We start from the raw sequence: 72089 nt of genomic DNA, 5'->3' as shown, positions 1-72089 counted from the left end.
TTGGACTTAACATCTGAGGCCATCAGTCCCCTAGAACTTAGAACTACTTAAACCTAACTAACCTAAGGACATCACACACATCCATGCCCGAGGGGTGATTGAGGGTTTAGGGTGTTTGTGTAACGGTTTCATGAAAAATGACTGGACAGAAGTAGTGAGTGGGCCAGGGAACAACTTAAATAGGTGTCAGGCGTACACCAAGAAAGATAGCTTCTCTTAGTGGTAGCGTCAATGTGCGCATGGTTGAGCTGTTCTGGCAGCATGATTTGCCTCGCCTTGGGAGTGCTGTTAGGTGACTCATCGTGGAGCTGAAGATGGAGCTGATGACTAATGACCGCGCGCACGTTTCAATGGTGTTGGTGGGGATTATTGAAAGATGGGGCTACACTAGGTATAGTATGCACTTCGGCGGGATTGGGAAAGAGTGTTGGTCGACGTAATTACTGAGAATATAGCTGATGAATTTGGGACCACACATTCTCAAATACCTGTTCTCATGAGTAGGAGCACTAGTCGTATTGGGCTAAACCAAGACAACAGGTTCCCTCCCATGAAAAGTCTCAACTGGTTTACAAATTTCTTCAACGTGTGCACGGAAGATAGAATGTAACACACAATCTTCAGTTATTAGAGAGAAAGAGAAATCATAAGGACAAACGCCATCGTAATTTGCTCAGAATTATCTATTCTTCACCAAAATATGCAGCCTATTAAAAATGAAGGACACCAGCTACAAGTTGAATTACAATCTTTGCCCAACAAAGTCGTATGCATTACAGAGCACTATTCAGAGACATTGAAATACGGTATATAGTCCTGTCGTCATGTGAATGTGCAAACTGCTGTTGTAAAAATACTTTAAAGGGTATTTATCTCGGATATGGTGCACATTCTACAGTTAGAGTAGATCTGGTCGCAGTTAATGTAAATAACCATTTTGAATAGGCAGCAGTTGAAATAGCAAAGCTAGATGTCCACAAAAGTCAATCATTCAGTGCGTGTACCACTCATACAGTGGTAATGTGGACGTTTCTTCAACAAATTACATGAAGTCCTGGAAAGAGTCTCAGCCCCAAAAAAACTAACGTAATAACTCGTGGAGACATGAATATTAATGCACGTGCTGAATTTGAAATAGCAATAATTTACTAAAACTTTTTGAACACTTTTGGTTGGCACAAATCCCAAACACTGCCGCTAGGATATCAAAATGTTAAGCATCAGTTTTACTCCATTTACTTATAGATATCGGCAAGGAAAACTGTAAAGTAGTTTTAAAAGATCTTGGTCTCTCTAATCATTACTGTCAGACAATAAAAGAAATGACACTTATTCCAATGATAATAAAACTCAAGATAAGCTTAGTGAAACCCAGATAACTGCAGGCCTACAGAAGAATCTTCTCGGAATGTAAAAGGCATAATTTTTTTAGGACATTTTCAGAAGCAAAAACGTCTCGGTAAACACAGGGTCGAAAATGCATACCATAAGAGCTACGAGAAATTTTTCATCTTCAATACTGTGAAGCAGATCTCTTCTACTGAAAGCTCTTTGCTTTTCATATTTTGGGAAATGGTAATGTGAACCAAAACAAGAAAAAAATGTCCAGTAAACATGTGCTCTAAAATGCACATCTTAAGAGCTATGAGCACGTGCTCATCTTCGCCACTTGGAAACACAACTATTCTAATGAACAATTGCTCATAACTTTTAAGGTATTCATTTTAGAGCAAATGTTTCCTGGACATTTTTTTCTCGTTTTGGTCCATACTACTATTTCCCAATATGTGGAAAGCAAAGAGCCTGCAGTAGAAGAGATTTGCTTCGCAGTATCGAAGATGAAAAGTTGCTCGTAGGTCTTATGGTATGCATTTTCGATCCTATGTTTACTGAGACTTTTTTGCTTGTAGTATCGTGTACTTTCAACTTTATGCGTTTACGCCATTAATTATATGTACGAGGGTTGGAAATTAGTGGCAACTATTTATTCACGCCCAATACAAAAGAGTTACGTGTTTGAACCTGTTACTGTCCTTCAAAGTAGTCACCGGCGTTGTGTAGAACCCGTTGCCAACGATGTGGTAGGCGTAGTATACCGTTAGGAGAGCCTGTTCTGTTGATGGTGCGAATGGAGCGGTCTACTGCCTGTCGAATCTCTGGAACAGTTATGAAGCGAATGCCACGAAGTGGTTCCTTCATCTTCGGAATCAAATCAAAGTTACAAGGGCTTAAGTCCGAGGAGTATGGTGGATGGTACAGTACTTCCCAGTCCCATCGACCGAACAGAGCAGCCACAGCTTGCACTGTATGTGCCCACGTATTGTCGTGCAAAATGATGGGTGGATTGCGCAGAAAGTGTCGCCGCTTCTTTCGCAAAGCTGGTCGCAGGTGATAGTCCAAAAACGAACAATAATACTGTGCATTGATGTTCTGCTGTGGAGAAACGTAATGCGTTAGGATAACACCGTCACAGTCGTACACGAGAACCACCATAACTTTCACCATACTGGGGCTCTGACGCACTTTCGACTTCCGAGGCGACGTATAATGACGCCATTCGTTGGTCTGGCGTTTCAGTTTTGGCTCATACTATTGTGGCTCATGTCTGATCCAGTGTTACGATACGGCGTAAGAAAGCCTCTTCTTAGCGCTCATAGCGCTCCAAGCGCGTCTGACCAGAGTCGTAACGCATCCATTTCTGCATTTCCGTCAAGTCATGTGGAACCCATGGTGATGCAACTTTTCGCATACCCAGGCGTTCCTTCAGGATGCGAAGCACAGTCGTATGCGCTAATCCAGTTTCGTGGGCGAGCTCACGAATCGTATGGCGTCGATCCACTAACGCGGCGACAGCATGATTTCATCTTCAGAGACGCTAGGACTACCTGCCCGATGCATGTCTGCGACAGTTTGCCGACCTTCGTTGAAGGCTTTTACCCAACGTGCCACTGTTCTGTACGGCAATGCCGATTCCTCTCACTCCTCTTGAAGACCTTGATGATACTGTCGTGCTGTACGACCTCTGGCACATTCAATCCTGATCCAACTCCGTTTTTCCTGTTTCGAAAACATAGTGACACCGTTACGTTAGACCGCTCGCTCACATGTGACTGTGTTTCCCTCGATTGTGCGCACGCCAGTGACGTGGGACGGGCGAGTCTATTTGCTCATAGGTAAGGTGGGTATGTCAACAACGTGTGCTATCAGCGACCATAGTAGATTCCATTGCATAGTGTCTCCACAGCAGTGTTGCCACATTTAAGTCCCAACATACGTATATAAGTGATTATATAGACATAAGTAATAATTTCTTGTACGTACCTGGCGATTCATCGACATCTGTATTGTTATCCCACTTGGATTTCATATAACTGTCAAGCTGTCAAGTAATTTAATTGTAGCACATACATCACATTGTCACCTTAGCTTCCCATAAGAAAAAAAAAACAAATTATAAGCATTGTATACAACTGTGAATTATTAACACTTTTGACGTGAATTAATCTCTACTTATTTGGTCAATGACAAAGGGGGCCGTACCTCAGTAACTCTGGGTGGAGCATGGCGTTGAAACAACATTGCAATGTTTTAGGTCGTTAATCATGTTTCCAACCCATTCCAACTTCCTAATATCCCTAGAAACGAGAAAATGTGATGAACATTCAAGTGTGAGGGATTATTATTAACACTTTTTTATGTGAATTAGTAGCTACTTCTTTGACTGTGAACAATCAGAATCATTTGCCATGATCTTTGGATAGGGTATAGTGTTATGTCACTGTAAGCAACCACGACATTGATCTGATTATACAGCTCAAGTATTTTATCTAAGTCCCCAGAAACAAAACAACAATGAAGTATTGTATGCACTTGTACATTGTAAAAGAACTTCTAGGTGCTGGCATAATGCTAGCCAACTCATCATAAGCAGCAGCTGCAATGTCGACTTGCTTCCACTGCTTAATTATGTTATCTAAGTCCCACAGAAACAGCAAGAAGAAACAATGTATCACAATTATTGTGCACATGTCTAAATTGTAGAAACACTTGTAACATGAATTAATACATATATTTATTCACTAAGAGTTGTCGTAAATAGTTGGAGACCCATTTGATACGTGCTTTATGCTGCCTTCAAGTACAGCTGGCTCATACACTAGCATGAGGTCTAATTGGTTGGAAAATCCTATGGAAGAAAAACACATATGTATAAATTGTAAAAACACACACAGTCATACACAGTTACATATCAGCCTGACCTTCTGCAGCTGGCTCATGTGGCACCCGTTCTGCACTGATAATATCCTCATTTAATAATCCTGGAAAATGATAAAATGTCATGTAGCAAACATAACAGAAAGACACACAAATATATACATAAACATATGTACGTGCAGTCACAACTGTCATCAATAGTCTTCGTTAACTTCTCTATGTTATTATCACCAAAGAGAAAATTCAATAGTTTATGTCTTTAATGTGTGTAGGGCACATACCATCAATGTAGTTTCATACTTGGCGTTAGCAGACAGTGTGAAACTGAAATGAGTTCAGCCAGCAGAATTGCTGTTTATATATACTGTTGCACTCCATAATGATATTTCAGGGAGAATGAAAAATTTTTAAGTTTCTCCAGAAAATGTCACAGCCAGAGCGGAAGTCAAGGCATGGTGGTGCACAATATCTAGAGTGGAATGTTAATGTGGAGAAACAGTCGATATGGCATGCAGCATGGGCACACCACTAAACTAAATGCCACACACCACCTGAGTTGAAAGATCAAGGTGCCAATGCACCTGAGCGGCCTCATGGAGAAGGGAGTGTAATGTCTTTCTGTTGACTACTCAGTGAAGCAACAGCGCCTAAGTCGTATGCAAGAATGACTTTTGGCACACAGATGCTGCAGAAACAATTGGAATGAAATCATGAAGAATAGAGTTAGGAAACTGCGGCATGGTGTAGAGTTTTGGCGGTTTCAAAAAACTGGAGAACAATCAGTCATTGATGCCACAGAATTACATCTCAGATAGACTGACTTGTACAAATACCCTGACTTTCACGTCTTAGTTCGCAGTTTGTAGCTAAAAAGTCCTGAGGTGGGGCCTATGATGCTCTATCCATGGCCCACTTAGATGGCTGCCATCCATGATGCAACAGCTTGTCCAACCTGAAGGACTTAGCTGCTGTGAGCTGCTGCCACCTCGCTTCTGCCTTTGTTGCTGAGAAGATCTGCATGCCAAGCCCCCTGAAGGCCAAGCTGTTGGTACCTGGTGAGATGCTGATCTGCCATCAACACAGGAGAGCGCAGTAGCTGCTGCCCCCTGACCTGCGTCTACGAGTGGGCACCTGCGTCGCTAGCTGTTCCCTCAACGAGGGGCTATGATATAACACTTCATGACTACGGCCACCTCGTACAGAACGGCTGATTTTCTGGGGCACAGTCTATGATGTCACAGAGCGCGCTCTGGTAACATGGTAGCCACCAGAGGCAGAACATGCAGCACCTACCGAGCTGCAGCTATCTGACTGCGACGTTGGAAAGAGCTGAGCGTCCCTCACCTCGCTCGCCACGGCAACCGAGACTGTGAGGTCTCATGGTGGGCCGGTAGGTGTGGCCGAGCGATTCTAGGCGCTACAGTTTGGAACCGCGCGACCGCTACAGTCGCAGGTTCGAATCCTGCCTCGGGCATGGATGTGTGTGATGTCCTTAGGTTAGTTAGGTATAAGTAGTTATAAGTTCTAGGGGACTGATGACCACAGCAGTTAACTCCCATAGTCCTCAGAGCCATTTGAACCATTTTGTCTCCTGGTGTCAGCACATACCAGAGTGGCCAGAACCCGTATGCTCGCCTGTGTAATGGCAGCCCTGAAGAAAAACAACTGTGTATTCATGAGTAAGAAACGCGGTTTCTGATCACGGTGTCTCATTGTGCGTTCGACAGGTCCTCACCACTGCACTCTGCTCCACGCTATCCTGGCAATATAGGGGCCACAGCTCCAGCCCTGTATAATATGCTCGCCTTGTGGGTGGTGGCGGGGGAAGACTGGTCTGTACTTGAATCTGCGTGTTTGTGCTTTCTTGCAGGATCAAGTGGAACAGGCTATTGGAAACATGTGTCAGCAGGTCATCAGTATGAAATTATTTTTTCAGCGAGTTTAGCTGATGGGCATGAAAGCAGACTTGTAGGGTATGACCCTATGACTACGTCGAGCCATAATATCTACTGTTTCATTAATAATTTTAAGAACACCAATATGATGGAAATTTCCTGTCGCTGCACAAGAGGCACAACAGTAGTGAGTTCGCTCGGGAGCATGCGTCTCAGCTAATTTATGCACAGCGACGCTCACTCCAGACAGTCAGGCCTATGATTTTTTTGTATGCAGGAAAAATTTGTGAGATATGATATTGGGTTATTAAATGATAGTTCTTCGAGCCCTGAAGTTATTTGCCCCCTCTTCTTCTTTGAAGACAATGTTACGGCATCCAGCTTGCTCAACTTAAATTTCTTGCTTCTAAGAAGTACGAGGTGCGACAATAAAGTAATGAGACTGATGAGAAAAAAAATATTGCTTACCGTTTTAGTCAAGTTCAGTGTTGTCTCCTTTAAAGTGGTTCCCTTCTGATTGCACACACTTTTTCCAGCGCTTCTGCCACTGATGGTAACATTTCTGCAACTCATCTTCTGTAATATCCTCCAAGGCCCTCATCACAGCTTTTTGGACATCTTGTGTTGTTTGAAAATGGTGTCCCTTGACCGCCGTTTTGACTCTTAGAAATAGAAAAAAGTTGCATGGAGTGACATCTGGTGAATAAGGTGGCTGTGGTGGTACTGAAATTTGTTTTGAGGTTAAAAATTGCTGTACTGACAGAGCAGTATGGGGTGGCCCATTATCGTGATGCAGAATCCAAGCAATGTTGGCACGAACACGAAGAACTCTTTTACGAAGTCTTTCTAAAATTTCTTTGTAGTAATATTGGCTAACTGTTTGTCCAGGAGGCACCCGCTCTTTATGAACAATGCCCTTGGAATCAAAGAAGCACATAAGCAAGCATTTCACTTTTGACTTTGACATGCGAGATTTTTTTGGTCTGGGTGATCCCTTTGAGCACCATTGCGAACTGTAGTGTTTTGTCTCTGGCTCGTACTGAAAAAACCAACTTTCATCACCAGTGATAACACGGCTCAACAATTCTAGACTGATTTCCGTTTGCTCTAACAGATCGGCTGTCACATTTTTCCGTGTTTCTCGCTGTTGTGGTGTGAGATTTTTGGGGACCATTTTTGCACAAATCTTTCTCATACCAAGATCTACAGTTATTATTAGACGAACCGTTTCTCGATTGATGTTCAGTTCTTCTGCAATCATTTTCGCGGATAATCTTCGATCAGATCATACGAGGTCATGCACCCTGGCCAAGTTGACATCCGTCCGTGACGTTGATGGTCGTCCACTGCGGCCTTTATCTTCAAGATTCGTTCTGCCTTCACTAAACATTTTATGCCAATGAAAAACTTGAGCTCTTGACATAACCTCCTCTCTAAAAGCCTTCTGAAGCTTACCGTAAGTTGTCGTCGCGTTTTCACCCAAATTAACGCAAAACGAAATGGCATACCGTTGCGCAATATTATGCGGTTTCATTTCCATGACGAGAGACACGAACACATTTAACTTATTACAGCACAACTCATGACTGAGGAGTTGCATCAATGTGCCGCTTGGACTAGAAGCAGATTATAGACCAAGGCCAAAGATATTGTGCCTACACAAGCCTGCAGGGTTGCCACATCTTGCAAAGAAAATCAGTCTCATTATTTTATTGTCGCACCTCGCATTACAGATACCAGTGACATAGACTGATGGATCATATGAAATAAGGAACTAAACGGAAATCCACATCGTATCTCTATCACGGACAGGAGAAGACAAACAGTATAAGATCGATGAAACATTTGATAGGAGTTTTACAGACATAAGAAAATTAATGGTCTTTATCTTTTCTCGCTAGCCCCACGCGCTATATTGCTGGGTCATACCGCGTATTAATATTTGCCGTAACCTACTTAGGCTAATGAATGGATAAAAATAGACAGAAAAAAATAAAACCTATACCCACACAGGTAAACCAGCGTAAGTTCCAATTCAACCCCTAAACGAGCCGTGTATCACCCAACAGAGCCTCTTGCTAAATCCCTTCTCAGGAATTTATTGAGTAAAAAGTGTCAGTACCTATATGTCACAAACATTTGTGCCCTGTTCATAACACATATTAGTTAACACAAAGGTAACAAAATGAGTATGTAAATTCGACTCTTATACTACACTCCTGGAAATGGAAAAAAGAACACATTGACACCGGTGTGTCAGACCCACCATACTTGCTCCGGACACTGCGAGAGGGCTGTACAAGCAATGATCACACGCACGGCACAGCGGACACACCAGGAACCGCGGTGTTGGCCGTCGAATGGCGCTAGCTGCGCAGCATTTGTGCACCGCCGCCGTCAGTGTCAGCCAGTTTGCCGTGGCATACGGAGCTCCATCGCAGTCTTTAACACTGGTAGCATGCCGCGACAGCGTGGACGTGAACCGTATGTGCAGTTGACGGACTTTGAGCGAGGGCGTATAGTGGGCATGCGGGAGGCCGGGTGGACGTACCGCCGAATTGCTCAACACGTGGGGCGTGAGGTCTCCACAGTACATCGATGTTGTCGCCAGTGGTCGGCGGAAGGTGCACGTGCCCGTCGACCTGGGACCGGACCGCAGCGACGCACGGATGCACGCCAAGACCGTAGGATCCTACGCAGTGCCGTAGGGGACCGCACCGCCACTTCCGAGCAAATTAGGGACACTGTTGCTCCTGGGGTATCGGCGAGGACCATTCGCAACCGTCTCCATGAAGCTGGGCTACGGTCCTGCACACCGTTAGGCCATCTTCCGCTCACGCCCCAACATCGTGCAGCCCGCCTCCAGTGGTGTCGCGACAGGCGTGAATGGAGGGACGAATGGAGACGTGTCGTCTTCAGCGATGAGAGTCGCTTCTGCCTTGGTGCCAATGATGGTCGTATGCGTGTTTGGCGCCGTGCAGGTGGGCGCCACAATCAGGACTGCATACGACCGAGGCACACAGGGCCAACACCCGGCATCATGGTGTTGGGAGCGATCTCCTACACTGGCCGTACACCACTGGTGATCGTCGAGGGGACACTGAATAGTGCACGGTACATCCAAACCGTCATCGAACCCATCGTTCTACCATTCCTAGACCGGCAAGGGAACTTGCTGTTCCAACAGGACAATGCACGTCCGCATGTATCCCGTGCCACCCAACGTGCTCTAGAAGGTGTAAGTCAACTACCCTGGCCAGCAAGATCTCCGGATCTGTCCCCCATTGAGCATGTTTGGGACTGGATGAAGCGTCGTTTCACGCGGTCTGCACGTCCAGCACGAACGCTGGTCCAACTGGGGCGCCAGGTGGAAATGGCATGGCAAGCCGTTCCACAGGACTACATCCAGCATCTCTACGATCGTCTCCATGGGAGAATAGCAGCCTGCATTGCTGCGAAAGGTGGATATACACTGTACTAGTGCCGACATTGTGCATGCTCTGTTGCCTGTGTCTATGTGCCTGTGGTTCTGTCAGTGTGATCATGTGATGTATCTGACCCCAGGAATGTGTCAATAAAGTTTCCCCTTCCTGGGACAATGAATTCACGGTGTTCTTATTTCAATTTCCAGGAGTGTATTATTAATGATGTCTTTATCCGAAAATTATAGTTCTCAGTAATGTACTACGTCACCCTTTATAATATCTTTATTTACACGTCCTTATTTTTGTTTCAGATTGTATCATATCTTTCTACTTTGAAATGGTGTCACCAGATTATTTTGCTTTGCTCCAGGTAAATGGCGACATCATCAAGCAAATGCTAAGGATTCATCAGCAGATTTATCGAGATCAGTAAAATATGAGGGATTTCATCAATACAAATGAAGTGCGTAGAGGGCGGTATTTGTATTAAGAATTCAAATATTATTCAGAGGTAAAGTTACAATTCAGAAATTGGCATAGTAGAGCCTCTAATCTTTTATCTTGTATGGCGTCCAGACAATTCGACTATTGCCGTCAGGGAAAAAAAAGGAAAACAGCAGCAGTGATACACCTGCTCAGAGGTAGGATCTGATTCGAAAAAGACCATGACAAATGAACATAATATATCGTCAAATTAAATGTAAAGACTGCTGTCGCTAATAAGGGAGGAATACACAGGGTGTTCCAGGAGAAATGGCCAGTATTCAGGGGTGTGAAAGGAACGATCATTTGAAGTAAAAAAGTCTAGTACACATGGCCTCTAAAATGCATACCTTAGAGCTATGATCACTTCTTCATCTTCGATACTATGAACAAATCCCTGCTACTGCAAACTCTTTGGTTTCCATGTTTTGGGGAGAGGTAGTATGGACCAAAATAAGAAAAAAGGGTCTAATAAACATGGATTTTAAAATGTATACATTAAGAGCCTATGAGCACCCATACGATAGAATACATTTGTTTCACAGTACGAAAATGGACCAGTACTCATAGCTCCTAAAGTATGCACTTTAGAGCACTAGTTTACTGGACATTTTTTCTTGTATTGATCCATACTGCCGCCTCGCAGAATATGGGAACGAAAGCGCTTACTGTAGAAGAGATTTGTTTTACAGTATCTAAGATGAAGTGCTCATAGCACTTAAGGCATGCCTTTAAAAGCCCTTATTTACTAGACTTTTTTCTTTCGAATGATTTTTCATGTCATATCCCTGAATATTGACCATTATCCTGAGACACTCTGTAAACATCTCAAGTTTTTGGGTTAAATGGTAAGGGTTTCCGGTGTTAGCGAATCAGTTACACTGCTCAACGTCAGTCGTTGGCGGTCTGACTTTTACACAAGGCTGCGGAACTGAAGATGTTCTAAGTGGAGACGTCGTGAGAATGTTGCTTGAAATATCTTCATCAAAACGACTAAATACCAGTATGAACAAGTTCAGTGAGAAATAAGTACTTCGCTGACAAATGTTATTTTTCCGTTTTTCCTTGAGACTGTACGTGGAACCATCAGGAAGATAACAGCACGTGCCGCGTTATCGTTGAGAGAGAGTCAAGGGCTGTTCATATTCCGAACGGAAAAGTTTTTATCGCCCGCTGCATAGAGCCTTGACACGTTGGAAGAAGATCCCATCAGATAGGTTTAGCTTGACAGAGTTATTTCGTAAAAAGAAATCACAATCAACACTTTGCTCTCAGAAAATACTTGGACATAGCGCACGTCTCCATTGTCGAGGTGAATAACGAGCGGAAGCTCTCGACATGGAGGAATGAAATTGAAATTTTGATGCTCATCATCACAATATATGGCGTAGAGGGGGGAGAGCGCGAAGCGTGTAGTTCATGGTCCAGGTACGCACTCAGTTCATTTACCTTATGGAAATGACACAGGATAATCACACTTGACAAGAATGGTGCCAAACGACATGAATGGAAATACAAGCCTGCATTTTTAAAATTTTTGTCACACAATTTCTTAAAAATAACTGTTCTGAAATCACTTTGCAAAACTGTTTTGTATATTTATTTAATTTTGTACTATGACACCAGGTTTCGGCAACAAGATACCTCATATTTTTAATATTTAAGTAATTGAAGCCAAACTATTAAAACAAAATTTTAATGAAGGTCTATATTTTTATAACTATTGTTTTAATTTTTAGGCATGTACTAAAACCACTACAAACAATTCTGTAAGTAACATTATGAGTACTTTATTACGTTAAATTTTCAAACTTTCTCTTAGCTGTTTTCCTCCCAGAACCTTCATTTTTACTGTCCCTCTTCAATGTACAACAGTCGGTTATCACAATTTCTATTCCATCCTTCCTAGTACCTTAGCTCCATCTCCTTAATGTCCTGGTGGATGCGTTGTCCTTGCTCTTCACTATAATGTCCCAGCTTTTCAAGGCCTCCCAGAAAAAATGAAGCGGTAGCAGGATGTGGACTTCTTCACTCATTTACAATCCAACTTAACGAAACTTTCCGAAACGGTTTTGACTGTGTTCTAGTAAATCATAATTTTGTTTTTGTTTTTTGAATGCCAGATCTGAAGGCAGTGCAAGTATATTTTCGCTAATATTCAACATATTCTCAGATTTGTGATCCTTCATCAGTTTGTGAATTTAGAAACCAACAAAAATTTGAGCTTTTAATTTTTCATGACTGCGGAAGCGAAATTTCATAGAATTGTACTTAAAGCAGAAAGCATATTGTGGAAGAACACTTACAAACTGCTTATCAATATATAGTAGTGAAAGCAATATTTATTGTGACCTACAAGCTGTTCATACAAGATGGCGTGGTTTCAAGCGCAAAATACGAGGGCTGTTCAATAAAGAATGATCATAATTTTTTTTGACGACATAGCTTTACTCAGCCTCATAATTTTGATGGTCCTTCTCAAAGTAGTCTCCCATGAATGCAATGCACTTGTCCCAGCGTTTCTGCCAGTCTTCAAATACATCCTGGAAACCATTTTTTGAGAGATCCTCCAAAATCGCCTTCGTAGCCTTCACCACTGCTTCTGATGATTGATAATGCCTCCTACGATGGCTAGAAAAAAGTCACACCGGGCTAAATCCGGACTATAGGGAAGGGGGGAGGGGGTGAGGGATGCACTTCACGTTGATTTTTGCAAGATATTCAGCAACAACATTGGCAATATGCAGGGGCACATTGTCGTGGTGCAGCATCCAGCCTGCTTCACGGAAATGTGGTCTTTTGCGCCTGATATGGACTTGCAATGTTTTCAGGACATCCCTGTAGCATTGTGCAGTTACTGATGTGTGTGCAGGGACAACCGACTCAAATTTCCAACTTAGCGCCCGCTACAATGCAGCTTCCCTCGTCCATTAATCACCTGCACTGCAGCGTGCGTAGGTTGGAAATTTGGGATGGTCAGTTACCGTGTCCAGATGGTGGAAGCGGCTGAGGCAACCGCTCCTAAGTTCTCCTCCGAGTTCTTGAGATCTGGCCCGGCACAAATTTTCAGCTTACGTCATTGCATTACCACAATGCCCTGTGCGACTGGAAGTAACGAATTCCCCCATCCATTCCCTTTCATTCCCCATTCTCTACTCCATACAAATATTTTAGAAGTTACAGGGTGCTAATGGAACAATGTGCTGACCCAGATGTAGGTAGCTGTAGGTGCTCGATGAGTTAGTTCAAGAAAAGATTCGACGAGCATACGAATTTCTGTCCATTGAAGATTTGCTTAAAAGGTGGACCAGTATCAATACGCAAAATGTCAACGAGAGCTTCAGCGCGTGCATTTGGAAACAGATATCTAAAAATTCGTTGTGGGGCAAACACTGTTGAAGTAGCAGCATATATAGCTGCAGATATATTCAGAGTAGGTTATTCGCCCATTATAAAGAACATGAACGTGCTCGGGACGTCATAGGGACGGACAGCAAAAACTTCGCGGAGGTATCTGACAGGAAACGCTTGGCCGTCGCGGAGCGAGGAATGTTCCAATTAGTTAAAACAGCCCGAACTGAACAAATACAGCACCAAATTCAGAACCAGAGCATGTTTGAGGAAGAGGAAGGATACCTTTATGACCCTGGGATCGCAGATTATCCGTAAGTTTTTGTTGCTCCAATCGCTTTTTTCTCGAAACATTTTTCAGCGCGCGTAGCGCTCTAGAGTTTCTATATATTAACCGATTCAATTGACTATTTAAATGAAAGATAATTAAATTTTGAGGACCTCAGCGAGAGCTTTTTCATTCGAATTTTAATTTTTATTAACGTCTGAACGTGCCAAGAAGTCTACATGATGCAGACAGCAGCGTTTTTTAAATATCTACCATTTTTTCGAGGTATTTTTCAAAACCCTATCGTGATGCCCCAGCTCCCCGAAATGTATTCTGATTTAAGAATTTTCTATTTTATGGGTTTTAGAAATACCCACGAGTCTGAACTAAGCTTCGCGCAAACCAGGACACGCCGCAGGGCGCAAATTATGACAAGGGATGCAGCCGCCATTTATCTTATGAGACAAAAAATGTTTTACTTATACTAATATATGTATAATAAAGTGGTAAAACTCCCATTCTGATTTTGTAAGAAAAAAACTTGTGAGCTTCATCTATTTTTCGTCCCTCTCGGGCAGAATTCCCCTTAATAACAGTTCCTTTGAAAAGAAAACAGCCAACTTCTTTCCCCGATCCGAACTTGCCCCCGTCTCCAATGACATCGCCGTCAACGGGATGTTAAACCGTAGTCTTTGTTCCTTAGTATCGACATCAACATCATGAGGGACGTAGAACAAGCTCTCCTGGAAAAGGAGGAGCAGCAATCGGTGGGCTCCCTTAAAAGAAACCGTCCGGCGATTGCCTGTAGTGACATAGCTTAACAATGATGAGTCGAAACAATAGGACCACTGACTATCAGGAGACTGAATACTGCCTGGTGGCGTTGAGGGCACATGCCTCGATAGGGAAATTGTGTAAGCGAAGCAGGGAAGAATAGGGTATCATTCTAGGGATGGTACAAGCTGCAAATGGGGAAATCTACTGACATAAGCGACTCTGACAGAGGGGTTTGGTGCTTGAAAACGAGCACCTCGGAAACAGCAAAACTGGTCGATTGTTTACGTGCTTCTTTCTTGAGCATCTATGGAAAGTGGCTCTATGATGGCCCGTTGGGTCTATTGCAACACCCCACACGTCACTTATCTGGTTTTGGCGTGTGTTCACTCCAGCTAATTGACTAACAGATCAACAGAGAGTGCAAAACTGCCGCAATATCGGATAACGCAAAGAAAGTAATAAGGCCCTGTGACTCCTAATTGAACTGCAGTGGCAGTGTTGACATTAATTGATTCAGAATTGATCACTTTTAATTAAAAAGGGGTGCACATTGATGTTATATGCAGCTATTGAACACCAGATGCAAATGTTGAACATAAAATTAATTAAGAATGTGACTTGGGATTTCAACTACTTGATTGAAAACAGATGCAGTCGATTATCACAAATTTATTTTAACTCACGACCTTCAATCCTCACATTACATGACTCTCCTACCAGGCAGTGGTAATAAATTGCGTTTGCGTGGAGTAAAGCTCGATAACACAAAAGTAATTCCTATCGACTGACCCAGGCATAATGCGAAGTGCAAGAAGAATTCTACAGTACACGGCCCATGAAACCCTCGTGGAAACTTTGCCGACGTGATCCAACAAATTAATCAGTGGCCGGAGCGGGCGCAATATCACCGAATACAGCGTGGCGGAGCGGCGTCGTTGTGTGGACGTCGGCCGACCTCATGGTGCTGCAAGGCTGCGCTCATCTATTCACTCCTAGCTATCTTGCTCAGTACATAGCTGAACCAAAACTTTCTATCTCCAAGCTCAATCGTTCCATTTGCTAAGTCCTAAACTGCAGAGATGCTCACTCTTTCTCAGGCAAGCTGAGTAAAGAACGCCACGTCCGCACTCTAGGCAAGCTGGGAACGGAAGACCTCTACTGAGACTTCTGCCAGTCCACTCTTCGCCTCGGTTTCCCCTCCAGCAAAATCACTTACGCCAATTGCAGTGCAAGTCGCGTTAATTATGTGTCGCTTCCCAGTGCCGACCAATGCCTGCTCTGAGAAGTGAACAAATTCCCACAAAATTTCCCTTCCTCTCAACTTCTTCTATTTAGCTCCCCCCATTCCACCCATCAAGGTTAGCATCTGCACAAACACCAAGTTTTCCGGAATTCTGACTCCCAGGAGAGTACTTCAAATTCCTTGGTCCTACGTTCCCATCGGAGGCCGGCATATTTCATGCTGTCGCTCTTCACCTGATTTACTTCAGGCTCTGCGGACCATGAATTCCGCGTGAAGTTGCTATAGTCACGAACACACATATTTTGACCTCTGTTGACCGCTCCACTGTAGCTTTGTTCAGCTTTGTCTCGTGTTTCACAGAAAATGGGACGATGGACATTTATCAACAGGTGTACAAGTTCACCGTCTTTTTCCTGGTACACCAGCATGGAGTCGGGGTCAACCACCTACTCACTGTCACTCATTTTAAGGCGGCTGGAGGCCGCGCACCATTACCGCTTTCTCAGAGCTTGAGCCGCCCTAAGCTACCTATTGGCGCTTCCCTTAGCCACTCCCCCGGCCGGCCACGGTCAAATACTTCCCTGGGGTAAACTAGCGTTCAGTAAAGCGACTCGTTTCCATCAAGTTTTCATGTCATGTGAATTACTTTAAAACCATCACCCGACATTAATTATTCCACTACGTCCATACTATACCCTCTACAAGATGCATTGTACCTTGTCAGTCATTTTGTTCAGCCCTATTGTTCGATCAACGTGAGTTAGGTGATCTTTAATGACTTCATGTAAGGGGCATAGTTCTTGCCATCTTACACTATCAGTAGATGGGGTTTCACTAGGCATGGCCTGCACCTCAATAGGTATGGGAAGGGGAGGCTGGCAAAGCTTATAGGTGACAGTGTAGTGGGTGGTGGTGGGATCACTTATGGAAAAATTCCTATAGTAGTTGGTGTTAAAGGTGCACCTTTTTTAGATTCAAGTCAGATGATAGGTATACCTGCTTAAAGGAACTCCCTCTAACTAAGGGCTCACCTTCAGAGGATGTCATATTTCCAAGTAGAGAAGGAATTAGCGTATTTCATCAAAATATAAGTGGTATTAGAGATAAAGTTAGTGAACTGCTTACAGATGTTGACTCTGAAATTATTGGTGTGTCGGAGCACCACTTAAATAATTTGACAATTCAGAGGCTTCCTTTACCAGGATACAGATTAGCTGGCTGTTTTTCAAGTAGATCCTTACAGGGTGGGTGAGTGGCTACGTACATAAAAAACAGTATTCCATTTGAGTCCATAGACGTATCACGGCACTGCACTGAACAGATATTTGAATGTCGTGCAGGGGCAGCTGAATTTAATGAAACTAAACTTCTAATTGTTGTGGTTTATAGGTCCCCTAACCCTGACTTCAGAGCATTTCTGCTGGTGCTAGAGGGGGCTCTTGACTCACTTTGTCGGGAGTACCAGAAATTAGTTATATGTGGTAGCTTCAGTATAAGTTTTGTGTATGATGATGCAAGAAAAAGGATGTTGGTAGATCTCCTAAATTCATATGATCTGATGCAAATTGTGGTTTTTCCAACTAGGGTGCAGGGGAACAGTAGCACAACCATAGACAATATTTTTATTCATTCTTCATTTCTAGATCGGCATTCTGTTAAGAAAAGCGTGAATGGCCTTTCAGACTATGATGCACAAATTTTAACACTAAAAGGCTTTTGTACTTAAAAAAATGTCACATGTAATTACGAACTATGTAGCAAAGTTAATCCAACAGCAATACAGAGTTCTTTAAACCTTGTCAAGGAACAAGAGTGGTAGGATGTTTATAGTGCCGATAACATAGATGATAAATATGATGCTTTCCTTCACACATTTCTCATGCTCTTTGAGAGTTGCTTTCCATTAGAACGTTCTAAACGGGGTACTAGCACTAATAGGCAGCCCGGGTGGCTGACTAGTGGGATAAGCATACCATGTAGAACAAAAAGGGAATTGTATAAAAATGTTAGAAGTAGTCACAATCAAGCTACAGTAGCCCATTACAAACAGTATTATAAGGTGTTTAAAATGTTGTTAGGAAAGCAAAGAGTATGTGGTATGCAAATAGAATAGGTAAATCACAGAATAAAATTAAAACCATATGGTCAGTTGTGAAGGAAGTGCCTAGTCAGCAGCACAAGGTCGATGATATAAAATCAGTTCGTAGTGAAAATATTTCTGTTACTGATGAATCAGATATATGTACAGTAATTAACAATCATTTTCTGAGCATTACTGATGAATTCCCCCCCATGAACCATGGACCTTACCATTGGTGGGGAGGCTTGCATGCCTCAGCGATACAGATAGCCGTACTGTAGGTGCAACCACAACGGAAGGGTATCTGTTGAGAGGCCAGACAAACGTGTGGTTCCTGAAGAGGGGCAGCAGCCTTTTCAGTAGTTGTAGGGGCAACAGTCTGGATGATTGACTGATCTGGCCTTGTAACAATAACCAAAACGGCCTTGCTGTGCTGGTACTGCAAATGGCTGAACGCAGGGGGAAACTACGGCCGTAATTTTTCCCGAGGGCATGCAGCTTTACTGTATGATTAAATGATGATGGCGTCCTCTTGGGTAAAATATTCCGGAGGTAAAATAGTCCCCCATTTGGATCTCCGGGCGGGGACTACTCAAGAGGATGTCGTTATCAGGAGAAAGAAAACTGGCGTTCTACGGATCGGAGTGTGGAATGTCAGATCACTTAATCGGGCAGGTAGGTTAGAAAATTTAAAAAGGGAAATGGATAGGTTAAAGTTAGATATAGTGGGAATTAGTGAAGTTCGGTGGCAGGAGGAGCAAGACTTATGGTCAGGTGACTACAGGGTTGTAAACACAAAATCAAATAGGGGTAATGCAGGAGTAGGTTTAATAATGAATAGGAAAATTGGAATGCGGGTAAGCTACTACAAACAGCATAGTGAACGCATTATTGTGGCCAAGATAGATACGAAGCCCACACCTACTACAGTAGTACAAGTTTATATGCCAACTAGCTCTGCAGATGACGAAGAAATTGATGAAATGTATGATGAAATAAAAGAAATTATTCAGATAGTGAAGGGTGATGAAAATTTAATAGTCATGGGTGACTGGAATTTGGTAATAGGAAAAGGGAGAGAAGGAAACGTAGTAGGTGAATGTGGATTGGGGCTAAGAAATGAAAGAGGGAGCCGCCTGGTAGAAGTTTGCACAGAGCACAACTTAATCATAGCTAACTCTTGGTTTAAGAATCATGAAAGAAGGTTGTATACATGGAAGAACCCTGGAGATACTAAAAGGTATCAGATAGATTATATAATGGTAAGACAGAGATTTGGGAACCAGGTTTTAAATTGTAAGACATTTCCAGGGGCAGGTGTGGACTCTGACCACAATCTATTGGTTATGAACTGTAGATTAAAACTGAAGAAACTGCAAAAAGGTGGGAATTTAAGGAGATGGGACCTGGATAAACTGACTAAACCAGAGGTTGTACAGCGTTTCAGGGAGAGCATAAGGGAACAATTGACAGGAAAGGAGGGAAAGAAAAGCAGTAGAAGAAGAATGGGTAGCTTTGAGGGATGAAGTAGTGAAGGCAGCAGAGGATCAAGTAGGTAAAAAGACGAGGGCTAGTAGAAATCCTTGGGTAACAGAAGAAATATTGAATTTAATTGATGAAATGAGATAATATAAAAATGCAGTAAATGAAGCAGGCAAAAGGGAATACAAACGTCTCAAAAATGAGATCTACAGGAAGTGCAAAATGGCTAAGCAGGGATGGTTAGAGAACAAATGTAAGGATGTAGAGGCTTATCTCACTAGGCGTAAGATAGATACTGCCTACAGGAAAATTAAAGAGACCTTAGGAGAGAAGAGAACCACTTGCATGAATATCAAGAGCTCAGATGGAAACCCAGTTCTAAGCAAAGAAGGGAAAGCAGAAAGGTGGAAGGAGTATATAGAGGGTCTATACAAGGACGATGTACTTGAGGACACTATAATGGAAATGGAAGAGGATGTAGATGAAGATGAAATGGGAGATACGATACTGCGTGAAGAGTTTGACAGAGCACTGAAAGACCTGAGTCGAAACAAGGCCCCCGGAGTAGACAACATTCCATCGGAACTACTGACGGCCTTGGGAGAGCCAGTCCTGACAAAACTCTACCATCTGGTGAGCAAGATGTATGAAACAGGCGAAATACCCTCAGACTTCAAGAAGAATATAATAATTCCAATCCCAAAGAAAGCAGGTGTTGACAGATGTGAAAATTACCGAACTATCAGTTTAATAAGCCACAGCTGCAAAATACTAACACGAATTCTTTATATACGAATGGAAAAACTAGTAGAAGCCGACCTCGGGGAAGATCAGTTTCGATTCCGTAGAAGCACTGGAACACGTGAGGCAATACTGACCTTACGACTTATCATAGAAGAGAGATTAAGGAAAGGCAAACCTACGTTTCTAGCATTTGTAGACTTAGAGAAAGCTTTTGACAATGTTGACTGGAATACTCTCTTTCAAATTATAAAGGTGGCAGGGGTAAAATACAGGGAGCGAAAGGCTATTTACATTTTGTACAGAAACCAGGTGGCAGTTATAAGAGTCGAGGGACATGAAAGGGAAGCAGTGGTTGGGAAGGGAGTAAGACAGGGTTGTAGCCTATCCCCGATGTTATTCAATCTGTATATTGAGCAAGCAGTAAAGGAAACAAAAGAAAAAATCGAAGTGGGTATTAAAATCCATGGAGAAGAAATAAAAACTTTGAGGTTCGCCGATGACATTGTAATTCTGTCAGAGACAGCAAAGGACCCGGAAGAGCAGTTGAATGGAATGGACAGTGTCTTGAAAGGAGGATATAAGATGAACATGAACAAAAGCAAAACGAGGATAATGGAATGTAGTGGAATTAAATCGGGTGATACTGAGGGAATTAGATTAGGAAATGAGACGCTTAAAGTAGTAAAGGAGTTTTGCTATTCGGGGAGCAAAATAACTGATGATGGTCGATGTAGAGAGGATATAAAATGTAGACTGGCAATGGCAAGGAAAGCGTTTCTGAAGAAGAGAAATTTGTTAACATCGAGTATAGATTTAAGTGTCAGGAAGACATTTCTGAAAGTATTTGTATGGAGTGTAGCCATGTATGGAAGTGAAACATGAACTATAAATAGTTTGGACAAGAAGAGAATAGAAACTTTCGAAATGTGGTGCTACAGAAGAATGTTGAAGATTAGACGGGTAGATCACATAACTAATGAGGAAGTATTGAATAGAAATGGGGAGAAGAGAAGTTTGTGGCACAACTTGACGAGAAGAAGGGATCGGTTGGTAGGACATGTTCTGAGGCATCAAGGGATCACCAATTTAGTATTGGCGGGCAGCGTGGAGGGTAAAAATCGTAGAGGGAGACCAAGAGATGAATACACTAAGCAGATTCAGAAGGATGTAGGTTGCAGTAGGTACTGGGAGATGAAGGAGATTGCACAGGATGGAGTAGCATGGAGAGCTGCATCAAACCAGTCTCAGGACTGAAGACCACAACAACAACAACAACACTGATGAATTAAATAAAAATTTAGCTTCTACAGGGAATCATATAACTCTCTTGGCAAATGCCTTTACGATATTGATATCTGAAATACTCCTCTGTGATACAGATAATGGGGAGATTGAGTCAATAATTAAATCATTGAAGACTAAGGATTCTCATGGTTATGATGGAGTGCCTAGCAGAATATTAATGTACTGTGCTGCACATGTTATCCCTGCATTTAGCCATATTTGTAATTTTTCCTTTAGGAAGGGTCAGTTTCCTGAACGATTAAAGTACTCAGTACTAACGCCACTTTATAGAAAGGGAGAAAGGGATAATATAGACAATTTTAGACCTATTTCTATGCCACCAGTGTTTGCAAAAGTTATTGAAAAGGCTGTATATTTAAGGATAATTGATCATTTTATATCACACGATTTGCTATCAAATGCACAGTTCAGCTTTAGAAATTGCTTAACAACTGAAAATGCTGTATTGTCTTTTCTCAGTGAGGTAGTGGATGGTTTCGAACGCTAGGCATATTTTTTTGATTTAACTAAGGAATTTGATTGTGTCGATTACAAAATATTGCTCCAGAAGTTGGACCATTACGGAATACGGGGAGTAGCTCACAATTTGTTCACCTCTTACTTTAGCAACAGTTCATTATTCGCAATGTTGAGAATGGCTGTGATGTGGAGTCTGAGTGGGGTACAGTCAAGTGGGGAGTGCCTCCGGCGATCAGTACTGGGGCCACTCCTGTTCCTTATTTATATAAATGATATGCCCTCTGGTATTACGGGTAACTCTAAAATATTTCTGTTTGCTGATGACACTAGCTAGCTTGGTAGTAAAGGATGTTATGTGCAACATTGACTTGGTTTCAAATAATGCAGTTCATGAGGTAAGTTCATGGTTTGTAGAAAATAAACTAACGCTAAATCACAGTAAGACTCAGTTTTTACAGTTTCTAACACACAATTCAACAAAACCTGACGTTTTAATTTCACAGAATGGACAGTTCAAATTTCTAAGTGTTCAGATAGTTAGTAAGCTGTCGTGGAAAGCCCACGATCAGGATCTTGTTCAAAGACTTAATACTGCCATTTTTAGTATTCGAACGGTATCAGAAGTGAGTGATCGTTCGACACGAAAATTAGTCTACTTTGTTTATTTTCATTCGCTATTGTCGTTTGGTATTATATTTTGGGATAACTCTTCCCATTCTAAAAGGATATTTTTGGCTCACAAACGGGCGGTTCGGGCGATAAGTGGTGAAAGTCCACGAACCTGTTGTCGACCCCTGTTCACGAGTCTGGGTATTTTGACATTGGCCTCTCAATATATATATTCCTTAATGTCATTTCTTGTTAACAATATTAGCTTATTCCCATGAATAAGCAGCTTTCACTCAGTTAATACTCGGCAGAAATCGAACCTGCAGTTGGATCGGACTCCCTTAACTCTTGTGCAGAAAGGTGTGCAGTATACTGCTGCATCTATTTTCAATAAGCTACCACTCGAAATCAAAAATCTTAGCAGTAATACACGCGCTTTCAAATCGAAACTGAAGAGTTTCCTCATGGGTCACTCTTTCTATTCTGTCGAGGAGTTCCTTAAAAAAAAGTTGATTCTTGTTGTATTGTTCATTGCATTTACTTAAACTTACAGACGTACATTTTTCGGGTTCATAAACATTTTATTTTTATCTGTTATTACTTTTATGTTGTAATTTCATGTACTGACACGTTCCATGACCTTGCAGATTTGCTCCTCAATTTGGTCCTACGGAAGTTGACGTGTAAATAAAATAAAAAATAAAAACGGTGGATCACGATTAGGCCACAAGATGCTGGAATTGGACGTCTCATCACAGAACGTGGAGATCGGAGGTATGCCTGGTCTGAAAAGCAGCAGACGCGGCGATGTGTGGCACGTCTGCTGAGGCAAACAGCAGCGTTTCGGAGTATATCATTCAGCGCACATTGTTGAAAATGAGGCTCCGCAACAGACGGCCCTTGAGTGTTCTCACGTCCGCATAATGAAATGTTCAGTTACGATTGCAGTGGGCACGGAATCATCGACACTGGACTCTCGATCAGTGCAAATGTGTCACTTGGTCGGGTTAATCACATTTTAAATTAGGCGAGATCAAAGGTCGTATCTAGATACGCCGTCAGCCAAGTAAACGGCTGCTCCCAAGATGTCCCTGTCATAGGTGCAGGCCTGTGGGGGCAGTATCTAACAGCTCTACCTGGCTACGTTTTGCTGTGGCAAAGTGCGCTTAAATGGAAAAGAGAGAAAACGAGAATGCACACGTTTCTAATACGTATCTGAATTGGATATACGTCCTATTCTCCTTCTCTCCACAGTTTGTGTCCATCACATCCTCCCCCTCTCTCTGTCCAGCTTCTCCTCATCTCTCTCTCTCTCTCTCTCTCTCTCTCTCTCTGTCTCCCTCTCTCTCTCTCTATCTCTCCATCGCCTGCTCCCGACTCTCTTTCTCCCACTCTCAGTACATCACCTCCTCACCATTTTCTCTTTCAATCCCCTCCTTCCCGTTTTCTATATCAATTTCCTCCCACCTCTCTATGCATCTTGTCTGCCAACTTCTTTCTGACCTTGATCCTTGTTTATTGTTATTGTAAATTCAGATTCCGTAGTAGAATTCTAATCATAACCCATAAATACAACTTATCTGTTTGCCAACAACTTTTCACTATTGTACAAAAATTATATAGCCCATATGTCTCTAAACGTTGACTACAGTAACGTGTAAAAATTTGAAGTAAATCGGAAAGTTACATTTTGAGATTTTTGGTAACAATATTTTTCATTTTATATTACACACGATTATGTATATTTGTATATGTATTAAAATACAGATATATTCAAGAATTACATAAATAAAAGACGCCCGTATTAGAATTCATGATGTTCACAGTTTCAAAGCAATCAGTCAAGAACTAACGGAGATTAACAACTTTGAACAAAACGACGTTCACATTTTATAACGTTCCCACTTTTATTACATATATAGCACATGGCGTTCCAGTAGGTATATTAAAGCAAGTGAGGGTTCGAATGCAACGTTGTGTCAAAATTTCAAAAAAATCCGCGATGAACATACAGCGATGTGAGATTTTGAAGAAACGAACATCTACTTTCGTACTTACATACAACGTGTAAATGTACCTAATCGCAAATTTCCGAAAGTTTTTGACCGAGGGCTTTGAAATTTTGACACAATGTTGCACTGGAACACGCGTTCGTTTTTATACACCTACTTTTTAATATATTTAATGTATAATTTTTTTTATAAATTTAATAATACGGAAACGTTGTTACAAAAAATCTCAAGAAGTTACACACACACACACACACACACACACACACACACACACACACACACGGACGCACACAAAATCAAAGCAATCGGTCAAGAACTTCCAGAGACCGACGATTTTGAACAAATCAACATTTACATTTTTGTTTATACAGATGGGGGACGGCCACCTGGGTTTCCAGTGACCTGTGGTAGTAATCGAAGACTCAGCGACAGCTGGGGATTACGTGAACATTACTGCGGACCACCTGCATCGGCTCATGCTTGACGTCATTCCCGACGGCGAGATAACTAGCGAGATAACACTCTACGCCACGAAACTAGAATCGTGCCACGGTGATTTGAAGAGTGGACTCACGCTGAAGTCTTGGGCATCAAATTTGCCTGCTCTGACACGATGGACTACATCTGTGACGCTGTCGGGGGCAGCTCCGCGTCCACAAACCACCGGCTAGTGAGTTACGGGAATCGCGTGACCTGTGCGTGGATTTCCAGTGCAACATACCTCCAGGACACTACCGTGGACTTGTCGAATCCATGACACGCAGAACTGATGCTGTACTGCGTTCAACGCAGTTTAAGCAGGTTGTCGTAATGTTAGGAGCATCAGTATAAGTCTAAGCATTGGGGAGGACGACGGTTCAAACCCGCGTCTGGCAATCTCGATTTAGGTTTTCCCTAATTTCACTGAGTCGCTTCCGGCAAATGCCAGGAAGGTTTCTCGACCTCCGCTATCGGGTGGAGAAATGTAGGGTCCCCCTGAATAGGTTAGGCGTGCACTACACGCAGGAAGCGGCTACAAGGGTAGCGGAGTACGTGTGGAGTGCACATGTGGGTTTTTTACGTTAGAGAAATCCCTCCCTAGGCCCGACAAGACGCCTCCTGAGACGCGGCAAGGTAGGAGTAGGCAAAATGCAACAGGGAATAACAATATTAATGTGCCAATAGTAAACTGCAGGAGCGGCTATAGAAAGGTCCCAGAACTGCTCTCATTAATAAACGGTCACAACGCCCATATAGTACTAGGGACAGAAAGATGGCTGAAACCAGACGTAAACAGTAATGAAATCCTAAACTCAGATCAGACATGGTAATTGGATGTCTCTATAGGCCCCCTGGCTCAGCAGCTGTGTGGCTGAGTACCTAAAGGATAATTTTGAAAATATTTCGAGTAGATTTCCCCACCATGTTATAGTTCTGGGTGGAGATTTAAATTTGCCGGATATAGACTGGGAGACTCAAACGTTTAAAACGGGTGGCAGGGACAAAGAATGCAGTTCAAATTTTTTGAATGCTTTATCTGAAAACTACCTTGAGCAGTTAAACAGAGAACCGACTCGTGACGATAAAATATTAGACCTTCTGGTGACAAACAGATCCGAACTATTTGAAACAGTTAACGCAGAACAAGGAATTAGCGATCATAAAGCGGTTACTGCATCTATGATTTATGCCGTAAATAGAAATATTAAAAAAGGTAGGAAGATTTTTCTGTTTAGCAAAAGTGACAAAAAGCAGATTACAGAGTACCTGACGGCTCAACACAAAAGTTTTGTCTCAAGTACAGATAGCGTTGAGGATCAGTGGACAAAATTCAAAACCATCGTACAATATGCGTTAGATGAGTATGTGCCAAGCAAGATCGTAAGAGATGGAAAAGAGCCACCGTGGTACAACAACCGAATTAGAAAACTGCTGCAGAAGCAAAGGGAACTTCATAGCAAACATAAACATAGCCAAAGCCTTGCAGACAAACAAAAATTACGCTAAGCGAAATGTAGTGTGAGGAGGGCTATGCGAGAGGCGTTCAATGAATTCGAAAGTAAAGTTCTATGTACTGACTTGGAAGAAAATCCTAAGAAATTTTGCTCTTATGTCAAAGCGGTAGGTGGATCAAAACAAAATATCCAGACACTCTGTGACCAAAATGGTACTGAAACAGAGGATGACAGACTAAATGCCGAAATACTAAATGGCTTTTTCCAAAGCTGTTTCACAGAGGAAGACTGCACTGTAGTCCCTTCTCTAGATTGTCGCACAGATGACAAAATGGTAGATATCGAAATAGACGACAGAGGGATAGAGAAACAATTAAAATCGCTCAAAAGAGGAGAGGCCGCTGGACCTGATGGGATACCAGTTCGATTTTACACAGAGTACGCGAAGGAGCTTACCCCCTTCTTGCAGCGGTGTACCGTAGGTCTCTAGAAGAGCGTAGCGTTGCAAAGGATTGGAAAAGGGCGCAGGTCATCCCCGTTTTCAAGAAGGGACGTCGAACAGATGTGCAGAACTATAGACCTATATCTCTAACGTCGATCAGTTGTAAAATTTTGGAACACGTATTATGTTCGAGTATAATGACTTTTCTGGAGACTAGAAATCTACTTTGTAGGAATCAGCAGGGGTTTCGAAAAAGACGGTCGTGTGAAACCCAGCTCGCGCTATTCGTCCACGAGACTCAGAGGGCCATAGGCACGGGTTTCCAGGTAGATGCCGTGTTTCTTGGCTTCCGCAAGGCGTTCGATGCAGTTCCCCACAGTCGTTTAATGAATAAAGTAAGAGCATATGGACTATCAGACCAATTGTGTGATTGGATTGAAGAGTTCCTAGATAACAGAACGCAGCATGTCATTCTCAATGGAGAGAAGTCTTCCGAAGTAAGAGTGATTTCAGGTGTGCCGCAGGGGAGTGTCATAGGACCGTTGCTATTCACAATATACATAAATGCCCTTGTGGATGACATCGGAAGTTCACTGAGGCTTTTTGCAGATGATGCTGTGGTGCATCGAGAGATTGTAACAATGGAAAATTGTACTGAAATGCAGGAGGATCTGCAGGGAATTGACGCATGGTGCAGGGAATGGCAATTGAATCTCAATGTAGACAAGTGTAATGTGCTGCGAATACATAGAAAGATAGATCCCTTATCATTTAGCTACAAAATAGCAGGTTAGCAACTGGAAGCAGTTAATTCCATAAATTATCTGGGAGTACGCATTAGGAGTGATTTAAAATGGAATGATCATATAAAGTTGATCGTCGGTAAAGCAAATGCCAGACTGAGATTCATCTGAAGAATCCTAAGGAAATGCAATCCGAAAACAAAGGAAATAGGTTACAGTACGCTTGTTCGCCCACTGCTTGAATACTGCTCAGCAGTGTGGGATCCGTACCAGATAGGGTTGATAGAAGAGATAGAGAAGATCTAACTGAGAGCAGCGCGCTTTGTTACAGGGTCATTTAGTAATCGCGAAAGCGTTACGGAGATGATAGATAAAATCCAGTGGAAGACTCTGCAGGAGAGACGCTCAGTAGCTCGGTATGCGCATTTGTTGAAGTTTCGAGAACATACCTTCACCGAGGAGTCAAGCAGTATATTGCTCCCTCCTACGTATATCTCGCGAAGAGACCATGAGGATAAAATCAGAGAGATTAGAGCCCACACAGAAGCATACCGACAATCCTTGTTTCCACGAACAATACGAGACTGGAATAGAAGGGAGAACCGATAGAGGTACTCAGGGTACCCTCCGCCACACACCGTCAGGTGGCTTGCGGAGTATGGATGTAGATATAGATGTAGAAGGTTGCTTTGAAAGGGCACGGCCGACTTCTTTCCCCATCCTCACCTCTTTTGATGGGACCGATGACCTCGCTCTTTGGTCCTCTCCGCCAAATCAACCGACCAACTATAAATCTAGTAGGACGAACGTGTGTGCTGATGTGACAATTGGGAATGTTCCTTCTTACGACCGCTGACGAGCACTCAATAAGCGAGTGGCTGCATGGCACTCATACGACTTTCATGAAGCTTTCTGTGTACAGTTCGTGTGTTTACTACACTTCTGATGCTTAAACAAGAGCAAGTGACAGCTGGGAGGTAAGTATGGCGGTTATCGCTGAGACAACCGGTTTTCGGTTATACAGTTTTTTTTTTTTTTTTTTTTTTTTTTTACCGCAAGTTTAACCTGAGTGTTAAAACTACTCAGAACCACACAGCTTTCTGAAATAACCGATTTTCGGTTTTTCATTCCTATTATTTCCTGTATTAAACCTTAAATCGAGCAGAGATTGAAAAATTTGACTCTCTCAGTTTCAAGATACATACAATCTAAATATTAAATTAAATAGGCAAATAGAAGAAAACTTATTCCGTCCACCGTTCGCTGCTTTTCTTGAAAAGTGATAAATGGTTGAATACTACAAAAGATCACCAGTATTCTCCTATTGATTCTAATTTTTTGAAACTTTGCCCAAAAATCATATTCTAATCGGATATCGTAGCACTTTTTGGGAATTACGTATGGTCAGTGCTAAAGCCTGAAAACTGAGGCTGAACAACTCTGTTTTTCGTGTTAATGTGCCATTTTTCGTGGCCTAAAAGCAGATAAACGCATATTATGTAAACACAAGCAGTTTTTAATTTAGTATTGTTATCGTAACTTCCTCCCTCTTTCATTGTTTCATAGAAATGGCAGACAAATCTTTAATCTTTTAAAGCAAATGAAGTATTGTACTTCATTACTTCGTCACTTCGTAAAAATATTCCAAGACTAGGGTTGGTCCCGTTCTGCAATACAACGGATGTCTGGCGACGGCAGCGAGAAACTAACGTATAGACCACGTGGGAGCTAGCCTCGCACACCGCACGTACACGCGGTACCTCAAGCCATGCCACATGGTAACGGGTACGCTATTGTTTCAGCAATGCTGTACCAACTCATAAGCCATGACTTTGTTGCTCGTTTCTGTCGGAATTGTTATTAAAACAGCATTAATCGCTTTCCCAATTTTCTATAATAACGCAACATTTTAAACCAATGCTGATCTTACTAATAAAAACTACTCATTTATTTTAAAAAAAAGATGTATTTAAAAACAAAAAATTAGCACTGCTGCCATGGATAATTGATATTTCAGTTTTTTACTCGGTTATTGGTAAAACCTAAAAAAACATGTCATGACCGAGACCAAACAAATACTGAGAATAATAGTTATTAAGAGCTAAAATACCGCTGTCCGTTTTAACCGGTCAGTTTTTCGCATCCCTATTGGCAGGGCGTTGCATCCTCTTCCCTTCGTCTGTATAAAAATAGATTATCAGCTCTTTCAGTAGCCATTGGTCGTCGTTGACTAAATCATCTAATAAATTCTTGACACGAGCTACGAATTTTGGTTTTTCATTAATCGTGTTAAGAATTTGTAACCACCTGTCCACATCTTTGTAATTTTGACCTCCTTAGTTCTGTCAATGACCCTTTATCGAAGATCGTCATCGCGCCAAGAGGTTACTAAATCACCACGTCTTCTGTCAGTCTCGCAGCATCCACTGCCATCCCAGTCTGAAAATGAAATTGTCTGTTCTGCAAACATAGCAGTGTACCGATGACCTCAGTAGTTTGGTCCCTTCGGAATTCACACACATTTAAATCGCAGTGAGATTATTTCATGTTAATTTTGAACAACACTGTCGTGTTAAAAATATGACCTGCGTGATATCCGAGTGCGTCATCGCGCCGCATCTGAGACACGGGCGCCCCTGCCCCAGATCGTCGGCTCTCCAGATGTTACGAATACTGCCGAAACCCATTAACAATGTCGACCACGTAAGGAAATGGGAAAAGGCGTGGAAGAGTAAGAAGAAGGACTGCGTGAAAACAAATATCCTGCTAGATCGTACTGTATGTGTTTTTAATATGTGATGTAGTTACTGGACCAATGATAAATTATTACAGACATACGTCCCGAAAAGTCATACTGACTATTGCTGAGGAGGAAAAGAAAACATATATAATACTTTACATTCTACTATGCAGTGTAACTAGAATCACCCAAAGAGGCGCGTTCCATTGATCATAATCAATTTCATCCATCAGCCTTCGAGCTGAGATTGTAGCTATTTAAATGTTTAATAAAACTCAGAACAGTAATTAAGGTTAGACAGTAGGCTCTATTCCGACAAGGTTAAATTAAGCGAATTCATTCCCCGTTTTCTCACAAACGACTGAACAGATTTGTCTGAAATTTTCGCTGTAAATTAAATGACGTTTTTATAATCTACTGATCCTAATTGGCTGTGGTATTGTAATTCAGTATATACTTGTTGTTGTTGTTGTTGTGGTCTTCAGTCCTGAGACTGGTTTGATGCAGCTCTCCATGCTACTCTATCCTGTGCGAGCTTCTTCATCTCCCAGTACCTACTGCAACCTACATCCTTCTGAATCTGCTTAGTGTATTCATCTCTTGGTCTCCCCCTATGATTTTTACCCTCGACGCTGCCCTCCAAAACTAAATTGGTGATCCCTTGATGCCTCAGAACATGTCCTACCAACCGATCCCTTCTTCTGGTCAAGTTGTGCCACAAACTTCTCTTCTCCCCAATCCTATTCAATACTTCCTCATTAGTTATGTGATCTACCCATCTAATCTTCAGCATTCTTCTGTAGCACCACATTTCAAAAGCTTTTATTCTCTTCTTGTCCAAACTATTTACCGTCCATGTTTCACTTCCATACATGGCTACACTCCATACAAATACTTTCAGAAATAACTTCCTGACACTTAAATCTATACTCGATGTTAACAAATTTCTCTTTTTCAGAAACGCTTTCCTTGCCATTCCCAGTCTACATTTTATATCCTCTCTACTCCGTCCATCATCAGTTATTTTGCTCCCCAAATAGCAAAATTCCTTTACTACTTTAAGTGCCTCATTTCCTAATCTAATACCCTCAGCATCACCCGACTTAACTCGACTACATTCCATTAACCTCGTTTTGCTTTTGTTGATGTTCATCTTATATCCTCCCTTCAAGACACCATCCATTCCGTTCAACTGCTCTTCCAAGTCCTTTGCTGTCTCTGCCAGAATTACAATGTCATCGGCGAACCTCAAAGTTTTTATTTCTTCTCCATGGATTTTAATACCTACTCCAAATTTTTCTTTTGTTTCCTTTACTGCTTGCTCAATATAGAGATTGAATAACATCGGGGAGAGGCTACAATCCTGTCTTACTCCCTTCCCAACCACTGCTTCACTTTCATGTCCCTCAACTCTTATAACTGCCATCTGGTTTCTGTACAAGTTGTAAATAGCCTTTCGCTCCCTGTATTTTATCCCTGACACCTTTAGAATTTGAAAGAGAGTATTCCAGTCAACATTGTCAAAAGCTTTCTCTAAGTCTACAAATGCTAGAAACGTAGGTTTGCCTTTCCTTAATCTTTCTTCTAAGATAAGTCGTAAGGTCAGTATTGCCTCACGTGTTCCAGTATTTCTACGGAATCCAAACTGATCTTCCCCGAGGTCGGCTTCTACTAGTTTTTCCATTCGTCTGTAAAGAATTCGTGTTAGTACTTTGCAGCTGTGGCTTATTAAACTGATTGTTCGGTAATTTTCACATCTGTCAACACCTGCTTTCTTTGGGATTGGAATTATTATATTCTTCTTGAAGTCTGAGGGCATTTCGCCTGTTTCATACATCTTCCTCACCAGATGGTAGAGTTTTGTCAGGACTGGCTCTCCCAAGGCCGTCAATAGTTCCGATGGAATGTTGTCTACTCCGGGGGCCTTGTTTCGACTCAGGTCCTTCAGTGCTCTGTCAAACTCTTCACGCAGTATCGTATCTACCATTTCATCTTCATCTACAACCTCTTCCATTTCCATTATATTGCCCTCAAGTGCATCGCCCTTGTATAGACCCTCTATATACTCCTTCCACCTTTCTGCTTTCCCTTCTTTGCTTAGAACTGGGTTTCCATCTGAGCTCTTGATGTTCATACATGTGGTTCTCTTATCTCCAAAGGTCTCTTTAATTTTCCTGTAGGCAGTATCTATCTTACCCCTAGTGAGATAAGCCTCTACATCCTTACATTTGTCCTCTAGCCATCCCTGCTTAGCCATTTTGCACTTCCTGTAGATCTCATTTTTGAGACGTTTGTATTCCTTTTTGCCTGCTTCATTTACTGCATTTTTATATTTTCTCCTTTCATCAATTAAATTCAATATTTCTTCTGTTACCCAAGGATTTCTACTAACCCTCTTCTTTTTACCTACTTGATCGTCTGCTGCCTTCACTACTTCATCCCTCAGAGCTACCCATTCTTCTTCTACTGTATTTCTTTCCCCCATTCCTATCAATTGTTCCCTTATGCTCTCCCTGAAACTCTGTACAACCTCTGGTTTTTTTCAGTTTATCCAGGTCCTATCTCCTTAAATTCCCACCTTTTTGCAGTTTCTTCAGTTTTAATCTACAGGTCATAACAAATAGATTGTGGTCAGAGTCCACATCTGCCCCTGGAAACGTCTTACAATTTAAAACCTGGTTCCCAAATCTCTGTCTTACCATTATATAATCTATCTGATACCTTTTAGTATCTCCAGGGTTCTTCCATGTATACAACCTTCTATCATGATTCTTAAACCAAGTGTTAGCTATGATTAAGTTGTGCTCTGTGCAAAATTCTATCAGGCGGCTTCCTCTTTCATTTCTTAGCCCCAATCCATATTCACCTACTACGTTTCCTTCTCTCCCTTTTCCTACACTCGAATTCCAGTCACCCATGACTATTAACTTTTCGTCTCCCTTCACTATCTGAATAATTTCTTTTTTTTCATCATACATTTCTTCTATTTCTTCGTCATCTGCAGAGCTAGTTGGCATATAAACTTGTACCACTATAGTAGGTGTGGGCTTCGTATCTATCTTGGCCACAATAATGCGTTCACTATGCTGTTTGTAGTAGCTTACCCGCATTCCTATTTTCCTATTCATTATTAAACCTACTCCTGCATTACCCCTATTGGACTTTGTGTTTATAACCCTGTAGTTACCTGACCAGAAGTCTTGTTCCTCCTGCCACCGAACTTCACTAATTCCCACTATATCTAACTTTAACCTATCCATTTCCCTTTTTAAATTTTCTAACCTACCTGCCCGATTAAGGGATCTGACATTCCACGCTCCGATCCGTAGAACGCCAGTTTTCTTTCTCCTGATAACGACATCCTCTTGAGTAGTCCCCGCCCGGAGATCCGAATGGGGGACTATTTCACGTCCGGAATATTTTACCCAAGAGGACGCCATCATCATTTAATCATACACTAAAGCTGCATGCCCTCGGGAAAAATTACGGCCGTAGTTTCCCCTTGCTTTCAGCCGTTCACAGTACCAGCACAGCAAAGCCGTTTTGGTTATTGTTACAAGGCCAGATCAGTCAATCATCCAGACTGTTGCCCTTGCAACTACTGAAAAGGCTGCTGCCCCTCTTCAGGAACCACACGTTTGTCTGGCCTCTCAACAGATACCCCTCCGTTGTGGTTGTACCTATGGTGCGGCTATCTGTATCGCTGAGGCACGCAAGCCTCCCCACCAACGGCAAGGTCCATGGTTCATGGGGGGGAGGAGAATATACTTATAAATTTAATTTCCAAGCATTCCACTCTATTGTGAAAAAAAAGTAATAAACATTTTAATTACAGCAGAATTACTGGTGCAATCAACATGACTGAGGATCCACAGTTGCAAAACAATGGTGTTTACAAACTGTGAACTTTTATTACTGTTTCTCTTATAATTTCTGAGAAAACGGGACAAATATTTCAGAATTTATAGTGTTAAGAAAATGCGACATAAAGAGATACAACGTGAATATGATGAAAAAACTTAGCGATCTCTTCCCAAGAAACGGTTAGAAGCAGCCTACACCATAATCAGGGTCCTGTTATCTTTGGGTTCATTCGCCCCGTTCCTTTCACTGCTTCTTGACTCTTCAGACATTTGGAGAGCATCAAAATCTGACTCAGCGATATACAAGCTGTCAAGTTCTATTAGATTAGTTATACTGTTTTGTTCAGGTGTTCTAAGACTTTTAGTCTGGCAATGTTTCCATTGTTCCACTTTATCACAGCATATGACACTTCTAGTTCTAAAGATCTGTAACCAACAAACACATTTTTAGAGATACAAGTCCATCCGATATTGCTGAAGGCTTCATTTACGTTTTGAGTCTTGCTGTGTAAGCACTTCCTCAGTAGGTCAGGGTGAGCAAGGTCTCTGTACAATAGTTTGGTTTTGTCCACAATTGAATCCAGGGTAGAGTGCTTGTGTGTGAATGTGTTGAGGTTGCCAGTTGCCTGTGCCTTCTTAAACTTGCTTCATATATCAGAGGGTGGCGGGATGTAGAAAAGGTGTTGCCTTCTCGTCAGCTGATATAAGATGGAAGAAAGTGGCCCATACTGCTGTCTTCATTGTCTCGAAATCTTCAGAATTCTCCCTAATGGCATTTGCGTAATACTCCTGCAACTCGTTGATGATTTTGTCCATCAGCTTGTACTTCATAGATTGCCATCAGAAAGCTTTGTTCCACCGAATTTGCTTTTGAATGCACAAAGGCGGGTGCCCATCCTCTTTCTTACATGTCCCTCAGATTCTAATTTTATTACTGGTACATCAAAAGTTTTGCTTTGGCAGACAGCATTGAATGCTTTGCTATCTCCGTCGCCGAGGTATTCAGTATACCGTACACCTTTCTCAGACTCAGATCTACCGAAAACGGCCATAGCAGCAGAAACAATCCATCCCCCCCCCCCCCCCCCCCCCATTTGAGCCATCATAGTCTTTCATACAGCTAGGTTTTGTGAAGAGCCGTTCTGTTTCGATCTCTGCATATTAGTGAGCATCCTTGGCAATATCTAGTATGTATCTGAAAGTCAACAGCTTTACAGCTTTACTTGTGTCAACACTTGTTAGTGTAGAACAGCCATGCTTTCTTCTGCCAGCTTCCATTAAAGGCAATAGGAATGCCATTTCCATTGTCATTAATTTTTGCTGCTTATTCAACTGTAGATTTCACTGAATGTTTAGCAATGAAGTGATAGCATCTGATATGTAATTAGTGAACCTCTGACATTATGTGGGGTTTTTTGGAAAGTTCATTACTGCACATAGCACTTTACCACGAGTAAGTCCCTACCCTGCGCATCGACGACCATACGCTAACTTCACATTAGTGTCATATAAATCACAGTTAGAACAGTGTTAGATTGGTAAAATAATTATTCATTGCTGCAGACACTGCACATTATTTTCAGTTTACGCACTAAAAGCTGCTCTGGCACTTTTTTGCATCTTCACACTAACTGACTTGATCACCATACAATTATCAGGCCACCACTTCACTTAGAAAGCAATGCAGTAATCCTGGATCTACCACGATATTAGTATCTCCACAACTTTCATCTAATTCTGTACACGTACCAACCGTTATCTTCTTTGTCGAAGCACCTGGCAGTGTTTCACGTACAAGAGGCATACTGCAGTTGCACTGATTTTGGCCTTATTTTCTTTTTACCGTTTACCGGTGTTGATTTCCTTTGAAGTTACATTTCTTGAAAAAAAAAAAATTGTTTCATCATCCTAGGAACACAGATTACGAAACACCACACTTCGGAAACGCTATGAGTTTGTGATTGATCGATATACTTCCATTACTTTACGCTCTGTAACCTAACAACAATACACACATGTATAAGCAGGTGTCCCAGGAGACAAGCAATAGCAACCAACAAGATAGGTTTTTCCATGAAACCAACTAATTTTTATTTTTATTTTTTTTTTTTTTTTTTACGGTGCGTTTGCAGACATTCGGCTATAGAAATGCGCTCTGCAGCAGGTTTACTAATATATGAAACGTAGGTTTCTCCACAAAACAGATAAAATTTAACTCTTTACCTGAAAAAAACTGGAGATATAACACCTTTTATGAAAGGGGGCGGAAAATTATTACAGAGTCACAGATGTCAGAAAAATTAAAAGAAATATAATACAGTTATAACTGGTGGACAGTAATAAATAATGCATATAAATGTTTAGAATAAAAATAGTATCTAATTGCGGAGAAAATTTTTTTTTTAATTTCAGCCTACCGTCTTATCTTAAGCGCAAGGGACCTATGTGCGTAGAGAGACAGACGTGTGAAAATAGTAAAGCGTATTCCACTGACAGCTTTGAGAATTTCTGAAACGGTGAAATATCAAAACAAAGGGTAATTGGAGTATACAGGGTGGTCCATTGATAGTGACCTGGCCAAATATCTCACGAAATAAGCATCAAACGAAAAAACTGCAAAGAACGAAACTTGTCTAGCTTGAAGGGGGAACCAGATGGCGCTATGGTTGGCCCGCTAGATGGCGCTGCTATAGGTCAAACGGGTATCAACTGCGTTTTTTTTTTTTTTAATAGGAACCCACATTTTTATTACATATTCGTGTAGTACGTAAAGAAATATGAATGTTTTAGTTGGACCACTTTTATCGCTTTGTGATAGATGGCGCTGTAATAGTCACAAACGTATTAGTACGTAGTATCACGTAACGTTATTTGTTTCGTGATACATTACCCGTGTTAAAATGGACCGATTATCAATTGCGGAAAAGGTCGATATCGTGTTGATGTATGGCTATTGTGGTCAAAATGCCCAACGGGCGTGTGCTGTGTATGCTGCTCGGTATCCTGGACGACATCATCCAAGTGTCCGGACCGTTCGCCGGATAGTTACGTTATTTATGGAAATAGGAGGTGTTCAACCACATGTGAAACGTCAACCACGACCTGCAACAAATGATGATGCTCAAGTAGGTGTTTTAGCTGCTGTCGCGGCTAATCCGCACATCAGTAGCAGACAAATTGCGCGAGAATCGGGAATCTCAAAACCGTCGGTGTTGAGAGGAATGTCGTTACACGTATTGCCAAATGCATTGAGGTTGACGTCATTTTGAGCACTTATTGCATTAATGTGGTATTTACAGATAATCACGCTGTAACAGCATGGTTTCTCAAAAATGATAAATTCACGAAGATACATGTATCACATTGAAACAACCGAAATAAAATGTTCAAACGTACCTACGTTCTGTATTTTAATTTAAAAAACCTACCTGTTACCAACTGTTCGTCTAAAACTGTGAGCCATATGTTTGTGACTATCACAGCGCCGTCTATCACAAAGCGAAAAAAGTGGTCCAACTAAATCATTCATATTTCTTTACGTACTACACGAATATGTAATAAAAAATGGGGGTTCCTATTTTAAAAAATGCATTTGATATCCGTATGACCTATGGCAGCGCCATTTAGCGGGCCAACCATAGCGCCATCTGGTTTCCCCCTTCAAGCTAGACAAGTTTCGTTCTTTGTAGTTATTTCGTTTGATGCTTATTTCGTGAGATATTTGGCTCGGTCCCGATCAATGGACCACCCTGTATACTGCAAACAAATTAGTAGAGCGGCGAGTCACAAAAATTTAACATTAAAAATGCTGTTGGAGAGATGAGAAGACTAATGTGAGCCTTCCGCTTCAGCCCAGTGCCATGTCACTGCGCGGCGACACTTCTGCGCCGCAGATCGTAACTAGCTGAACGCTACCCCAACACACGGGCGGCACCAAGAGACCTGTGTTGTAGGCCTCTGTTGTACAAAGTTCCTTTGCTTATTTTTATCCTTATACTTGAATTTTAATCTTGAGCTCATCTGGAGTGGCCACTCATGAAGAACACTGAACACCTGTTGCATTTTCACAGTTAAGCGTTGGCGACAATCGCATGATCTTTCTCGCAACATTATGAGATACGCAAAAATAGCACGCATGCCAAAGTAAACAAGATAAGACTATGCATTTCTGTTCGAGAACGTCTTCTCCTTTGGAAACGGTATGAGTTTGTGACTGATCGATATACTTCCGTTACTTTACGCTCTGCAACGCAACACTACACACATGTATAAGCAGGTGTCCCAGGAGAATAGTCAGTGTTCGCGGATGTGACAGGAATGATCATTCGAAGCAAAAAAGTATAGTAGACCTGGGCTCTAAACCGAGCGTGGTGGCGCAGTGGTTAGCACACTGGACTTGCATTTGGGAGTACGACGGTTCAAATCAGCGTGCGGCTATCCTGATTTAGGTTTTCCGTTATTTCCCTAAATCACTTTAGGCGAATGCCGGGAGGGTTCCTTTGATGGGGCAAGGCCGACTTCCTTCTCCATCCTTCCCTAATCCGATGGGACCGCTGATCTTGCAGTTTGGTCCCCTCCCCCAAACCAATCAACCAACCATGGGCTCTAAAACAAATACCTTAAGAGCTATGAACCTTTCTTCATCTTCGATGCTACGAAACAAATCTCTTCTGCTGTAAGCTCTTTGCTTTCCATATTTTGAGAAGTGGTAGTATGCACCAAAATAAGAAGAAAGTATCCAGTGAACGCACGCTCTAAAGTGCACCCCTTAAGAGCTTGGAGTACTTGTTCGTCTTCGCTATACTGATATACATCGTGTTATTAAGAACGCGTTCCTAACTCTTAAGAGGCATATTTTAGAACCCATGTTTACTAGACCTTTTTGTATCTAATGATCGTTCTTGTCACATCTCTGTATACTAACCATTCCTCCTCGGACACCCTGTATACCTTACGTAGTCTACGCCTGTTCAGTATATTCCATGCAAACTTTTTGTTTATATGATTATGTACTAAACACTGCGTATGTTCCTACTTGCATTAATTATATTTGAATTTATTGTCTTTATATTGTTACAAATATAGTGAAAATTGTTATGAAACAGTAGTTTAAATATGCACTTAACGAAATTCTGTTATATCTGATCATTCCCTGAGAGTAAAATACTGTTACACCGCACGAATAATTTCGTTGTACTGTTTTAAAATCCTGCCCCGCGAGCTCAGAGACGAGGAGGCTAGGTTGGGGCCAGTACGCTAGCCAGAATATCAACAAGACGTACCGCCAATGTAGCGGCAGGCAAGGCACCAGGCACACATCGCCACACAATCCTCCGAGTGAGAGAAGCAGAAACGCAAACGCAAGTAGTATGAAGGAATACTCGATACCTCCAACGCCAGAGCCCAACTGCAACAGTCGAACGTTGCAAAAAGACCCGAGTTCGGCCACCCAAAATAATTATCATATTACCACAGCGAGGCAAGGAGCCTCGACAAGATCAATAAACGAGGGAAAATTCGATCATACACTCAGCATCATCATGTCATAGGCTTCAGCTCAGCTCATTAAATAACGAGGCTTTCAGAGTTCAAGCACCTATACAGTTACGCATCCATTCTGTCTGTGTTACTAGTGCCAGAGAGAATGACGATCAAATGAGTTCTAGTGAAACCACGACAAGGTGGTCAGAGATGATCTACATGCCACCTGCTTTCTGATTTCAACACCAAGATGAAACCAACTTAATGTGAACCACAGATATGGTCTGCAGTTGCACCCTATTGGGACATCGCAGATGAGGAGAAGGCTGATGTTGTGGCCAGCCCTCTTCCACTGAGGGTCAATTGTGGATGATCTGCAAGCTGTAATCTCCACAGCCCCTGGCCGACTCGTCAACACCTATTGCAGTGTTCGTCGATACAAGGTGGATGAGCAGGGCCTAGTGTTCACGACAACTGACGTGCTGGACCACACAGTCGGCTGCTCATATCTGAGACCTTAATGGGCTGTCTACGAAAGCACTGTGGTGTGAATGGTTCTGTACTGAAGAACGTCTGTGTGGGTGCCGCCTACACATCTCCATGCTACCACTAGCACAATACATGGCTGTGGCCTGATGGGACACCATCATTTTTTCACGTCTCGCACTTGCACCTGGCGGCCGTCCAATGCCCCCAGGTACGATATAACTCGGTAAACTCATCCTGGGAAATAAATGTTATTCAAGATACCACAGCGTCACCAATGCCTCAGGGAGTAAACTGTATCACTCTCGCTACACAAGGCGACCTCAGCTCTCTGAGTCGCAACATTGGTGTCAGGAAGTGGTCACAGCATTGGTACCAGAGTCGACTATCATTCAGGACTTTGGCTACTATGGAGCTACGTATACAGCATTGACGATCCATTGGAAGTAACAGCACAATGTTGCGTGGTAAATGAACTTTTTCTTAGTTGATGCCCTTTTTAATGTCGATGTATCTGTTTGGGCCGCGTCGAGACATCCATGTGGAGACATCAGCAGCACCGTTATCCTGTCATTTGATAAACCACATGAGCCTATGGACTTATTATTTAGAGTGAATTCAACAGAATGGAGCGCGGAAATTGCAGAGGAATCAGTTTGTTGAACATAACATACAAAATCCTGTCAATGATCATTCTGGAAAAACTTGAACCTTATGCAGAAAACATTATTCAAGATTACCAGGCTGGATTTCGAACAAACCATTCCACAACTGATAATTTGTTTACTATACAACAGATCTTCGAGAAATACTTCGAATTCAACAAAAACATCCACTGTCTCTTCATTGACTTCCAGCGAGCCTATGACAGCATTCACCGAAGTAGCCTCTACAACACGTTACGAGAATTTAGTATACCCAGTAAAATCATTAGGACGATATAACTGTGCATGGATGGCTCCCAGGTAGCAGTGAAGTTCAGAGGATCCATATCCCCCGCCTTTCCAATTAAAACTGGCTTACGACAAGGAGACGCTCTTTCATGTGTCCTCTTCAACCTTGCATTAGAGAAAGTGGTTCGGGAGAGTAATTTAGATCTATACAACGGTCTCCGATTCGAACACAGTGAAGTAAAACTCCTGGCTTATGCAGATGACATAGTGTTGCTGAGTGAAACTTAAGAAGAACTGAAAGACATGTACATATCTCTCAGACACAGTGCCAGAAAAATGGGGCTTTTGATTAACCAAGTGGAAACAGAATATATGGAAATAGGTCGAGTCATAAACCCAAATCCTTACTTTTAAATTGACCAACATTCTGAATTCAGATACGTTCTTCAGTTTAAGTACCTTGGATCACGTTTCAACGGTAAAAATATCATAACAATGGATATAAACGAAAGAATACCCTCAGGATCAAGATGTCTGTTCTCTCTAAGCAACTCATTCAAAAGTAAAGTTTTGTCAATCACCACAAAGTTGAAGATATACAACATTATCATCTGCCCCATAGAACCATACGGTTCAGAAAGCTGGACGCTTACAAAGAAAGAAAGAGAAAAACTGAATGTTTTCGAAAGAAAAGAAATGAGAAAAATCTGGGGACCTGTGTTGGAGAATGGTGTATGGAGAATTCGAAAGAACACTGAAATTTATCAGCTAATGAAACAACCCACTATCATTCAGAAATTAAAAAGTAGGAGACTGCAATGGGCTGGGCATGTGGCTAAATGGAAAACAACAGAATCACCAAAAAAGCATTTGAAGGAACCCTCCAGGCAACAAGACCATTGGGCTGACCTCGTACAAGGTGGAAAGATGACATAGAGAAGGACATCGCAGCATTAGGAATCTCCGCAGGGTGGAGAGAGACTGCGAGAGATAGAAGGCGGTGGAAGCAGATAGTTGATGCAGCGCGTGGACTACAGGGCCTGTGATCGCTGAGGAGAAGATGAAGAAGTTATGGAGGTTATCTTAATAAAGAGTTTTTCTGGCAAATTAGCGGAGGACATTCATTGACGATGTTAGGGATACCGCAGCAATAAGTGGTTGGTCAGACGAACTTTCTCTCCAGGTGGCTAATTTATGACTCAAAGGCGAAGTGAAAACTTACATGCAGTGCCACGAAGTTCTTAGTAAGAGAAACACATTCCAGCAGTTAGCTGACAGCTTATGACAGTGTTACTGGAAGCAAAATAGCACAATGTTCTTTTAACAAAAATTGCATACCTTAACACAGAATCATAGCGAATCAGTGGAGACCTTTTCGGATAGAATCTGGAGGATCAATGTGCGGACATAGCAATTGACGCAAAAGACAAGAGCGGACAGAGTCTGGCTGTGCGCACCTGAAAATAGGGCTTTGGATGTTTTTCTGTGTGGTACCCCAAAGGTAGTGTGAGAATGGAAATCCCTGGGGACTATGCTGCAGCACTTAGGGTCACTTTGCAATTAGAAGAACTTGACATTGCTGCAAGAATACGTGTGGACCATAACGTTTTTTTCTGTAGAGGTAAAGTGTTAGAGATGTGGGTGTAAAGGCCGTGAACAGAAACAGTGTCAACAACCTAAATGCCATAAATGTGTCCAAGTTGGACACCAAGCGCAGAATTGTGGGAAGCAAAGGCAAGGAAAACAACATCAGCTGAAGGAGTTGTTATAACGTCCACTTAGAAAAATTAATGAATTACTGTGCTGATAAACCCCTACGTTATTTGACTTTCAAACAGCTGAGCAAAACTGAACGTACTCAGACATTCACTAAAGTGACACACAATATTTTTAGCGCAACGCAATCTGACTTTCAGTAATCCCTACAAAAGAATGGCCCTGACTAACAATAACCTATACCTTTCATGAATTCTTACCTCACAAAAATCTTCGTTACTCGAACTACTGCAATACAGCGAGCGCCAATACTGCCAGCTAAATAAAAGATTCTAACTACTGAAGGTACTAACTAGCTACTAACTACTGATAGGCACAGTTAGCAAGTGAAAGATTTTAATAGAGAACAAACAATGTATTTACCTTCATAGTGTTGAAAAGTCATTATATATATATATATATATATATATATATATATATATATATATATATATATATATATCAGTTCATGACATTCAGTCTTACAAATTTACTGTCTCTGTCCAGATCATCCGCTCTCAAAACTCCGCCATCTCACTCCCCACATCCACCACTGCTGGCGGCTCACCGCCAACTGCGCAACGCTACGCGCTGTTAACATCCAGCTGCCCAACACTACAATAGCAAACAACAATGCAAACCAGCCACAGACTGCACACAACACAGCCAGTGATTTTCATACAGAGCGCTACGTGGCGTTACCAATTAAAAAACCTAAACAGCCTACTTACATAGCCCCCATGCTCCCCATAAGAAATTTTACAAATTATTTTGGGCAGTGACCAATAAATATTTGATACAATTTTTCATAATTACAATAACAAAGATACCAAATGCACGCAGTTATTGATACAATGTTGGTCAAAAGCTAAAATTTTCTCACAGTCCATAAAGACAGTCCGGATCATTCATCACAGTATTAATTACAATTTTATGCACAAAGTCTGAGCAGTAAAAGAAAATGCACACGGAAGTAGTGGATTTCTGTGGTGTGCGTACTGTAAGACCTTCGGTACACACACCATCAGATTATTTGACTTGTCGGTCTAACGAAGTAGGCGAGTGTCAGCAATATGTCCCGTGGTCTTATCATGGCGTTTTTATCCTCTGTCGTTAGGTCAGACGATAGAAATGCCACTTGCACGCTTAAAGTAGCAGATTGATGGTGACCAACTTTAAACAGAACTTGATTAATTTTCACACACATTTATTAAAATAATAAAAAACATAGATATTACGTAACTTGATTCTGGATGCTGTTTACAAATGACAATCTGAAGTTCCTTTGGTCTTGGTACGTTAATCTTATTCTCACATATCTGTGATACTTGACAAAGTGTCTATACATTTCTCTTCATGGCTATGTACAGGAATATGATGATCTTATTAGGCGCAGGCTGATGCAGACGACTGGTGCAGACGACTGGTGCAGACAACTGGTGCAGACGACAGGTGCAGACGACTGGTGCAGACGACTGGTGCAGACGACTGGTGCAGACAACTGGTGCAGACGACAGGTGCAGACGACTGGTGCAGACGACTGCTGCAGACGACTGGTGCAGACGACTTATGCAGACTGATGCAGACTGACTAATCGGAGGTCTGTACACTCGTTATAATACCTCACGCGTTCCGGTATCACTGTGCGGGTGTGATCCGCGAGGAGAAATGGTTCTACGTTAGCAGCAATCTCATTGGCTGCGTTACATATTAATACGAGGATTGGCGGAAGCAGAATTTGGTCCGTCTCTTAGGCAGCGCTATCTCGTAGTGCGGAGACGGATGAGCTCTGTGCCTGTGCTGTTGTGCTTAGCGGGGTGCGCTCTAGTGGGAAAGTTGCGTACATGCTGACTACGTGGAACTATGTACACAACAATTTCCGTGCAGTCTTGAAGAAGTAGTGTTGTCCTTCCAACAGAAAGATAATGCTGACTCTTGACATGCAGACAGGTAATGGTCCACAACAGAGCTAACCCACAGCAGAGTCAGTCGAAGTTTTGAAGAATATTGGTAGGTAGGTCATCACAGAGCAGACCCACTGTAGTCCTGGTAGAGATTACGGTATTGGTGGGCCACCAGAGGTGCAGACCCACTGCAGTCCTTGTAGAGATAATGGTGTTGGTGGGCCATCAAAGATGCAGACCCACTGTAGTCCTTGTAGAGATGACCAGCAGCCATCTGTTGCGACTGTGCAGGTGCACAATAACCATCGAAGAGTCTTGTACTATATAACAAGTCGCTAAACCACCACTTGAGCACTCACAAACTTTTTGGTGTGTCCTTAGAACCAGCTGAATTATTAACATATGTGCAAACACTTCTCACATATTGTGCATATACTATGACCAACAGAAACGTGTGCAGTGAAATGTAACTTAATGTGAAGAACTGGTGTCTATACGATTATAAAATTTACTACATAAGAATACAATTACAAAGGTACAAAATACATCATTAAAGAACATATCAATACAGATAACATATGTGGTAATATGGGTTTTACAAAAGAATCGAAATAACATATACGTCAGTGTTACAGGAATTATGACATAAGTAAATACATAAAAGGTCAGAATAACTTTCGAAACATCAACTTCACACATGAGCATTAAATAATGTCTAAACATCTTTACAAAGTAAATAACATATCATAAATGCAAATTATATTTGAGGATAGTAGTATTCCTCATCATAGTGAATGTAGCTGAGTATTAGAAAAATTCTACAACATAAGTCTTATCAGATAAACACATAAAGACAGGAAGAACACAAGGTACACAGACACATAGTGGAATGACACAAAAGGATAGGACAGGGTTGGTTTTCAGTGTGACATTTGGTACTGCAGTCCAACCCAAAACTTCATTTCATAGATGTTTCCTCTTATTTCACCTTGATTTTTTATACCTAGTCAATGCATTTCTTCCAATTCATCACAACTCATTCTCTTATATAGCCTGCCCCCTCTTAAGCTAACTTAAATCTACTGAGCTCAGATGCTAAACTAAGGGACGAGGCAATGCAGCAGCACGAAACAATTAACGCAAACAGCAATGACAAAAAATGCAAATTGGCAAAGCAAGCAGCAATAAATATAAATTGGCAAAGCAATTGCAATATTACAACTAATATAAGGCAATGTGCAGCAAACAAGAAAAATATATCAGTAGTAAAACTGGATCAACAAAGTAATACAAAGTGGAATTGAGTAGCACTATGCCTGGTAAACAGCAGCACCAAATGCTGTAACTTATACCTAAACATGACAAAGCTCAAGCAGAAAAAATATTACAGTAAAAATAGGAAATGTCTAATACCTATGCCAGAACTTAACACTAGAGTGATGCATCACCTTAACCTACACTACTAAACAAGTTACCCAGTCATCGACAAAAATTATGTATGCAATTCCTGTGAAGGGAAATGTCTTTTTGTGCTCCCTCGTTTTTTTGGAAGTAGATCATAAAATTATTATTTACTGGATCTGTAGGCATAAAATATCTATATTAGTACATCTTTTAAATTTTATTTTAACCAGTGCTGCAGTGCAGCTAGAAACTAGATATTAAACAAAATGAGCAATCTCTCAACTAGAGGGAAAATAGATGTAAAATGTTTCTCGTCATTTCATGAGGCATTTTAGTGAATATCGTAAATTAAGAGCTCCACAGTGTAATCATATGTTTTCAAGTTCGAGAGTGTCATATTTGCGATGCTTTCTACAAAGGAATGTCAATAGCGAGGTTAATGGTCTCTTTTTTTCTCCACTTAATGGCTTTTTCTCCAGGCAACTCGCACAGCTGGTTGCCCATACCGCATTATGTCAAGGTCATTTAGCTTTCTTACCGAAATATTTACGACACCAGTTTGCACTACAGTGACAGTCTCATATAAAAAATTTCACAGGTTGAGAATTTGCGTTGCAAATGTGTAGAAACAAAATCCTATGAATATAAAAGTGTCCAAAAAATTTTCGCCGGCATTGTGATACATTCACGCACTTACACACATTTCATCACTCTTAAAGTATGAGTCTTGGTTTCCAACATCCTGTTTCACAAATCAGAGTCCCTAACCACTACTCATTATTCCTTACATTATTACACATATACATTTTCGTCGACACTTCTTCAATACTTCATCATAATAAATACATAGCATATTCAAATTACTCATATAGCATCAGCTTATTGATCATAAACATACCTCAACAGCATAATACACATCGTCATCGTTATAATAACATCATAACACCTCAGCCAAATCTCAAAAACGTCGTAGCTTTCTGCAATAATTTCAAAACCTAAAAAAAATTCTCTGTTCATTTCAATAGTGTCACCTACCTCAAACGTACTTTAAAATCATGATCTTATAACAAACACATCATTCAAAGCTCTCATACTATCACAATGGTTTCGAAAAAATATGAAGAGTTCACAAAGTACAGTTGTTGTTGTTGTGGTCTTCAGTCCTGAGACTGGTTTGATGCAGCTCTTCATGCTACCCTATCCTGTGCAAGTTTTTTCATCTCCCAGTACCTACTGCAACCTACATCCTTCTGAATCTGCTTAGTGTATTCATCTCTTGGTCTCCCTCTATGATTTTTACCCTCCACGCTTCCCTCTAATGCTAAATTTGTGATCCCTTGATGCCTCAGAACATGTCCTACGAACCGATCCCTTCTTCTCGTCAAGTTGTGCCACAAACTCCTCTTCTCCCCAATTCTGCTCAATACCTCCTCATTAGTTACGTGATCTACCCATCTAATCTTCAGCATTCTTCTGTAGCACCACATTTCAAAAGCTTCTATTCTCTTCCTGTCCAAACTATTTATCGTCCATGTTTCACTTCCATACATGGCTACACTCCATACAAATACTTTCAGAAACGACTTCCTGACACTTAAATCTATACACCGATGTTAACAAATTTCTCTTCTTCAGAAACGCTTTCTTTGCCATTGCCAGTCACTATTTTATATCCTCTCTACTTCGACCATCATCAGTTATTTTGCTCCCCAAATAGCAAAACTCCTTTACTACTTTAAGTGTCTCATTTCCTAATCTAATTCCCTCAGTATCACCCAAATTAATTCGACTACATTCCATTATCCTCGTTTTGCTTTTGTTCATGTTCATCTTATATCCTCCTTTCAAGACACTGTCCATTCCGTTCAACTGCTCTTCCAAGTCCTTTGCTGTCTCTGACAGAATTACAATGTCATCGGCGAACCTTAAAGTTTTTATTTCTTATTTTAATACCTACTCCGAATTTTTCTTTTGTTTCCTTTACTGCTTGCTCAATATACAGATTGAATAACATTGGAGAGAGGCTACAACCCTGTCTCACTCCCTTCCCAACCACTGCTTCCCTTTCATGCCCCTCGACTCTTATAACTGCCATCTGGTTTCTGTACAAATTATAAATAGCCTTTCGCTCCCTGTATTTTACCCTTGCCACGTTTAGAACTTGAAAGAGTATTCCAGTCAGCATTGTCAAAAGCTTTCTCTAAGTCTACAAATGCTAGAAACGTAGGTTTGCCTTTTCTTAATCTAGGTTCAAAAATAAGTCGTAGGGTCAGTATTGCCTCACGTGTTCCCATATTTCTACGGAATCCAAACTGATCCTCCCCGAGGTCGGCTTCTACTAGTTTTTCCATTTGTATGTAAAGAATTCGTGTTAGTATTTTGCAGCTGTGGCTTATTAAACTGATAGTTTGGTAATTTTCACATCTGTCAACACCTGCTTTCTTTGGGATTGGAATTATTATATTCTTCTTGAAGTCTGAGGGTATTTCGCCTGTTTCATACATCTTGCTCACCAGATGGTAGAGTTTTGTCAGGACTGGCTCTCCCAAGGCTGTCAGTAGTTCCGATGGAATGTTGTCTACTCCGGGGGCCTTGTTTCGACTCAGGTCTTTCAGTGCTCTGTCAAACTCTTCACGCATTGTCGTATGTCCCATTTCATCTTCATCTACATCCTCTTCCATTTCCATAATATTGTCCTCAAGTACATCGTCCTTGTATAGACCCTCTATATACTCCTTCCACCTTTCTGCTTTCCCTTCTTTGCTTAGAACTGGGTTTCCATCTGAGTTCTTGATATTCATGCAAGTTGTTCTCTTCTCTCCTAAGGTCTCTTTAATTTTCCTGTAGGCAGTATCTATCTTACGCCTAGTGAGATAAGCCTCTACATCCTTACATTTGTTCTCTAACCATCCCTGCTTAGCCATTTTGCACTTCCTGTAGATCTCATTTTTGAGACGTTTGTATTCCCTTTTGCCTGCTTCATTTACTGCATTTTTATATTATCTCATTTCATCAATTAAATTCAATATTTCTTCTGTTACCCAAGGATTTCTACTAGCCCTCGTCTTTTTACCTACTTGATCGTCTGCTGCCTTCACTACTTCATCCCTCAAAGCTACCCATTCTTCCTCTACTGCATTTCTTTCCCTCCATTCCTGTCAATTGTTCCCTTATGCTCTCCCTGAAACTCTGTACAACCTCTGGTTCTTTCAGTTTATCCAGGTCCCATCTCCTTAAATTCCCAGTTTTTTGCAGTTTCTTCAGTTTTAATCTACAGGTCATAACCAATAGATTGTGGTCAGAGTCCACATCTGCCTCTGGAAATGTCTTACAATTTAAAACCTGGTTCCTAAATCTCTGTCTTACTATTATATAATCTATCTGATACCTTTTAGTATCTCCGGGATTCTTCCATGTATACAACGTTCTTTTATGATTCTTGAACCAAGTGTTAGCTATGATTAAGTTATGCTCTGTGCAAAATTCTACCAGACGGCTCCCTCTTTCATTTCTTACCCCCAATCCATATTCACGTACTATGTTTCCTTCTCTCCCTTTTCCTGCTCTACAAAGTACAGACAAAATACAATTTCATAAGTGTGAAGTTAGTGTAATTATATAAACATCAGTCACCGGTGTAGTAACAAAATGTTTGTTTCTCTGTTAAATAATCTGAGAGCTGTGTAGTTCTGTGTTAGAGAAATATGGTACCGATGTGTAAAGTTGTATAAGCAAATAACATATTAGCTAGGGCTCCTTGTGCTTGCCAAACACATGGTACACAAAGTAGGCGTGTACCCCCTTGAGAATTAATGTAATTATACCATCAAGTGCTACAAATTACAGCAATGGAATGAAATGTATCACAGAAAACCTTTGTATCTTTGTAATTCAAAAATCTTTAAAAATAAATGTTTTAAGTACAAATTTAGTCACTCAAATAAGTGTACTGTAGCGCTGGAAAAAATGTGCCAAGTGTCGTAATTATCGTCGTCTGTAAGCAGAGTTCAGTGGAGTCAATGTACTTACCTTGTAATAAACAAAAGCGAAATTCTATGAGTATAGATATAGTAGTTATTACATACATTAGCTTGATCAAGAAAGTACTATACTGTAACGTATTTTTGTGCTACGAAAAAGGCTGTCTCATTGTAGCTACACCACAAAAGTTACTACTAAAACATGTTTTACTTTCCAGAAGAATTCAGAAAAACTGTGCAGATATAAAACAGATACAGCATAAAAGCAACAATGTAAATTGTGTCACACATTAGTAGCGTCATGATATAATCGTGTAGCTGTCAAAGAAACCAAATGCTAAGTCATTTTTAATCTCACAGAATGTACTTCAAATAAAGAATGTCATTTCAAGTAAACCAAAATGTTGCATTTGCTAAAGGCTGTTTCACTAATTACTGAAATGGGACTGCCAGAATCAAGTACTGCCGTAAATTTTACGTCATTTACTGCAATGTGAATCACAGGATATGCAATGTTGTTATGGTTTACGTCGTGTTCCTGGAGTAAGATGTCCCTAATGTCTTCCATTTTTACGTAATTACTAGCCACGGCAGCTACGTCGTCAGCTTCATAAGTACGTTTTGTGGCTGCCAGCGGTGTGAGTCATTGCCTATTGTCTCTTTGTTGGCGCGCATCGTTATTGGGATTTGGAGATCTAACTTCTACAAATTCACCTTGCCGAGAGGGCCCTGCCCTGTTTGAATCCGGCCAGTTCTGATGAAATTCAGGTCTGTCGTTTTGTCGATAGTTTACATAGTTTCTTGTTTGTCGGTCATGTGGTGGAGAATTTCTCCCGGAATCGTAACTGCGCGGTGGACCATTGTGTCTGAAGTTATTCTGTCTCCCTTGATAATAATTATTTTGGTTCCCATATTGTCTGTTTCTCTCATTGTCTCTGTGATAGCCATTACCTCGGACAGGTGCTCTTTCCCTGTAACTATTACTACTCTGCCAACTGTTGTCATACGGGTGGTGTCTGTTTTGGTCACGATTTATGTTGTAAGAATAGCCTTGTCGTGTCCAGTTATTATTTCTTGCATCACGGAATTGTGACGGATGTGACCTGTAATTGTTGTGCTCCTGTTTTCGCGTTCCGTGATTGCCAGTGTCAATTTCCAGTTCTTGTAAGAGTCCCTGAAAAGCTTCACTGTCGTCTTTGCAACGTCCCGCCAAAATAATATGTCGTAAATGTTCAGGCAGGGGCTGTATTGGTTTGAAAGATACTGATTCTTATGTAACATGTCTTCGAAATATTTGACAAGACTAGAAAATTCCGATTGTTCGAAATGTTTCATCATTATGATGCTATGTTTTACTCGGTCTTGTGTAGCTTGAGACCAATATGCTGAGAGGAAGGCATGATAAAATTCTCCTTCACTGTGACAATCGTGAATGACCGATCGCATTCTTACAGCTGGTTCATTCTCTAAGTAGCCACACAAATTCTAACCTGTGCTCCAATAACCAGTTGGGAGGATAACAATGAGAGAATTGATGAAGCCACGCTTGTGGATGAATGTCGTTGCTAGAATTCTTAAATGTTTTGAATTTATGCGTAGTAATGAACAGCTTATAGTCAAAATCATCATGTCGGCGAGTCGCATATCGGTCATTGTTACTTCGTTTCGGCGGTTCAATCTCAAAATTCAGTGCGCCTTGCCAATTTCTTTCATATTTTCCGAAATGCCCTGTGTTATTATTTTGGGACTTTTCCGTATTTCTAAGTCCCTCTTCCCGTGTAGGAGCGCGAGTCTCCTCTGAAATATGTAATTCTTGTATTACCTGTGTACTTCCCGGATTTCTCTTTTGTACTGTGTATTGATTTGATTTTGATTTTTTTGAATTTTCTAATTTGTTCATACTCTTCTGCGTCAGTGAAGGCTACAGGTCTTGTGTCATTCATATCATCATCTACCTTAGTAGATAGTGAACTGATGCGAAAGTTCGGCTAATTTCTCCGATAGTGAACTGATTTCCTCAGTGTGTTTCTCTGAACCAAGTTTCAGAGTGTCCATTTGTGTTGAAATCGTATCTACTGTGTCCTTTAAGTTTTCCTGAGTATTTTCAGGTTGCGTAACTGAATTGGTAGATGCAACTGAGTCAATTTTAGCTTGCAAGGTGTCGTGATTTTCATGAACAATAGTTTGCAGTTCCTTTATGGCTGCTTCGTGATTCTGTAATGCATTTTCATGACGCGAAAAAATAGGTTAGAAATGCTCACAAATTTGTGTTTTTATGTCATTACAGACTTTTTGACATTTCGATTCGATTTTAAGTAACTCAGCAGTTAAACCTTCACATCTTTGTTGAAGCGTAGTGTCTAACTTTTGAAGCTGTTGTTGCGACTGTTTTTGATTTTGTTCCATTGCGTCTAACTGTTGCTGTGTTTGACTGGTGTTGTTCCATTGTGTCTAACGTTTGAAGATTTTGTTCCATTGTGTCTAACTGTTGCTGTGTTTGTCTCTGATATTGTTTCATTTGTTGCATTAACTGCAATAATAATGTATTAGTGTCTGGAATCTGTTCCTCTATGCTTTTCGGCAGTGCATTTGCACCGGCAACATTCACATTTTGACAAGCAGAAAATGTGTCTTGACTTATTTCAGAAAACGGCGAGGACGCAAAACCTGAATCTACAGTATTTGCAAGATTGTGTCCTGTCATTTCGGATTCCTGAGGCGAACTGTTGCCAACCGATCGATCAATAATGCTTCTCTGTTCACTAATTGTTTCACTGTCTACGCCATTATTTGCAGCCCGCTCCATTTCCCTATGCACAGTTACCAAATTACTAGTTTGAACATTAGTTAATTCATTACACGGTGGCTCTAACACATTGCTTTCGTCTTCTCTGTCATTTCTCAGTTTACTTTGGAGCCTAGTTTTAATTTTTTCACTCGCCATTATTGTCACAATATTTCACACGACAACACAGAAAAGCACAATCTGAAGTGAAAAAAAGAAAACACATTAACATAGCATTGAAAATAATATCTCCTTAATTGCAAGCGCAGCTGCAAAATACTTTGCGCAAATCTGCAAGCATGCCACAACTGTTTTACTGTACAACAATGAAAAACAACAACTACAAAGGAAATTCTCTCTACAATTACGCGCTAGCAATAAACAATAGCTCCACTAACTACACAAACTACAAGAAAAAATCAGAAGATTCCAGTGAGGTATCCTCGGCTAAGGGTCGACATATGTAACGTCCCCTTAGAAAAATTAATGAATTACTGTGCTGATAAACCCCTACGTTATTTGATTTTCAAACAGCTGAGCAAAATGGAACGTACTCAGGCATTCACTAAAGTGACACACAATATTTTTAGCGCAACGCAATCTAACTTTCAGTAATCCCTACAAAAGAATGGCCATGAATAAAAAGAACCTATACCTTTTATGAATTCTTACCTCACAAAAATCTTCGTTATTCGAACTACTGCAATACAGCGAGCGCCAATACTGCCAGCTAAATAAAAGATTCTAACTACTGATAGGCATAGTTAGCAAATGAAAGATTTTGATAGAGAACAAACAATGTATTTACCTTAATAGTGTTTAAAAGTCATAATATATATCAGTTCATGACATCCAGTCTTACAAATTTACTGTCTCTGTCCAGATCATCCGCTCTCAAAACTCCGCCATCTCACTCCCCACATCCACCACTGCTGGCGGTTCACCTCCAACTGCGCAACGCTACACGCTGTTAATATCCAGATGCCCAACACTACAATAGCAAACAACAATGCAAACCAGCCACAGACTGCACACAGCACAGCTAGTGATTTTCATACAGAGCGCTATGTGGCGTTACCAATAAAAAAAAAACTAAACAGCCTACTTACATTGTTAAATGCAAATGAAAGCGCTTCAACTTTTGTAAGGCACTCCCAACAGGACAGAACACTGCAGAAATAGATACATAGACAGAACGCCGCTTGGCAGGCACTGTAGACGTCAAGGAACATAAATTTCTGACAGACGGAAGTGCATATGTGTCATTCATCAATCTAGACATCATATGCAGGAGGAGACTTCGGTCCCCACGTCACAAATTACGTGCACTTGGTGACAATGAAGTAGCATCATAGGGTATGAAATGAATGAAAGAATGTCGTGTGGCTAGGGCCTCCCGTCGGGTAGACCATTCGCCTGGTGCAAGTCTTTCGAGTTGACGCCACTTAGGCGACCTGCGCGTCGATGGGGATGAAATGATGATGATTAGGACAACACAACACCCAGTCCCTGAGCGGAGAAAATCTCCAACCCAGCCGGGAATCGAACCTGGGACCTTAGGATTTACATTCCGTCACGCTGACCACTCAGCTACCGGGGCCGGACAGGGTATGAAATTGATCATTGGAACTAAACATTTTCTTGAGCATATGAAAGTTTTATCATATGTGGTTGAAGTGCTAGATTTCCCCAACAAAAATCATGTCCAAATCGATCTTCCACAGTGTAGAATAGAACTTAGTGGGACTTTGTTTCCATTGGGAGATACAGCAGCAAGCGATGCTATATTGCAAGGCACACCGTTCGTGAAGGTGTTGCTGACTAAACTGTAAGCACATGGTAACAAGTAGTTCACAAGATAAAATACCAGAAGGTACAGGGAAGTTACTGTGGTTTTCTGTTGATGAAGTTTACCATGCGAAGCATTATATATGTAGTAGGGCCACTGAAGGAAAGTGAAGAGCTAGACCAAATGCACTGTTTTGTATGCAGAAGTGTAGCACATATAAGTTGTATTAATGGTGAATTTATGATTGCTGTAAACTTGAATAACTTCAGTATGAACATAGTTACTTTGTTGATGGGTTTAATGACTAACAAGTTTGAGATATTAGATTAAGAAGATATCGATTGGTTTTGTGATGACAGATGCCATAAGCAACCTGCTGCTGCAGCAGGGTTACGTTAAAAAAGTGGGCCACTTGTAAGGCAGTGATCAGCAGACAATGAATGATTTGCTACTATGGTTTATGGATTTATTCAATATGAAGGTCCTTTATCAGCAACATCTGCTACCCAGCACCTTATACCCACAGATAATTATGCACCATCTACAGAAAGCTGTACCACATAGCAAAGCCCCTCCGACACTTACTGGAGGAGTTTACAGGTCAACAGTTAGCAGAAGATATAATAGAGTACAGTGGTAGCCTATGGGGGCAAACATATTATTCTGAAAAAGTCACCAGACGGTACTAAGAAGAACACATTCTGTTACGATTACTCCTACTTGAATGTGGAAACCCTCACAGACGTGTACTCCATCCCCAGTGTTATGGAAATAGTAGACAATCTAGGACACTGCCAGTACTTTACAACAGTGGCTCTGAAAAGTGGATATCACCAGCTAGAGACAGTCCTGGAGGATAGACCAATGACTTCCTTCACGGTTCCATGGGGATAGTACCAGTACAGAAAGATGCTGCTCAGGCTGAAAAATGTGCGAGCCATATTCCAAAGTTTATTAGACAGAGTTCTATGTAGTTTATAACCGAAAACTTGCTTGCTATATTTGGGTGATATCATTGCATTTTTGAAGGATACGCCAGAGAATGTGAAACGCTTGGAAGACATATTCAATACCCTATAATTAGCACCTCTGGCACTTAGCAAACGCCATTTTGCACAAATGCTGGTAAAATACCTTAAGCATGTGATTAGTGGGATGGTGTCCAAACCAATCTTCGCCTAACAAGGATAATGTAGAACTGCACAATGCCAAAAAACACAAAACAACTACAGTCATTCCTGGGTTTACACAATTAGTAAAGCATTTCGCACAGGTCACAGAATCTTTGAATCAATTGTTAAGGCACGGTGTGAAATTCCAATGGTTGGCAAAATGTGAAATCTATTTGGAACATTGAAGACAGCATTACTTTCTGATCCAGTACTGGTCTTTCCTGATTTTGAGAAGGAATTTACCCTGTCAGGTGATGCCAGCAGTGAGGCAGTTGGTTGTATTTTGAGCCAGAATATTGATAGGCAGGAACATCGAGTAATATATGCATCAAGCAGCTCAACAGAGAGGAGCGTAATAACTCTACTACGGAAACAGCAATGTTGGTGGTTATATATTGGATAGCATACTTTCATTTTTTTTGTATGGTTGGAAGTTTAAGGCTGTGACAGACCACCATCGTTAGAATGGCTGTTAGATCTGGAAGACCCTCCGAGATGGTTAATGAGATGGGCACTCAAACTCAGTGAGTCTCTTTATGAGGTGGTCCATAAACCGAGTAGGAAACATACAAACGCAAATACTTTGTGCAGCAAGATTACAGTGCCGAATGTGCTAGACAAAAGTGTAACGGTGTGGTGGGGAGCGCAAGTGGCCAACAAAGACTGTCAGGGATTCAGGTCACAACCACATTCATGATTCATGAAGGCTTTTCCTGCAGAATGACTAAATGCAGACAACACCTAGAGATTCTGGTGGTGCTCAGGGATGAAGTATTGCAAAAGTAGATGATCATATGTCATCAGGTGAAGGAGGATGCCAATTGGTGGACAGAAAAGTAGCAGGAAGGATCTGGTGGAGAAGAAGAAAGTGTGATGTCGACTAGTATATGAAGGACTGTATACCTTGTGCACAAAGAGATGATCCTAGTCATCAAAAAATCCCTTTTGAAAGACTACCAGAGACATCTAAACCCTTTCAGGTGATTGGGCTTAATATCGTAGGACCATTTAATGGGACATACACTCGAAATAAGTATGTACTAACGATTATAGACCATTTGGCAAGCTCCTTGGCAATGGTGGCAGTTCCTGATCAGCAGACTAGTAGAGTTGCCCACAATCTTATCATCTTGATACTTAAATTTGGTGTCGATGAGTGTATGGATTTTGTATCAGACTTGATGAGGCAGTTATGTCATGCACTTTATATCTGAAAGCTACGGACAAGCTCATTTCATTCACAAACTAATGGCAAAATGGAACGAGTTTGTGGGGCATCTCTAAAATGTTGAGTTATTACATTAATAGCCATCATAGCGATTGGGATACGTATCTTCAGTAGATAGTTTGCCTGTATAACTAATGTAAGCACTGATACAGGTCTGTCACCTTTCAAAATGATTATGGTAGAAAAATTCTGTTCCTCTTTGATGTCATGATTCTTAAAGTAAGATCGGTGAATCAGTTAAAAATTTACAAAAGAAGCTGTGGGAGGTATAGCAGAATCTAAACTGAGTAAATACTAAAGCTTTGGAATGACAGAAGTAGTTAGCGCAACATGTGGGAAAATTGCTGCAATATCACGTGGGCCAATGGGTCACTAGCGCTTACACATCTAAGGGAAAGATAAAGAATTTCTTGATTATGTAGCAGGATCCTTATAACATCACTGAGGCGACTTATACAGTCAATGTTTAAGTACAGTTTCCGTTTAAATCGTCTAATGTTTAAAAATTAGGGTTAGACCCTTTAAAGAGTGTGCATTTTGAACTTTTCGCAGCGTAATGAATAGTCCACTAAATTTCGAGCATGGACTTTTAAAGAATGATGGATACTTTGCCACGAGTCCTGACAAAGGAGTCAGAGCGTATAAAAGTGCCTAAAAAAGTAAAAAAAGTGTATACCAGTGGATAAGCATGATGTACACGACATACCCTATGCATTGAGTCACATGTAAAGTAGTAATACTCAGATTTAGTTAAGTTATTTCTAAGAGCTATTTAATTTATGTATCTTTTTCTTCTCTATTGTTGTTTGAGTCTATTGTGAATTTATGTAAGTTACTGTATGTCATTAGAGCTGTGTATTGGTTACATGTTATTTCTTGTTTTGTTTTGTATATGCAATTTTGAAGGAAGGATGGAATTACGACAGTCCTTTTTACAGTTTGCGCAAAAAGAATTACCTGTATGATGGACGTGTAGGAAAAGAACTTAGTGATGTTTTGCCACATAGTAAGTGTGATAGTGAGTATGGAAAGAGAGAATTTGTATATATTGGTCCAGCTACCAGTGGCAGGAAAGAACGCGCAGTATTGGTGTTAAAAGGTTCACCCTTATCTGGTAAGATGGGGAACAATGGGTAAATGTGTACAAGTGAAAACAAGAGTGGTATTAATAATTTATGAGCGAGGAGAAGTTCATGCTGTTATGTCACTAGGGGACTACAAGAGTGTCTGAAGAAAAACATCACCATTTGTCCAGACAGACAAGTACAGACTGACACACAGACATGCAAACTGCAGAGGCAGCAGAATGCAAGAAAGAAATATTGGCACCAACGCCTCATTTTCAGAAGTTTTGCACCCAAAACTGTTCTCATGAATTACTGAGAAAGTGGAACACCTCAGGGCATGGCCAACTTCGAGTTACGTGAAAGTGATATTTTGATGAATTTCACAAATTATGAACTAGCCAGGATGAGTGACTGTACTTAAACTAACCCACACTGCATTGTATTGCTCAGAGAAACCATTGGAAGTTCTGGCAACGCAAAGTATAGCCTACCTTAACAACACACGTATTCCTTATCTCGTACACTCTTTAGATAAACTAACGGCACATCAAAAAGGCGAAATTTCCATGGAACAAATGTTTCAACACAATCACCAACATAACAACAATCCACAATGAGATTTTCACTCTGCGGTGGAGTGTGCGCTGATATGAAACTTCCTGGTAGATTAAAACCGTGTGCCCGACCGAGACTCGAACTCGGTACCTTTGCCTTTCGCGGGCAAGTGCTCTACCATGTGAGCTACCTAAGCACGACTCACGCCCGGTCCTCACAGCTTTACTTCTGCCAGTATCTCGTCTCCTACCTTCCAAACTTTACAGAAGCTCTCCTGCGAACCTTGCAGAACCAGCACTCCTGAAAGAAAGGATATTGCAGAGACATGGCTTAGCCACAGCCTGGGGGATGTTTCCAGAATGAGATTTTCACTCTGCAGCGGAGTGTGCGCTGATATGAAACTTCCTGGGAGATTAAAACCGTGTGCCCGACCGAGACTCGAACTCGGGACCTTTGCCTTTCGCGGGCAAGTGCTCTGCCATGTGAGCTACCGAAGCACGACTCACGCCCCGTCCTCACAGCTTTACTTCTGCCATTACCTCGTCTTCTACCTCCCCCAGGCTGTGGCTAAGCCATGTCTCTGCAATGTCCTTTCTTTCATGAGTGCTAGTTCTGCAACGTTGGTAGGAGAGCTTCTGTAAACTTTGGAAGGTAGGAGACGAGATACTGGCAGAAGTAAAGCTGTGAGGACCGGGCGTGAGCCGTGCTTCGGTAGCTCAGACGGTAGAGCATGAGATTGTCGTAGACGATAATCAAACAGAAATTTAGGAACGTATTTTTTGGAAGAAGGGAGTAGTGTTATGGCACAGAATAATTTCCTTGTACGTGCTTAAAAGTTATTTTAAATCCTTCCTGTCGATCTCAGAGCTGAGGAGATTAACTTGGGCTGGTATGTCGGAATGTCAACAAGGTGTGCCGCCGATGTATCACTACGCAGGGCACCAGGTGACCACTAAGAATAATTACAGAATTACCAAAACGAGGCAAGGTGCACAAGCGAGACCAATAAACGAGGGCCAATTCGATCGAACACCCAGAGCCACCACATAACAGGTGTGGGATCGGCTCTTTAAATAACGAGGCTTACGGGGCTCAAACGTCCAGTCATGCCACCATTATGTCGGTGTCGCTAGACCCAGGGAGAATGACGGTTTCAGTGAAACCACAATAAGATGATCGTTGATGGTCTGCCTGCTACCCGCTTGATGACTTCAATACTGAGATGTAGCTAACCTGACACAAAGCGCAGTGATCAGCCATTGCTGCCTAGTGGGAGATCACATATGAGGAGAAGACTGACGTGTGTGGCTAGCCCTCCTCCACTGAGTCAATCATGGATGATCTGCAAGCTGTCACCTCCACACCGCCCAGGTGTGGACTGTACTCATAGCCCTATGACTCGTGAACTCACAGTTGGTCGATCCACGGTGCATGAGTAGGGCCTCGTCTTAACAACTGACACCCTGACTGCACAGTCGGCTATCCTCACCTGAGCGCGCAGTAAGCTGTCTACGAGAGCACTGGGGTATGAGCCGTACTGTACTGCAGAACACATGGGTGGGTGACGATTATCCATCTCCACGCTACTGCAGCACAACATGCGGCCATGGCTCACTGATCTGTGGCTTCAGCGTCACAACTCACTGGCGGGACATGCACGTTAAGCCCCAGCGCCATCCAATGCCCTGGCTCACTTTACTCATGTAACTCTATAAACTCATTCTGGAAAATAAATGTTGTTACAGATTCCGTAGCGTCACTAATGCCTCTGAGAGTAAAATGAACCGTTCTCCCACGTTCTGTGCCCAGCCTTCTGCAAACAACACGACACGGCTCTCTGGCTCACAGTAATACTACTCAGTTTAAACGCGATCATCTATCTTATTGTACTCCGTCATCAGGCCACAAGTAGCTCATCGGGACCAGCCGACCGCCGTGTCATCCTCATCCGAGGATGCGGATAGGAGGGGCGTGTGGTCAGCACACCACTCTCCCGGTCGTTACGATGGTTTTCTTTGACCGGAGGCGCTACTATTCAGTCGAGTAGCTCCTCAATTGGCATCACAAGGCTGAGTGCACCCCGAAAAATGGCAACAGCGCATGGAGGCGGCCGGGGTGGCCGAGCTGTTCTAGGCGCTTCAGTCTGGAACCGCGCGACCGCTACGGTCTACTATCTTAGACAGAAGAAATGCAGATGCTTTTGTCTCGCTGATAAGTGCAAGGAGATCCTAGTCATCGTCGAGGTAAACCATCTTCAAACGATTGCAGTGGTGTGAATTTGAAAACCCATAGTAAATAACTGCATTAGGTGTTAAAAAATGGCGGCAAGCCAGGCCATGGTCCACGATCTGATGTTGGAACGTCAAATTTAATGCATTGGGAATGCTACGAGTTGTAAATCACAGAATTGTCATGCTGCTTACTTTGGACAATTTGCAACCAAGTGACCAGAAGCTGCATGGAATTTTTGAACTGTAATAAAGCAAGATCATTTATGCCTGGCCAGCTAGTCGCGCGATCTAACACACTGCTCCCTAGCACGAATCCACCCGGCCAGCCTGTGGATGGTTTTTAAGGTGGTTTTGCAACTGCCTCGGCGAATGCGGGCTGGTTCCCCTTATTCCGCCTCATTTACACTATGTCAGCAACTGCTGCGGAAACATTGTCTCCATGTACGCGTACAACACCATGCAAACATATGGGGCTACACTCGTCTGGTATGAGACGTTCCCGGGGGGGGGGGGGGGGGGGGGGGGGCACTGGGGGACGGAGGCTACGGCGGGACGAAGCCTCTCCGATGTTTCTAGATCTCAGTTCAATATACAATACTCACACAATACACAAGATCATTTATTGTTCCGCTTGTTAATAAGCTTATATGTGTGTCCATATATATATATATATTTGCATGTTCCACATCTCTTACTAAACCACTGGACCGATTGCTACCAAACATGGTACACATATGGTTTACTGTCTCCAAAGAATGACTGTGGGGATGCGAAAGCAGTGTAACCAACGACGCGAGATTATCAATACTTCAGTGATCCAGTATTTGAAAATGAGAACATTTCCAGACTTGCAACAACCTTTATACATAATTTTGAACCTTTACGACATTTTTTCTCGCCGGCGATCTCCACATAATGACGAAAGGTAAAAAGTTTGTCGGTTACTACATTCTCACAGTTCATACAGTAAAACTGGTTCATGAGGCATGACGCTTTGCTGCTAACTGTATTCGTCGCACATTTTGCAGACAGTATTCACATACAGCACTGAAAACACCAGAAAAATGGTTCAAATGGCTCTGAGCACTATGGGACTCAACTGCTGAGGTCATTAGTCCCCTAGAACTTAGAACTAGTTAAACCTAACTAACCTAAGGACATCACGAACATCCATGCCCGAGGCAGGATTCGAACCTGCGACCGTAGCGGTCTCGCGGTTCCAGACTGCAGCGCCTTTAACCGCACGGCCACTTCAACACCAGAAAAGTTATACTTTGTATGACAGTTTAGGAGGCTTGACGTCATAAGTACTGAATGCGTGAAAAACTGCCACATCATGCAATACGTTGAAATTTATTGCTTGGTTACTACTAACTCTATTTACAACAGACAGTAAGGACATTTGCTGCTGAACGTAGCTAGAAAAGTATACCACTTTACGACACGTTGCTCTCATAGGCAGTGAGATGCGTGAGAAACTACCGCATTATGAATGACGTTTTAATTTATTACTTTTTTTATTACGAACTCAATTCGCAACACATTTCGCAGAAGTTACCCACATATGCCGACAAATGTACCTAGAGAAATATATCATTGTACGACACATAGTTCAGGAGAAATAAACTCTGAGATGCATGAGAAACAGCTGCATCATGCATGACGGTTTACTTTATTACTTCTTTACTATTAACTCCATTCATAACATATTTTGCAAACAGAAGGTACATGAACCACTGGATTTGTCTACAAAGTTATATCACTGTACACCTCAAAATTCAGGAGGTACGACGTCAGAAATACTAAGCTGCGTGAAAATGAAACTGCAGGGCGACATTCGCTAGAGATACAGGTGAAATATGTGTATATTAAATTGGTGGGAAATATATCGTCATTATCTAAGTTTTGGAGCTACAACTTGTTTCACCGTATCGATTTCGTAAATCTTTGTCCTCCTACAAATACCTCATGTAGGCTGATGACCTCCGGTTGTACCTAAGTGCAAAAACGACAAACCTGAAGACAGCTAAGCAGAATCTCATTATCGACCGGTGTGCACTATCAAAGTAGGTTCTGGGTATAGGTTAAAGCTTAACCCATCTAAAAACTAAGCGGTACTGATTGGTCACAGTAGCTTCATTAGACAGAAATATCGGGAATCCTTACCACCTTTGACCCTAAATTGGACAAATAACAACTTCTCTCTTTAGCAAAGAGTCTAGGAGTAAAAATAGATGAAAATCTAAATTGAACTGAGCGCATCTCTACACGCCCTACAAAAATATAAAATGCTCGTCCCTCTTGATCTGTAAAAGATACTTGTACAAACAGTGACGCTTCCAGTTCTTATTTCAGTGAGGCATTTCTCGCGCGGGGTAGCCGTGCGGTCTCAGGCGTCTTGTCACGGTTCGCGCGGCTCCCCCCGTCGGAGGTTCGAGTTCCCCCTCGGGCATAAGTGTGGGTGTTGTCCTTAGCGTCATTTAGTTTAAGTTAGCTTAATTAGTGTGTAAACCTAGGGACCGATGACCTAATCAGTTTGGTCCCATTGTCCTTACCACAAATTCCCAGTTTCCGAGGGATTTGTCAGGAAAGCTCACGCCGCCTGGAACTGGTTATGAATGCCTCTGTTCGTTATATTGTGGTATTCGAGCATCCATCATATTTCGCAGTCATATGCACGGCTATCCTAACTGCCTGCAGACAAACGCAAAGGTTTCCATACCCTCTGTCTTCTCTACTGTCTTATCAACGTATACTGTCCGCCACATCTGTCCACGATCTTAAGACTCTTCTCTGAACAACATTGCAGAAACTGCTTCCATCAGAACAAAATCATTTCTGTCTCACTCCATCGTTTAGCCACTTTCACGACGTCCTTCTCAGTAGCAGGAACCTGACTCTGGAATAACCTCCCGTTTTATATTAGAGAACTCTACAGCATCTCCAGCTTCAGAAGGTAGTTAATGACATTTGTGCTAAAAAAACGGTTACCATTGTCCCTGGACGCATTCATTACCCTTGTAGATCATTCTTTCCAATAAGATCTAATTTTACAGTATTTTTAACTGATGCAGTCTCCTTAAATTTCCTTTCCCCAGAACTCGCTGTGTCAGAAAGCGTCTATTTTGTAGACTTATAAATTCTTTTTATATCTGTCAGTATCATTATTGTTATTAATGTCACAATTATTGTCATTATTATTATTATCGTTATTATTACTGTTATCACTATTAGAGGCAGTGGCAGCAGTAGCAGAGGTACTACCAGTATCAACTCTATTAGTTCATAGTCAGTGTTATTTACTCTGATTGCCTCTATAGACTATCTAATCATTTTAATACTATTTGTCGTATTGAAATTGTTATTTCTTAGGTAACTATGACGTAAAAAAAGTACCTATGTGTGAAAGCTGGTCTGGTGTAAGAGAGGGCCTGATGGCCCTAAGCAGATCAGGTTAAATAAATAAATAAAATGAATAAATTGAAAAGTGGCACAACATTAATGAAACAACTAATAGAATGAAATTCTACTATAGCAAAATAGCAAATCACAATTACCATTTGGTTAAAGCACAAACTAAATTATAGTCCTATTATGACTATTGATAGATTTCAAAATATAACAAATTTACTGGTGTAATTTCTATAGGTGAGTTGTATTAGTCCCTGCCTCTGTTTTACGTTCGAGCATTGCGGTTGTGGGAAGAAAAAAATCCAAGTGAAGCATTATACGGGTAATCAGTGCAAATAATGGAGGACTTCAAAAAACATGTTGCACATTATAAGTAACTTCTATTGAATGCTGCACTACGCTTCAGAGTGGCACAGACACATGGCATTATTTTTCAACATAGACACCACACCAAGTGGCCGGCCGAAGTGGCCGTGCGGTTAAAGGCGCTGCAGTCTGGAACCGCAAGACCGCTACGGTCGCAGGTTCGAATCCTGCCTCGGGCATGGATGTTTGTGATGTCCTTAGGTTAGTTAGGTTTAGCCAGGTCTAAGTTCTAGGGGACTAATGACCCCAGCAGTTGAGTCCCATAGTGCTCAGAGCCATTTGAACCATTTTTTTGAACCACACCAAGTAACCGTAAACAACGGTCGGAACGTTCCACCAACTGTTAAATTTTTAGACGATAGAAATGCTTTCCTTGGTCACGGAACCATAGTCGGAAAACCCGCGATTGCTGTGAATCAGTTCTTTGATTGTCTGGACACTGTCGCCTGTGGTCGATGTAGATGGCCTTTCTTCTCGATCGACGTCATCGCTGTCTGTGAGGCCTAAGTCCAATTGTTTACACCATTTCACTATGGCTGAAAGCGAGATTGTATTTGGTTCATATAGCGCCAAAATTTTACTGTGAATCTGTGTGCAATTTATGCGTTGTGTTCACAAGAAACACACTGTCCTGAGCACTTCAACGTTGGAGTATGTTTCCAGTTGGCGCCCCATTTCACCCGCACACTGTGACGCACCTATTAACCATACCACAGCATAAGTGTGTCTGCAGGAAACCAGTAACATGTAGTTTCTTCCGACACGGCGGCACTCTTTTTGGGGTACGATCTCAGCATTGGACGACACGTGGAACTTACTTTGTGAAGTCCCCTCATATCAGCGCTGAAGTGTTTCAGGAACGACCATATAATTGTGGATTACGATAGCCTCGAAATTGATCTTTTTGAATTTGCGTTTTAGACGTTACTGGATTCAAATAAATTTATGCCGTTCTACAAGACGATGTGTCTTTCCATATTTTCTGTAACATCTTTGACATTAACTTTAAAGAATGGATATTTGTCCTACTGAACGGAACTTTGCGTTTCGCTTATAATTAACTTTAGGCATAAGGTCTTTCACAATTATTACAAGTAAATTAGATCAGGTTAGAAATTTAGAAGGCCGTTGCACCTTGAAGGCTTGTGAGCTCTGTCCCCTGCTCACTTTCTATAAAATTATTCCTGTGTTTGTCAGTTAATGATTGTTTCTTAATTCCGTTAACTGATGATCGGTTGTGTGTACTTCTTTGAGTAATGTTGACGGGAATGTCACTAGTAGTTTATTACATCTTCTTATTTGTTGGAACTGTTTACTGAATTATGGATGAATGACTCACTTTTGGACGACATTTGGTACTTGAAAATTGCTGTTCAGTGTTCTTATTAGACGTCACTCGACATTCTGCCGTAAAATTCAGTACACTACTAGGTTCCAATTCCAATGATTCCTCCGATCGATTGTTCACGACCAACTGTATCAGTAGACTCCGCTTTAACTGCTCCTGAACTGGCTCGCGCTCGAAACAAGCAACCACGAAACCCATTGTTGTGCTCAGAGATGCTGACCTCACGAGGCTTGAAAAGTGATCCAGATAAAACTGGCCGCGTCTTTTTTTTACGCACATGAGTCTGAATCCTTCAGTTGACAATGTATTTAAACAAAAAAACCAAGTAAATGTATATTTACACACTAACATGCGAAAATAATTGTTATTTAGATAGCAAGTGCTTAATGAAATGGATTTAGACTTCTGTCACAGATCACTATTGTACAAGAGAGCAAAAATTTTAAAGGAAGTCGTAAAGAAAAAGGTCACCCATATGTATTACTTACAATGAAAAAGCATACGAAGAAAATTCCAAGAAATATTTTAAGCTGATCAGTAATCAAATAAAGTTTGTGTGATAGTCAAAATTAAGAAAGACGGAAAAATGTCACCTTTTCGTTGAAATGAAGAGACAAAAGAATTACGGAAGAAAACATAAAAGGTCCTTTTCGTCTGTGAGAAACTCTGTCGAGTCAAAGCAAGTCTCATTCTATGGCCGTGAGGTTTCGGAAAGTCCCCCACTGCTGAGGTGGGCAAGATTCTAGCGGAGGTCTTGCATCACTGTCTTCTTTCGACCTGTCACGAAACGTCGAATCTATATTGTATTCTTTACGTCGTGGAGTGCATATACAAATTAGTTTTGTTATGAAAGGAAAGAAAGGAGCAGGGTGAACTCCAGCATTTGCACGTAACTTAGTGTCGCAGATTAGCACCAAGCAGTACACAAACTTGTACCGCCACCAAACCGACAGATGAATGTCAAAAATATCACACACATTTTCACCATGTGATACATCGGCACTTAAAGCACGAAGCCATTGCATGGTCTGACAATCAGAAATCATATCCATTGAGGCTATGTATTCATACATATTTTCAGTTTATACTCTAGCAGTCATGAACAGAGAACTAGAGTTAAAAAAAATAACGGAACATGTATTGGCAGATTCAGAAACAATTATACAAAGTGAATTGACTGGATAAGTAAAAGTGGATTGAAACCAGTAAATACGGGAGGTGAACAAAAACCTGAAACACATTACCAAGCCTAAAACGGAGTAGGAAAACAGTTGGCATTCAACACAACTTCCAATCATCTCGGGAAGGATAATTCAGGTCCTGTATGGTCTTCAAGAGAACCTTGCACCGTTCTTGCTGTAAAATAGTGGCATTTCCGGTAGCGATTATGGAGATGGAAGGCCGTCACGCCCCGTCCCTCAAAAGTAGACCACAAAGCCCCAATAATAGAGATCTGGTGACTGTGGTGGTCAGGGGGACGTGACAGTTCTTATTCGTGCTCACAAAACCAGTCATGGACTGTTCTGGCGGAACCACAAGCGCCGGAACGAAGATGAAGAACGCAAGAGAAGAGACGTCGGCCAATAGCACGCTGAACCAGGACGTCACCACGATAGGAACCACTCCTGCCAGCCTCGGCCAGACGTTAGTGGGCAGTGTTCGCAGAGTATTAGCACGGCCTAGCAGAGAGTGCTACGATAGCAGTTATTAGTGATCCACAAACTGTGTGTCAAACTTGTATGATCATTATATACTGGGTGGTCCATTGATCGTGACCGGGTCAAATATCTCACGAAATAAGCGTCAAACGAAAAAACTACAAAGAACGAAACTTGTCTAGCTTGAAGGGGGAAACCAGATGGCGCTATGGTTGGCCCGCTAGGTGGCGCTGACATAGGTCAAACGGATATCAACTGCGTTTTTTTAAAATAGGAACCCCCATTTTTTATTACATATTCGTGTATCACGTAAAGAAATATGAATGTTTTAGTTGGACCACTTTTTTCGCTTTGTGATAGATGGCGCTGTAATAGTCACAAACATATGGCTCACAATTTTAGACGAACCGATGGTAACAGGTACGTTTTTTAAATTAAAATACAGAACGTAGGTACGTTTGAACATTTTATTTCGGTTGTTTCAATGTGATACATGTATCTTCGTGAATTTATCATTTTTGAGAACCCATGCTGTTACAGCGTGATTACCTGTAAATACCACATTAATGCAATAAATGCTCAAAATGATGTCTGTCAACCACAATGCATTTGGCAATACGTGTAACGACATTCCTCTCAACAGCGAGAAGTTCGCCTTCCGTAATGTTCGCACATGCACTGACAATGCGCTGATGCATGTCGTCAGGCGTTGTCGGTGGATCACGATAGCAAATATCCTTCAACTTTCCCCACAGAAAGAAATCCGGGGACGTCAGATCCGGTGAACGTGCGGGCCATGGTATGGTGCTTCGACGACCAATCCACCTGTCATGAAATATGCTATTCAATACCGCTTCAACCGCACGCGAGCAATGTGCCGGACATCCATCATGTTGGAAGTACATCGCCATTCTGTCATGCAGTGAAACATCTTGAAGGAACATCGGTGGAACATTATGTAGGAAATCAGCATACATTGCACCATTTAGATTGCCATCGATAAAATGGTGGCCAATTATGCTTCCTCCCATAATGCCGCACCATACATTAAGCCGCCAAGGTCGCTGATGTTCCAATTGTCGCAGCCATCGTTGATTTTCCGTTGCCCAATAGTGCATATTATGCCGGTTTACGTTACCTCTGATAGTAAATCATGCTTCGTCGCTAAATAGAACGCATGCAAAAAATCTGTCATCGTCCCGTAATTTCTCTTGGGCCCAGTGGTAGAACTGTACACGACGTTCAAAGTCGTCGCCATGCGATTCCTGGTGCATAGAAATATGGTACGGTTGCAATCGATGTTGATGTAGCATTCTCAACACCGACGTTTTTGAGACTCCCGATTCTCGTGCAATTTGTCAGCTACTGATGTGCGGATTAGCCGCGACAGCAGCTAAAATACCTACTTGGGTATCATCATTTGTTGCAGGTCGTGGTTGACGTTTCACATGTGGTTGAACACTTCCTGTTTCTTTAAATAACGTAACTATCCGGCTAACGGTCCGGACACTTGGATGATGTCATCCAGGATACCGAGCAGCATACATAGCACACGCCCGTTGGGCATTTTGATCACAGTAGCCATAATCAACACGATAGCGACCTTTTCCGCAATTGGTAAACGGTCCATTTTAACACAGGTAATGTATCACAAAGCAAATACCGTCCGCACTGGCGGAATGTTACGTGATACCACGTACTTATATGTTTGTGACTATTACAGCGCCTTCTATCACAAAGCGAAAAAAGTGTTCCCACTAAAACATTCATATTTCTTTACGTACTACACGAGTAGACTATGTAATAAAAAACAGGATTTCCTATTTAAAAAAAAACGCAGTTGATATCCGTTTGACCTATGGCAGCGCCATCTAGCGGGCCAACCTTAGCGCCATCTGGTTTCCCCCTTCAAGCTAGACGAGTTTCGTTCTTTGTAGTTTTTTCGTTTGATGCTCAGTTCGTGAGATATTATCAATGGACCACCCAGTATAGCAAAAGGACTCAGATTTATGTTGCATGTCGCCCATCGCTTGCGACCCCTTTGTAAATACGAGTTAAGTATTGTTATTCTTCTTATTTGTAATAAAAGCTACTAATGGTATTCGACTGAATTGTTGTATAGCATTCCGAGAACGCAGCATTCTTTAGGCAAGGTATACGAGACGTGTGAGCAGGACCGCACAGGGACGATGCGAGCTGTGTGAACACAGCGTCAACAAACATGTACCTTGGGATGGACCCGATCAGCGAAAATGGTCACATAATTCTTATGTGTAATGAAACCTTCCTGAATATCCATGGGCCCCATGGAATACCACGACACGGCTGCCCAAATAATCACTGAACCTCCGGCATGTTTCACTCCTGGGGCGTAAAGTCGGCCAGAAGTTGGAAACAGTGAGAAACTAGATCCCTGCAATTCCGTGCTTATGGAGAGCTCCCTTCGTGTTCTAGGCGCTACAGTCTGGAGCCGAGCGACCGCTACGCTGGCAGGTTCGAATCCTGCCTCGGGCATGGATGTGTGTGATGTCCTTAGGTTAGTTAGGTTTAATTAGTTCTACGTTCTAGGGTACTGATGACCTCAGAAGGTAAGTCGCATAGTGCTCAGAGCCACTTGAACCCTTCGTGTTGTTTCAGTGTTGATAGATTTCGGAAGTGCGACATCCAGTTCTGCAGTGACTTTTTTAGCTGTCGTCCTCTTATTTTTCGTCACAATCCTCTTCAATGACCGTCTGTCAGAATCACTTATCACACAGTTTCTTTCGTGATGCGACTTAGCGGGTAATGTTTTCCCTATTTCCTCGTATGCAGTATAAATCATCGATATGGTGCCTCTTGAAACACAAAACTGTTCGACTCTCTTGGTTAAGGAAGCACTCACCATGCGTGCACCAGCAATTTGCCTACGTTCGAATTCACTTAACTGCGACATAATGCACTAACAACTACGCAGAACGCTGTTCTGACCACGACTGCCATTTACAACGTATGAAGGGCATTGCACAGGTGTTCTCTGGCGTCAAATATAGCAGCACAACCTGCTGGCTTGACGTAGTATCTGCATTTATGTTCAAGCACGCATTTTTCCCAGTGTTTCCATTTTTTGTATAACCTCCTGTACGAGGAGACTGTAATAAAGAAAGTATTGCTGAGATAAAAGCGAAGTTGAAGTTTAACGTTACAAATGCTCCATAAAGAATATATGACTAGAGCACATATGGTGTGCGCTGCGGCTGTCTTAAGAGGAGACATCAGTGGGAGGTGCGAAATTTTAGGAAAGCGATTAGCAACATTTCATTCTCACAGATTTGGTGCATTTTCGATTGTTCACTTGTGTGCGTTTGTTCTCAAGAAAAATAGCGCAACTTCAAAATTCTTCTTATGAGTTATAGTTTGCTATTTTCTTTCCCCGCAGATCCTGGATCTTTATAGAAATAATTCGCCAGGGGTAGCTTCTATACTGGTGCAAACCATATATTTACCTAGTAAGAAAAATAAACTCCTTGATAGTCTCTAAAGCGTTGCAACTGCTTGTAAGTTTACGCAGCTGCAATATGAGTCGTTGTCAACAAGCAAATGTTCAAAGTATCTGCAAAGGATAATCACACTCACACTTTCACAGATATCAACAGAGCCTCCCAATGATTGTAATGTAATGGACAAGAAGCACTGCACGCCATCGGGTTCTGAATTACTCCCAGTCACTTTATAACTTTGCAGAAACTGCGAACGAAACTCGTATTTCGAATGGAATCTTGTCTGAAACTCATATGTTTTGGTTCAGTTACCAGATTGTAAATCAAAGCTTTAGCTCTCCATGCTACTCTATCTTGTGCAAACTTCTTCATCTCCCCGTACCTATTGCAGCCTACATCCTTCTGAATCTGCTTAGTGTATTCATCTCTTGGTCTCCCTCTACGATTTTTATCCTCCACGCTGCCCCCCCCCCCCCCCAGTACTAAATTGGTGATTCCTTGATGCCTCAGAACATGTCCTACCAACCGATCCCTTCTTCTAGTCAAGTTGTGCCACAAACACCTCTTCTCCCCAATTCTATTCAATACCTCCTCATTAGTTATGTGATCTACCCATCTAATTTTCAGCATTCTTCTGTAGCACCACATTTCGAAAGCTTCTATTCTCTTCTTGTCCAAACTATTTATCTTCCATGTTTCACTTCCATACATGGCTACACTTCACACAAATACTTTCAGAAACGACTTCCTGACACTTAAATCAATACTCGATGTTTACAAATTTCTCTTCTTCAGAAACGCTTTCCTTGCCATTGCCAGTCTACATTTTATATCCTCTCTACTTCGACCATCATCAGTTATTTTGCTTCCCAAATAGCAAAACTCTTTTACTGCTTTACGTGTCTCATTTCCTAATCTAATTCCGACAGCATCACCCGACTTAATTCGGCTACATTCCATTATACTCGTTTTGCTTTTGTTGATGTTCATCATATACCCTCCTTTCAAGACACTGTCTATTCCGATCAAC

Source organism: Schistocerca piceifrons, chromosome 2, assembly GCF_021461385.2.
Source record: "Schistocerca piceifrons isolate TAMUIC-IGC-003096 chromosome 2, iqSchPice1.1, whole genome shotgun sequence".
Lineage (NCBI taxonomy): Eukaryota > Metazoa > Arthropoda > Insecta > Orthoptera > Acrididae > Schistocerca > Schistocerca piceifrons.
This window is presented reverse-complemented; position numbering follows the sequence as displayed.